The sequence below is a fragment of the Ambystoma mexicanum genome, chromosome 7p (genome assembly GCF_040938575.1).
Source record: "Ambystoma mexicanum isolate Mex_15411 chromosome 7p, UKY_AmexF1_1, whole genome shotgun sequence".
Classification (NCBI taxonomy): Eukaryota; Metazoa; Chordata; class Amphibia; order Caudata; family Ambystomatidae; genus Ambystoma; species Ambystoma mexicanum.
The window spans coordinates 876,893,792-876,965,880 of NC_090939.1; the positions used below are offsets into that span (position 1 = coordinate 876,893,792).

The 72,089-nt window shown below is 43.4% G+C and overlaps 1 protein-coding gene across 2 annotated transcripts; it reads right to left on the reverse strand.

Annotated features, from left to right (window-relative positions):
- Positions 1 to 1,390: 1,390 nt before the first annotated feature.
- Positions 1,391 to 35,575, reverse strand: LOC138526398 (uncharacterized). Of its 2 annotated transcripts, none has more exons than XM_069637107.1 (4): positions 35,517 to 35,575; positions 34,637 to 34,757; positions 13,314 to 13,436; positions 1,391 to 13,102 (listed from the first exon to the last, which is right to left on the reverse strand). In XM_069637107.1, the coding sequence occupies exon 4, from the start codon at positions 8,433 to 8,435 to the stop codon at positions 5,547 to 5,549; it is 2,889 nt and encodes a 962-aa protein (XP_069493208.1). In that variant the 5' UTR covers positions 8,436 to 13,102; positions 13,314 to 13,436; positions 34,637 to 34,757; positions 35,517 to 35,575; the 3' UTR covers positions 1,391 to 5,546. The 2 variants fall into 2 exon arrangements, with proteins under 2 accessions (XP_069493208.1, XP_069493209.1); XM_069637108.1 differs by lacking the exon at positions 35,517 to 35,575 and adding an exon at positions 35,134 to 35,297.
- Positions 35,576 to 72,089: the final 36,514 nt, after the last annotated feature.

Sequence of the window (72,089 nt, forward strand, 5' to 3'; positions counted from 1 at the left end):
TGCAGTTTGTGGACTTGCTTGATCGATGTCATTTCCATATTGTCCAAATCATCGATTAGATATAGTCTGAAGGGCTGTCTGAGAGAATAACTTTTCTCACACCTATGATACATTGAAGATCGCAGTGATGGGCCTAAGAGTGAGAGTCATCTGTTGTTTCTCTGCCTTCATGTTGAGAGTCATTTGGGGGGCATGAGGGTCAGATTTGGTCCCCTGTTTACAATCCCCCCTCTGGTCGACCTGTTGACCACACTATCTAGATGACTCTCTTGGTTTGTCTGCAATTTTGGGAGTCAACTCTTTGTTATCCCTCCAAGATGTCCACAGTATTTTGTATGATCATCCAGTCTCCATGTCACGTAACTGCAGTCCTCATCAGGGTTGCACCAAACCAATTTTCCCCAATAGTCACAGGTGTTGTATGGGTACTTGAATACTGTTCCTGTTGGGAACAGAGGACACTGTGTCAGTTGTGATTTCAGTGAATTCTGTGTCTTTGTTTCTTCATCTTCTTAGGTCTCTACGCCGATCAGTACTTTCATCCCTAAAGTCTTTTTAGTTGTAATTCTACACTTCATGATGATTATCCTGATGACACAAAATGTCAGCAACACTAATATCAAAGCTGATGCCAGTACTTTCAGTTTGTTGGCCATCCATGTTGCTATCCATCAGAGTATATAAGACAGCCAATATTCGTCCTTTCCTAAATGTTTCCTTTCTGCCTCCATCTTCATGTGCAGTTCAGAGTGCCGGGTGAGGTCCTCTGTCAGAATCCCATTGCCTTTGTCATTGGCAGGAATTAATGTATAGCAAGAAGATCCAATATTGGCTCAAACACCTCCTTCCAGGGCTGTGAGGAGATCTAGAACATATCTATTCTGCAGGGCCTCTAGCCTAACTGTTCTCAGCTCTTCCTTGATGGCTTTGAAACCCTTGACGGTCAAGTTTATTGTCTGCACCAGCTCCCAACGCATATTTCGGATCCATTTGGCATTTGTGCTTGCTTGAACTGCTGGAACGATAGACGCAAAGAACATCTCAGTGCTGCTGAACAGCCTGTGCTCTGGTGGTATCACATCCGATGCATTCTCCATTTCGATGAGGCATAGCTCTCCCTTTTCACTCTGGTCAACCCTACAGATCTCTTCTTTCTTTTGCTCATATCCATTTTAGGGAACCTTTCTTTTTGTATGTCTTTCCAAGGCACTATAATAACATAGAACAAAGAATTGATTACCCCTCTCTACAGAGGCTCCTGAAAGTACAAGATTGGTGCAGTTGTACACAATATTTAGTACACCAATAGACACACGTAGTCCCTAATGATCACTCAATAGACACATTAGCCTCCAGGAACTAGAGGAAGCAATAATATATTTTTTTAAAAGTACATTTATTCATGTATATTAAACAAAATATTTAAAAAACAGTATTAAAAAACTAAACAAGTAAGTGCAAAACAGTCACAGTTAATACCAACCTAGAAGACATAAAATTTAAAGGGGTGTGAGTCACTAAATAAACATAATTCAATCAAGTTGATACAAAAGGCTGCTAGCATTAGTAGTCTTTTTTTGAGATAGTGGACATGTTTCAGCCATGAATTAAATCAGACACATATCCCTAGTGTATTTTCAAAAATAGATGTCTAGGCCTTCTTCAGGACAAAAGATTTCTTCCACTTTTTCTTCACATTAATGAATTACCCCATTGTGTGATGCATATATGGTATCGCTGATCTATAAGACATAAAACCTTAATTATCATCATGAATTGATCAATAATATGTTTAACATTTCAATCAGTACATTAAATGCCTGTCTAGTGAACTATAGAAGGTGTCAGGTTTCATAAACAGAATTTTCTGTATTTAAAATCATGCATTTCAAGTTGGACTGAATTAATAAATGAACAAAACATCACATAACTACACCAATCTTTTTTACTTACATCTCAGGCAGAGTGAGAAAAAATTGATATCAATTGTGCCAATCAATTTTATTTCTTTAAGTGGGACGAGACGTGCACAAGTAAAGTTTCATCATTGTGGCATGAGGAGATGCTTGTCTTGACCTACAATATAAATGTCATTGCTAGCGAGTTGCGAATAGGAGGGGTGTAAACAGACAAACACACGGGAATTTACTGATTCCAGCTCTTAATGACTTATAACGCGTCAAGGTTAGGAAGAATTGAATCCATAAAATTAATGGTGGCACAGGTTAGTTGGGTGTTTGTCCCTGAAATTAAGTAACGCCACCAATCCTGCATATTTCCGTTTTTGGGTGCAAAAAGTTCCAAATGCAAGGAGCGTTGAGCAGCGATTGCTGGGCACCCCATTATCAAATGTTTGCTCGTTTCCACATCTTTCATACAGAACCGGCAGATATTACTCGGTGTAGACAGATATTTCCTTTGCATCAGCACCTCACGAGTTTTATAGAGATTTAGACGTAATCTTAGAAATTGATTGCTATGGTGTCTAGAGGGAAATGTCTCAAGGTATCTTGGCAGATCTCCGAGCCTCTTTGATGAGACTCCCAGATCTAGTGATGAAGTAAGAGCATTTCGTTTATTCATGTTTGTTATCCAATTCCATTGATGACATTTTTTTTTCGCTATCTGCGGAGTCGACAACAACAATTCTATGTTGATGTTAGCGTTGAGTAGGATTGACTTCAATTTTGCTTCCCATTTGTTTAGTAGGCCTGCTGATGGATCATTTGACTGTTCAGATAGGTTCTCATATGCTTTTTCTGGTGCTGATAGACACATTTTTCGAAGTGCTGAGTGCGACTTCCAAACCACTAGATTATATAGCGACTCAAGGCCCAGTTCATATCTAATAGCAACCATTGAGAGACATCGGGGTAATTTCAAAACCTTTCGCCAAAAGAACCCCTCGATTTGAGTCCAAAATTCCGCTTTTATGTTCCATCCTGCCTCGCTTCCAAATGTTACTGCTGGAGATACCTTTGCATGTAAAAGATTATTAATGGATGCAGAGTAAATTTTCCATACTTAGCATGCAGTTTTGATCCTTGTTGAGCGAGAATCTTCATTCGGGATAGAACATCAAGAGTCCAACTCTGTTCTCTGATAGAGGTGTTGAACAGCACTCCAAGGTAATTTTTGATTTCATAGCATTTATTGCCAGATGATTTTGATTTACGTAAACTTGTAAGGATGTCAGAAGTCTTTGTAGGCCAATTTCAGTGGAATCAAGTAAGACTATGTCGTCGGCATAGAATAACCAGCTGAGCTGTTTGCCATTCGCCTTCGGTGGAAACGACCTTGTTTCAGACAAAGCTGCTGGAAGATCTGAGATGAACAATTTGAATAATAATGCGGCTAACGGGCAGCCCTGTTTCACACCTTTTGTTGTTACAATTTCGTCCGTTAAGTCTCCCTCTGCATTCGTGTGAACACGGATGGTAGTGTTCGAATGAAGTGCCAATAAGGGCGACAGTAGTTGTGGTGGGCAGCCCCAGGCCTTGAGTTTTGACCATAACAGTTGTCGGTTAATGGTGTTGAAGGCCTGTTTGAGGTCAACAAATGCAAGAAACAACCTTTTCTTGCGGTTCAGGGCGTCCAGCTTTACCAGATTGAGAAGCAGTAGGTTTAATTCCACTCCCACTCCTTTTGTGAAGCCAGTTTGCCTTTCATCGATCAGATTTGCTTCGTCAGCCCATCTAGCAAGTTTTTTTGTAAAAATGTGGCAAATATTTTGCCCATAGTATCAAGCAACGCGAAAGGGCGGTAGTTTGCTGGATCTTCGCGGTTGCCTTTTTTGAACACTGGGACAATTACTGCTGAGGTCCATGAGGACGGAAGAGTTTGTGTTGCTGCTATTCGATCGAATAGTGCTTTGATGAAAGTTGCCCATTGTTTGCTATTAGCATTAGGTTTGATATGCCGTCCGGGCCCGCCGCCCTTGAATTCTTGAGCTTTCTAATAGCGATTTCGATATCTTCTACAGATTCAGTTGTATGCCAATTACGGCTTTCCGACAGCGTTGGACCAATTTCCACAGCGTCCAAAGATGTAAATACAGACGTGTAGTGTTTTACCCAACAGGATGCAGACACACCATTGGATAATGCAAACGTCTGTTTTAAATGGCCGTTGTTAATTAGTTCCCATATGTTTTTGTTATCTTTTTGTGTTATTACACGCAGCATTTGTTCTGCTTGATCTTGGTCACGAATGCAGTTAAATGATTTTAGCCAGTTTCGATAACGTGATCGTCTCTTCGCAATTTGTTCATGTGCATTTCCATCTGCTAGTTTCTTCAACCGCCGAATGTCCTTTTTTAGCGACTTCTTGGCTTCAGATAGTTCTTCACTGAAAGAATGTTTATTTTTTGTCACTTTGATGTTATGCCTATTTGAACATGAAGAAAATTGCAACAACAACGGCACGTAGTTATTCGCGTTGCCCAGCTTATTATCGTGACAAAAATCAGCGGTCAGGGTGTCAATCTGACGGCTGTTTATCTTTAGTCGGTTTTGCGCAGTGTTTGTAATTAGGGATGTTTTGTATCTTGGCTGGGTAGTTTTGTTTTTCAGCTCCCAAAATACCCTCAAGACATCATGATCGCTCTTGTCCGATTTTATTATGGCCAGCATGGAAATATGTCGGTGTAGACTATCAGACACCCAGATATAGTCTAGGGTTTTTCTTAGTTGACCTCTATGCCAGGTGTCGGCTGCTGGAATGTCGCCTGTGGTACAGCCGTTCAGCATTGTGCAATGTTGCAAACTTAATTCATATTCCCATTTGTGACCGCGATCGGCAGGGTCAGAAAGATTTTTAAACTGATTCCGAGAGATGTGTGTTTTGTCTTGGTTGAACCAAGAATAGTTTAGGTCTCCGCAGGTCAGGACGAAAAGGGTCGTCGAACTGCACAAAACTGGCATCAATTTCCGCCATGATTGATGATAAGTACTCAAGTTCTGAAATCATTGCGGGGTTCCAGTAAGTGTTTATTATCAGAAGATGTTTTTTCTTTTTAAAGTGGGGTTCACATCTTGATTCTAGGGTTATGGCTTGCACGAACAAGTTTGGGTTTGAACTGTCGATCACAGCCCACTGGAATGAGATTTTGAATAGCGTGAGTAGCCGTGAAAATGGTCTGCCAAATTGATTTTTCCCTGCAGCATTTAGGGCCACGGAATATCCATCACAGACAGGTGAATCACAGAGCCAAGTTTCTTGCAGGCAAATTATTGGGCTTCTTAGATCTGCCACTGATCCGGGTTGAAACAAATGTGTGAATCCTCTTGTATTCCATGAGGTTAACAATGGGGTCATACAATTTGACCCGACGTTATCCTAATCGCGCTTGTTCCGGTTGTGTATGTTGGATGAGAGCGAAGGTTGCACTCTGAGCTGTTTCCACAGATCGTCTCTTTTTGACATATTGCGGCCGGTGGTTTTGGAAGAATTTGAGTTGACAGTATTGGATGAAGACTGCTCGTCACATATCGTTAGATCGAATCCATAAAATAGTAGGTCATCTTTGGCATCGAGCAGTGGTTTAGCTACGTGTCTAGATTCATGTGAAGAATGACCCAATCAGTTCTACGTTCTGATTTGTATTCTACGATCGCTATGTCGTCAGATGATATGTTACGTAGAGCTGGGATATAGTGCAGCAGCTTCATTATATTGGCACGATTCAGATTTACATCGTTTTTTTCTTCAAGGATGTTTTCTAGTTCCAATTTCCACCATCGTGAATTAGATTGTCCAGGTACTCGATTATTTGAGTTGGTCTCGGGTTGACCGTTTTTCATCGAGTGAGCTGCAGTTTTCTTTGGTTTAAGCTTTGAAGCAGGAGACTCAACTGCTTTTGATGTTGACTTTATTGAAGATTTCGGGTGCTGGGCCATATTGGACGATGACGACGGTCTTTCTTTTTGTTTATCCTTAGGATTTGTGGATTCCTGAGGTTTGAACGAATGTTTAGATGGATTCCGCGCCGCTTGGTCGCCATGAGGATTGCACCGTGGCCGCGGACATTCGTCAGCCAAACTGAGGACAGTTGCTAAACAATCTTTGTCGTCAATTGAATAAGTAGAGAGGTCGCATAGGTCGATTGAAGTGTTTGAGGACAATTCCTCTGAGAGGATAGACTCTTCACGTCTACGCTTAACAGATGGAATTGGTAAGCGATCTGAATCATTGGTGGAGATACACTTATCTTGCGGTTTTTCCAATCTGGATTTCAGGGCACTTGATTTGGTAGCAACAGGACGTGGACGGGTTGTCAGATTTCTTATAAATTTCTTTGCGCTGTTAGAACGTAACCTTTTCAAGAGAGGTTTGTTTGTGCTAATATTCGTCTTTTTGCTAACATTTTGTGTTCCTTTTTGAGATGAATTCTTTGCTTCCTTGGGTTGTATTGATTTGGCAGGACCAGAAAAGATTCCAAACGTGACATTTTGAATTGCAACTACTCCTTTTGCAGTTTGAGGTCTTAGAGGTGTTGGTTCATCCGCCTGATCGGCAACTGGTTTTTGAAGGTTGTGTGTGATCCTTCCGTTCGAGGGTGATGGTTCTACAACTCCTTTTGTGGATTGAGATGACACCACTACTGATATGTCGGCCACTGCTGGAAGCTTGATTGTCGAGTGCGATTTTTTGTCCCTTATGTTATTCAGTTCCATGAGGTGCAATGGCGAATCCTTGTTCAAGGTGGCGACCTCTGGTGACACGCTAGTAGTTGTCAAGTGAGGCCCAGGACAGCACCATGGGGCACCAAAGTTTGAAACTTTACCATTGTCTGTTGTGTGCCTCATCCATTTTACTGCGTCCAGTAGCCCATCCATTAAAGAGTCATTTTGACAATGGTGACGTGCGGCGAGATCACTCAGCCGCTCTTGCCTTCTTAATGTTTGTTCGGCCTCGTGAGTCAGTTGCGTCTGTAGGGCCTCGTTGACTGCTTCAAATTTTTCCATCTTGGTTTTTATATTTATAATGAGCGCAGACTGATCTTTAAAGGACTCTTGAAGGGATTCGTACATTTTTAAAAAGGGAAGAAGGGCTGTTGAGGAAGCTGCTAAAACATTGTTGTAGATCTGCATGGCAGTGGCAGAGGAGAGACTAGGTTTAGATTTGACTCTTGAATTTTCTTCGATAGAAGAGCGTGTGTTATTTAATGTCTCTGACTGCAGGTCGCTACATGAAGAAGAGTTTTCTGGTGCAGCACAGATGTTCTCGTTTGATAAAGGTACTGGGTTTGTGCGAGCAGATGGAACTATTGGTGTGCTGGCTTGTTTCTTTCCGGTTTGAGATTCGTATGGCTTCAAAGTCGGTGTTTGCAGGGTTGATACTGTAAGGTTGCACCCAGCTCTTTCAACGTAGAGCGTTGAGTGCGAGTTTGGTCTGTTTTTTGACAAAATGGAGAGGGTGTCATCTAGTCGCATCATGTTTCGTTGCATGTCATTTTTATTTATAATAATTTGCTGTTTTTTAGGTGTTTGCAACGAGGCTGATGGCTCTAGGTGACAGGTTGATATGCTCTGTGGCCGGTGAACATTTGCAATTGGATGGTGCAAAGTGCTCCTTTTCTCGTGATTTATTTGAGGCTGGGTAGCGTCTGGGTCTGTATACGTCCGAGTAGGAGTGGGTTCAGCTAGTATGGTCACCTGCCGCTTATCAACAACAGCATCCAATTCTTTTTCAATTTCAACTCCGGTAATCGAGAAATTGTTTTTTGGCTCTGTGACCTCGTCACATTGAGAAGCTTCCATTAATTCGGCATCAGTGAAGTCAAATGGTGAGAAAAATTCGTCAACAGTCTCGGCGGTTAGTAACGACTGCTCTGTAAGTGTTTTTGTCAGAGGAGGAGATACAGTCGATGGTAAGCGGGAAATCAAGGGTAAGTCTTTTAAGGAAAGTAGACACATTTGCGGTTGGAATTTTGTACTCTGAGTGACTTTTAAGTGGACTGAAAGTTTAGAGACTTCCGCTGGCTCTTCTTGATGGCCAACCAGGCCGTTATCTATTGTAGTTGTCGCAACAGTGTCTAGTATTTCTCCTGATTTTACAGGAAACTCAGCAGAAATGTCAGATGGAATAACCTGTGTGCAAGGCAGCGAGCAATTCGTATCCGCCAATCCGGACGTGGCCGTCGTCACGGCTATTTGCTCTCGTACAGCTGGGGATGGTGGGATTAACTCGGTGCCAGAGATTGTAACTTCAGAAGTGTGGAGCGGTGCAAGATTGTTCATAGCAGCTAGTGGGGGTACTTGCGGATCATTAAAGGCAGTAGACAAAAGCAAGCAACTTGGTTCGCTTACCTTTGGTTTCTTGAGTGTAGAGGGCGAGCCGTCAGGCTTGAGGGCAGTCCAAGGATTTTGCATCCGGCGCTGCTGGATGGTCTTACACCTTAAGACGGGTCCACCATGAATTGATTGAGCTGTCATTTTCTGATCGGTGTCAAGCAAGCTAGCAGTGTTTCTTCAGGCCTCACTGCGCCAAACAGCCGCACAACAGCCAGCGCCCTTTACCCCGTCGGAAGGGTGGTTGGGCCGGGAGTTTATGCTCCCCGGTGGTCACGTGATCAGTCACGTGTGGCCCGCTGCGTCCGCCTCCTCCAGGAAGCAAGAGCTCAGAATTGCTCGCAATGCTGTAATGGAAGTGATTGCCGCTACTCGTGTTTCCAAAACAAACGTTCCTCCAACACAAATGAATCAGATCTATAATGTTTAATTAGAACACTGGAATATTGTCAGTTCAGTTGCTGACAATGTAGTGGCGGAGGGCAATAACCGCTGGTATAAGTTTTTAAGTCTTGTATCTGGCCTATATGATTTGTGGAAAAGGGCTGCAATGGTCAGTATTGCCTTTGGTTGTGGGCTAAAACTTAAAAAACTATTCTGGTGGCCCATTCTGTGGGAGAGGAATTCCTATGGAATTATTTTCCTAGCACAGTAATTCTGATGTGCTTATTCTCTAGACGGTGAGGGAATTGCCAGACACTGACGGAAGTCTTAGTACAGGTATGCCACTTGTCTGATCGGCATCATTTCTACCCTGCTACAATAAGGAAAATGGCCTATTATACTGAGCACAGTCTTTTTAATTTGGTGAGATTTGGGGTTAGTTCATGAACTCCTGTTAGGTAGGATTTTGATAAATGTGAAGAATCTTCCTAACCTATGTAAACCCCAGAACGTTTTGCCTGGACTTGATAATTATTTTACCGTGTCTCTAGGCAATTTTCTTCTAGTCTTTATATGGGTGATCTTTTTATGTATTTCCATAGTGAGTGAACAGAGTTATAGTTTCATATAACTTCGGACTGACTGTTATGTACTATGGCAGCACACAGCGTTTCAAATGCAGTGGCTTCCTTTTAATTTTATTATTTCCTGGGTGAACTCCTGTTCCAAAGAGGTAAAGTGCGATTCATATCTCATTTACATTGATTTTAGTGAGCCAGTACACACCACCTTATGTGGAATGCTGGGGTGACATAATGTATCCCCTTTCTGACTTACCTTGTAACATTTATGTTACAATTACAAGTTAACTTGAATGGCAGGTAGTAGTGTAACTACTTTTATGACTTATAATCATTATTACTGGCAGGCTGTTAAATCAGCCACAATAATGCACACGAGGGCCACCATTCTGCTTGAAGAGTGGGTTTCTTCTTTTTTTCGCCATTTCTCATTTGCTTGTTGTTTCTTAGGTCTTCTTCTGCTATTCTAGGTGGGAAAACCCTTGGTTGAAGTTTTGTCTATGGCGGGAATCCTTTGTATTCTGTGCCGAGGCTCCAGAGTGTCTGAGAAGGCAGGAAGTGATTGAGGAGTCCAAAACTCTGCAACCCTTTGACTTTCACCTTGCATGAAAGGAACCAAGTCCCAATAGGGGCTGGCTGTCCTGATTGGACAGCCAGAATGCCCCTTTATGTAAACTGCAGGGAGGGTTTGCAGAAGTTGTACTGTAGTTCCTGACAAATATCTCAATCCTGGAAGCTGCTGACAAGTCAACCACTGGAGCTGAATCCAAAGAGGAAGATGAAGAGAAGTCAAATGTAGTGATTTGCAGCGACCAGAGAGCCTGCTGTGTAACCAGACCCTGATGCAACCCTTCCCTCCAATTGACCTGGGGGGTCCCGAATGCAGTGACTCCTACCCAGAGTTGATGATATCCACTAGTCTCAAGAAGACTTGCATTTTGTGCTGTGACCTTGATGAGCTGCAAACTGCCAATACCCTAGGACTTCAAGAGTGAGTGCAGTGCATGGCCTTCTGAGCTCTGAATTTTGCTGAAATTTTGGTGGACTCTTGCTGGATCTCCAGAGACATGATTCGAATCCCTGAAGGTCCCTCACCAGACAGCTGTACAGAGAGTGAAGAGAATCTGACCAGCGATATTCATTCTTCCTCTGGCTCCTGTAAAAAGACACCCAACCCACAGAGCCCAGAAAAAGCATAAAGAGTCTTTTTCTGGAAGTCTCCTCTGGTGATTGCTGCTGCAAGTTCCCATCCAGTTGTAGAGATGTGGCCGCGCGCTCTAGCAGTCACCTCAATTATCAGCAGAGAATCCTTGGGCCCATCAAAGACTCCCCACCAAAAGAACGGAAGACTCAGACATGGGGCAAAGTTACTGTCTTTTATTAGCAAACAAAATGACAGGGAGCACACCATAAAAACAAGTATCCTCTGAGCTCTCGTCTTCTAAGCATGTGTCACCAGTTTTATCCCGGTATGAAGTCACACATCCAGGCTCCATCCCAGAAACCGATCAGAAATTCACATTGGTCCTCTGGTTCGATGGGAACAGTCCTCTTCATCTACCTTGGTTAAATGGCATTGTCCTGTTGGCTGGGTCACACATGTTTTGAGACCACAACATTAAGCTGTCCTGCTTGTAATTATGAGGAATTTAGCCTGATTTTCTGCAGGTGGCTCATTGTCTTGCTAACTGGAACTTTCTCGTCTCCACTTGTCCTTGGCTGGGTGCCTTGTTTCTGCTCGCCTCTGGCTGTGGCGATAATGTCAGCCTTTCCCTGTACTTGAAGCCTGTCTCTCCTTTGTCATCCATTTCAGAGATATCATATCATTCCTTATGGCTTCTCTATGTTAGTAGAAGTCAAGCATGTGCAAGCTAAATATATGAACTCTTTGCATCTTGTGGTTTCAGCTTTGGCAAAAGACATGAACATATAGATATGTATGTGTGTCCGTCCTCTACCTACGTGGGTCATAAGCATGTGCTTTGTGCCTATATGCAATAAAGTAGTGGATGTTTGTGTCACTTCATGAATGGATGAATATTTACTTCATGTATAAGTGCAGCTACCTTATGTTGTCAGTGATTATGTCATTAGCCTCTGGTTTTGCAGTTTGTGGACTTGCTTGATCGATGTCATTTCCATATTGTCCAAATCATCGATTAGATATGGTCTGAAGGGCTGTCTGAGAGAATAACTTTTCTCACACCTATGATACATTGAAGATCGCAGTGATGGGCCTAAGAGTGAGAGTCATCTGTTGTTTCTCTGCCTTCATGTTGAGAGTCATTTGGGGGGCATGAGGGTCAGATTTGGTCCCCTGTTTACAATCCCCCCTCTGGTCGACCTGTTGACCACACTATTTAGATGACTCTCTTGGTTTGTCTGCAATTTCGTGAGTCAACTCTTTGTTATCCCTCCAAGATGTCCACAGTATTTTGTATGATCATCCAGTCTCCATGTCACGTAACTGCAGTCCTCATCAGGGTTGCACCAAACCAATTTTCCCCAATAGTCACAGGTGTTGTATGGGTACTTGAATACTCGTACTGTTGGGAATAGAGGACACTGTGTCAGTTGTGATTTCAGTGAATTCTGTGTCTTTGTTTCTTCATCTTCTTAGGTCTCTACGCCGATCAGTACTTTCATCCCTAAAGTCTTTTTAGTTGTCTTTCTACACTTCATGATGATTATCCTGATGACACAAAATGTCAGCAACACTAATATCAAAGCTGATGCCAGTACTTTCAGTTTGTTGGCCATCCATGTTGCTATCCATCAGAGTATATAAAACAGCCAATATTCGTCCTTTCCTAAATGTTTCCTTTCTGCCTCCATCTTCATGTGCAGTTCAGAGTGCCGGGTGAGGTCCTCTGTCAGAATCCCATTGCCTTTGTCATTGGCAGGAATGAATGTATAGCAAGAAGATCCAATATTGGCTCAAACACCTCCTTCCATGGCTGTGAGGAGATCTAGAACATATCTATTCTGCAAGGCCTCTAGCCTAACTGTTCTCAGCTCTTCCTTGATGGCTTTGAAACCCTTGACGGTCAAGTTTATTGTCTGCACCAGCTCCCAATGCATATTTCGGATCCATTTGGCATTTGTGCTTGCTTGAACTGCTGGAACGATAGACGCAAAGAACATCTCAGTGCTGCTGAACAGCCTGTGCTCTGGTGGTATCACATCCGATGCATTCTCCATTTCGATGAGGCATAGCTCTCCCTTTTCACTCTGGTCAACCCTACAGATCTCTTCTTTCTTTTGCTCATATCCATTTTAGGGAACCTTTCTTTTTGTATGTCTTTCCTAGGCACTATAATAACATAGAACAAAGAATTGATTACCCCTCTCTAGAGAGGCTCCTGAAAGTACAAGATTGGTGCAGTTGTACACAATATTTAGTACACAAATAGACACACGTAGTCCCTAATGATCACTCAATAGACACATTAGCCTCCAGGAACTAGAGGAAGCAATAATATATATTTTTAAAAGTACATTTATTCATGTATATTAAACAAAATATTTAAAAAACAGTATTAAAAAACTAAACAAGTAAGTGCAAAACAGTCACAGTTAATACCAACCTAGAAGACATAAAATTTAAAGGGGTGTGAGTCACTAAATAAACATAATTCAATCAAGTTGATACAAAAGGCTGCTAGCATTAGTAGTCTTTTTTCGAGATAGTGGACATGTTCCAGCCATGAATTAAATCAGACACGTATCCCTAGTGTCTTTTCAAAAATAGATGTCTAGGCCTTCTTCAGGACAAAAGATTTCTTCCACTTTTTCTTCACATTAATGAATTACCCCATTGTGTGATGCATATATGGCATCGCTGATCTATAAGACATAAAACCTTAATTATCATCATGAATTGATCAATAATATGTTTAACATTTCAATCAGTACATTAAATGCCTGTCTAGTGAACTATAGAAGGTGTCAGGTTTCATAAACAGAATTTGCTGTATTTAAAATCATGCATTTCAAGTTGGACTGAATTAATAAATGAACAAAACACCACATAACTACACCAATCTTTTTTACTTACATCTCAGGCAGAGTGAGAAAAAATTGATATCAATTGTGCCAATCAATTTTATTTCTTTAAGTGGGACGAGACGTGCACAAGTAAAGTTTCATCATTGTGGCATGAGGAGATGCTTGTCTTGACCTACAATATAAATGTCATTGTTAGCGAGTTGCGAATACTTCACTCACAAAATTATTTTGCTGCTTATAGACTGTAGCGCGATCTACTATCATTCCTAAAGAGGAGCTATCGGTATAGGCACAAAGTTAGAACATTGTTTCCCTCGATTCGGATTTCAAGAACATGTTTGAGTGACAGGGGGGGTTAATTACCTTGGGTTATGCCTTCGTATAAATGCGGAGGGCATAGGAGATAATTTGGACTGACGCAAGGAAAAGTTCTGCAAAATGTGGTTTCCGTATGCTGTGAACCAAATGCAAAAAACTAGGTGTAAGTCCTAAAAGCTGTCAATGCCCAAAGGGTATTGTAAGGAGCAGAGAAAACCTGGGTAACTTACTATGCCGTGAAGTGGCTTTCTTGTTTCTTTAGGATGGCAGCTGCAGAGTTAATTACAAAAAAAGCCGCCGTATGGGAAACAGCACGTCAAAGTGATTCCGGAAATGCTGAGAGTCATTTAAAATGACAAAAGGAGCCTCATGTACATTGTGCAACATATTATGTCAGCGAAACTGTGAAATGAATACACACATACATGATTAGGAAACTAATTGCTGTCCAAGGAACAGCAGCTGTGATATTAGAGAAAACGAGCTGACTTACTGGCGTAGAGCAAACTCAATTGTTAAGTGTAGTTGCTAGGAGACCACAGAGCAGCCAGTGATTCGGTCACGGGTGTTGCCGTGTCTGAGAACCTGCATGTTATAAGGCCCAGTAGAGAAGAAAAAGGCACCAAGATCTTAATTGGGGCAGATAGGGACTGTGCTGCGTTTATGCCAGCAGAACGTGCCAAATGGCAAGAATTATCAGTGTGTAATGCACAGAGTCAAAATAAAAATAAACTTACTTTCAATAGACGGTCAGCGTGACGGCCTGCAGAGCTCTTGCCTGGGAATGTCACATCTATCAAAATAGACGAGCTATTTATAGGGGTCTGCAAAGTACAATTACGTGCTGGCTGCGGTCACATGACTGTTGAAGCGAGTGAGTGGATTTAAAGATATACATACAACGCAAAGCTACGTCGCCATAGAGAATGCAAGATAGGTTAATGTAAAAAATGACTGGGAAATGTCTTACCAGGATGATTAGCCTGCAGGATCAAAAAAGAACCGCAATGGATGTGGAAGGGGCATATAGAAGGGGCTCAAATAAGATAATATGATATGATAGGTTTTTTATAACGCGCTTAATACCCAGAGGTTTCTAAGCACGGACCCAGGGATCAAACCTGTGCTGCTCCGTGTCATCTTGTTTCCAAGTCGAGCACGCTGCCGCTGAGCTATCCTCCTGGGAATATAGCTGGTTCTACAAGGTCAAGAAAACCATTTGGAGTAATACCAAATCCACATCAAGCAAAATAATTTTGCTGCTATGTGTACAAATATGTACATGTGTATGAGGAAGGTGTGTCATACCAAGAGGCTATTCCATTCAATAGAAGAATTTAACCCTTGGTTAACAGTATTAAGGGTGTAGATCCAGCGTTGTTGGCAATGACTGAGTACTAGTTCCCTATTGCTTCCTCTTTCTGTTGGGGGAATTCTTTGAATCACAAACCAAAGAAGATCTGTGTATTTGTGTTTCTTCGCTTCATAGTGTGCGACTAAAGGTTTTTTGTCGATTTTATTCTTAAGACAGCACCTATGTTCGCATATCCGTTGTTTTACAGGTCTACTAGTTTTTCCTATGTACAATAAGTTGCATGGGCATTTAATGCTGTATAGCAGTCAATCTGTGGAACAGTTCAAGAAATGACACAGTTCCCACGTTTTCTTGTTTAGTTCGATGGATTTAAAGTTGTTGGTCAGGGAACAGACTGAACATGGGCTGCACTTAAAATGTCCAATAACAGGTGGTAGATGCCAAAGTGTTGTTTGTTTTTGGGGCTCCTGTTTTTTAGGGTAAGAATATACCAGCATATCTCTGTAGTTTTTTTGTCTTTTGAAAGCAAATTGGGGTGTTGCGGGACTGAAGTCTGAGGTAGACAGAATATGCCAATGTTTTTTTTATTATTCTGTGTAGTCCGTTGCTGATGGGGCTAAAGGTGCTGACGCATGTTATTCTCTCCTCTGGGGTTTTTCTTTCTGGATTTAGACACCTGTCTCTATTGGCATGCTGGGCACGTTTATATGCCAAGTGGATCAATTCTTTCGGGTAACCCCATGTGTTTAGGTGTTGTGTCAAGTCTTTTTCTTCTGTAATGAAGTCGCTCATATTTGAACAGTTTCTTCTTATCCTAAGGAACTGACCTATGGGTAATTTTTCTCATTTACCCAGTAGATGAAAGCTGTTGTATTTGAGTAAAGTGTTCTCATCTGTGGGTTTGCGGTATAGGTTAGTTGCCAACAGACCGGTTTCAGTTTTATAGATAAGAAGATCCAGGAACGGGATCAGTTGTAAGTCCCCTGTCATAGTAAGTGCAATATACTGGTTGTGGTTGTTAAGCCAGATCAAAAAGTTGTTGAGGGAAGGCAAGTCGCCCTTCCACGCCATAAACATGTCATCTATGTAACAGAACCATTTCATGATATTGGTTTTGAAAGGGTTCTCCTGGTGGTATATAGAGGAGGATTCAAGGTAGTCCATAAAAAGATTTGCTAAATCGAGGGCAAATGTGGCCCCCATGCTAGTTCCGTGTGTTTGCCTATAAAAAGTTCCTTCATATAGGAAAAAAAATCAGTCAGAGCAATACAAATACATTCCAAAATAAATGCTGTCGGAACTTTGGTTAAAGTATCCGTACGTTTGTTCAGGTATATTTTCATGATTTTTAAACATTGAACTTGGGGGATACTGGTGTAGAGAGCTTTGACTTGAAGAGTCACTAAAATGTCTTGTTGATCTACAAGTAAACCCTGAAGTAAGTTGACCATACTGGTGGTATCCTTAACAAAGGATTTTATGGATCTTACAAAAGGTCTTAAGAACCAGTCTGCATACATGGATAAAGATTCTAGGATGGAGTTAATAGCAGAAACGATGGGTCTGCCAGGTGGAATCTGAGGATTGTTATGTACCTTCGGAAGGAGGTAGAATACAGGAATTGTGGGGGAGGTTTTGATCAAGAAACAGTGTTCATCTTGGTCAATCCAACCTTCCCTGAGGTCGTGGTCCATGAAACTTTCTATTTCTTCTCTAAGACGGTCAGAAGGATCTCTGTCTAGTTTGTGATAGAAAGGTGGTTGTGTAATTGAGCTGCCACTTCGGTCTTATATAGGTTTGTGTCCCATAGGACAATGCCACTGCCTTTGTCTGCTGGCTTGATGAGGAACAGAGGGTTAGTTTGTAGGGATGTGAGAGCAGTTCTCTCTTCCCTGGTCATGTTGTCTTTGTGATGATTTTTGACTTAGGGAAGATTTTTCGTTTTTTAAAACCAGATATTGTATGGAGAAGCCTGTTTGTTATCATTAGAGAATCATTACCCATTTAGGGATTAGTTATCCATCATTCTGATTAGTGTGATATTAGGTATCCACATTATCCACATATTATGTAGCCATTTGCATTTGCTATAGAAAAAGGCCTGTTATATTTGTAGAGACATGTAGACACATGTAGAGATAGACTGACTGTTATGTATTATGTATGCATTTAGAGACATGCATGAGTGTGCCCTTAGAGTATGCATTGAGCTTTGAGTATAGCGCTTGGGACGAGTGAATGCGGTAGGCACTACATTCGAGAATAGAATGCATGAGGCCTCTTGTTTTGAAGCCATCCTGAATGAGACAGAACAGAAGTGCCACTTGATTCTGCGGAAGAATGTTTTGAGTTATTAGGCCTCATTCCGAGGCTGGCGCCAAGGGATTACCGGCACCGGTAAGGACACTGATGCCGGTAATCCCTTTGCGCCCTATTCCGTTGTCCCTTTGCGGGTCCCGCTATGGCCACCTGGTTTAACCAGGCGGCCTTAGCGGGACCCGCAAAGGGTCCAGGGAGCAAATGACGGTACCGCAAATTGCGGTACCGTTATTTGCACAGTCCCCATTCCCATTGAGCCCTATAAGGGCTCAAATGGGAATGGGGAATGATATTTTCAATGGGGACTTACCGGTCCCGCAAATGTCCGACTAGACCGGTAAGTTCCCATTGAATGAGGGCGGACTTGGTACCATTATTGGAAGCAGCCATGGTGCTATTAGCACCATGGCTGACTCCAATCTCGGAATGAGGCCCATTGTGTACGAGGAATGCGTAAACAGTTTGGTTGTTCAGATAAGATAAGAGGTCGACTCTTGCCTTAGTAGAAACGGTGAAGGGCTGACTTATCAGGCCCTGGTTGTGTTCGCCAACAGAGAAGGTGGGGGCCATGCAGGGAGTGAGTTGCCTCAGAGAGAGACAGAAGAAAGGGATTTCAATGGAGTGAATAGAGGAATATGGAGGGAGATAGGATGGTATGGTAACACGTAACACAGATAGCATGTACAAGATAGGCTGAAATGTCACGATGACAGAACATGCAGTAACTGAACAAGAACACACAGCACAAGACATGCATCACAGACTTTCAGGCACTGCTCGGATTTGGAAATGCTACCAGAGATAGCATAAGTGAATGCTTAATGTAACCATAGAGATGTATGTACATCATTTGACACTATCACTTAGCAGTAGGAGTTTATGCTGCTCTCTGACTCTGAGATTGAAGGGAGGTGTTTAGTGTGGCATTGATGGAGGCTTTGTGCAGTGTTTTGGGGGCAGCAGAATCAGAAGGCTTCGGGAGTTCGGAAGCTTGGGGAAGCATTCTGATGAGAGCTGATGAGATCGATCTGGCAGAGAGTTGGCAGGAAGACCAGACCACTGATAGGCCAAGGAGAGGCCCCCACTGACTGGCTGGTTGTAGAGTTAGCTGGAGAGGAGAGAGATGAGATTGGGAAGCTTGCACATGGCAAGAGGGGTGTATTGCTGATATGAGGCCTAATTGATCTGAATAAGACATGTGACAATGGGGAATTAGGATGTCAGGATTCGTAGGGAACTGAGACATTTCCGGTAAACATGCTACACAAACACCTACTTCTATTCCTCTGTCTTCCCAGTGCTATCTATCTCCTGACATTTTGGGAAAGCGAATGCCGAGTGCATGTACGTTCAGTCTTTTAGAACGTTGCTGCTCTTTTAGGAAGCGCTGGGGATTACCTTGGAAACGCAGACACCCTGTGTTTCTGGGGTCACGTGTTTTTGCACGGTGATCACTGTTACGGTCACGTGACAGTCATACGCGTATTTAGGCCCCGCCTTTCAGCTTCACTTTGCTTCTGAATTTGTTTCTTTGGCTATGTATTTTGTATGACTCTTGGAATTTACGACCCGACTTGTTTTTTTGGATTTCCCGCTTCTGGTTCCCCTGTCTGCCTTGGTTGCTGGTTTTGCTATGACTCTTGGAACGTTTTACGGACTGTTTTTCGGATCATGGCTTCCTCTGTTTGGTTCTCGACCGCATTGTTAAAGACCCACGGAACTGTTTAAAGGACCTGCTTGCATTTCGTTTCTACTGCTACATTGCCCTATGGATTTTTCACCTGGAATTCTTCACGGTGTGTGTTTTGGACTTGAAATTCCTCAGTTGTTTTTCTTTCTGAACTAGAGACACTCAGTGTTCTAGGCATCCGCGTGCCGTCGGTGTAGGTGGACCCAAACTTCCTTGTTGGATTGTTGCTTTAGGCGTCCTCGTGCCGGCGGTGGGTAGGTGGATCATTGCTTCAAGTTCCCACTTCGTTTTTTCATGGACAGCATTGCTTCAAGCTCCCACATCATTTCTTCCTGGATAATCATTCATTCATGAAATCTACAACAATGTGGTAAAACCGTTCTGTTATTTACATTCCAGTAGTATTCTTTTTCCTTGCTCTGGTCATTTACTCAGTTCATTTTTGTTGGAATTTAGACACCATTTATCCATCCATTGGAATAGCCACATTTCAGCAGTTCAAGTTTTCATTCACGTACTATATTCTTAAGTATCAGATATTTGCTGACTCTCTGTCTCCTGCTGTTGCTAATTTGTTTTTCCTTTGCAGGCTGGCTGGTTCCGGTGGCGTCCACTCATCTTTTGGTCAATTGACCTTTCAGGGAGTTCATTTGATTGCTCTGATAGGTACATTGACAAAAAGAACTCGTCATCTACACGACGAGTTCAAATCTCAAGCCAGAGCTCTTCCAGTTGGTCAAGAATGGGCTTTGTTGTCACATATTCAGAAGCCTTATTAATGTACGCCTCCGAGGATCTGCTAGCCACTCTGGCTCAACTAGTGGCAGATTTGAGGGCTAATATGACAGCAGCCCATGAGGACACTCAACGCAACATACATGAGTTACGTCTTGGCATACAGTCTGCTGGGGCAGACACCTCTGGTCTTGCTTCCGGTTCAGGTGCCAATACGGGGGCTGCTCCCACTAGACAAGAGAGTACTCCAATGGTTCTTGCTGCACAATTTCCTCTGGCACCACCAGAACGGTTTCATGGTGATCCGAAAAATTATCGGACTTTCATCAATCAATGCCACCTACATTTTTTGTGCCGCCCTTCTTCTTTCCCTGACTCAACAACAAAGGCAGCTTTCATACTGTCATATTTAGGTGGTGCAGCAGCTGTATGGGCTAACCCCTTATTGGAGCAGGGAAGCCATCTTCTCTATGATTGTGACGCCTTGATTGAAGCCATGTCCCGGGTTTTGATACTAGGTACAAGACTCAGGCCACCGATTTGAAACTCTTGTCATTACGACAGGAAGATACTACCCTGTTGGCTTATGTTGCCAAATTTAACTAGCTGGTGGCTGAGGCTGGTTGGACTGATGAGAAAAAAGCTGCTCTGTTTTACAAAGGGCTGTCTGATACCCTTAAGGATGTACTGGCTACTGTACTAGTGGTACCCTCTACATTTCCAGAATTATTGGATCTGATCCTTCAGAAGCGAGGCCCTATACCTGCTGCAATTGCAACAGGCGCTCCTGTGAACAGCAGTGAGGAAACTATGCAGATAGGAGCAGTACGGGGTCCCTTGTCCACTGAGGAAAGTGAACACTGCAAGAAGAGTAACTTGTGCTTTTATTGCGGGTCGGATGAACATTTCTTGAGACAATGGGCCTCATTACGACCCAGGCGGTAAGTTACCGCCTGGGTCGTACCTTTACCACCATGGCGTAAACTACGTTTACGCCATGGTGGTTGGCGGACTTACCCCCCCATTCCGAGATGAGTGGGGCGGTAAATCCCCATTAACCCATTTACCCTTCCCCATTCCCATTTTTGCCCCATAGGGCATAATGGGAGTGGGGAAGGCGTTAATTACGCCACCGTAAATTACGGTGGCGTAATTAACAACAAGGTCCCTTAGCGCCAGGGATTTTAACACCTGCTAAAAGCAGGTGTTAAAACCTCCATGGCGCTAAGGGACCTCGGAATCAGGCGGTAAGGGTCGGCGCTGTTTACGCCGCCGTAAACCCCTTACCGCCTGGGTCCTAATGAGGCCCAATGTCCTAAGAAACCCAAAAAACAGGGAAACACCAGGGCCCGGCAATAGACGGAGTCCCGTTGCCGAGCAATTTAAGTCAGGGCTCCAATTATTCTGTTCCTTTTGTGGTTCAAGCACGTTTGGCTTTTCCCTCTGTTGAACATTGGTCTGTTCATGCAGTGTTGGATTTAGGAGCAATGGGTAATTATATTGACATTCAGTATCTGCATCAATGGAAAATCCCGGTTGAACCTAAGGAATACCCGGAGGTGGTCAATGCTGTTGACGGTACCTCCCTGTTGCCAGGTCTGGTCACTGAGAGAACTATTGAACTTACATTGACATTGGATTCAGGACATACAGAATTAATCAGTTTCGATGTCATCACTGCACCACAATTTAAGGTCATCTTGGGGTTACCATGGTTGGTGCATCACAACCCACTAGTGGATTGGCAATCTGGTGGTATCACGTTTTCTTCAGATTACTGTAAAGACCATTGTTTATCTATCCCTTCAAGTCCTGTTGGTCAATGTCTTCCTTTGCTGGATACAGATGCTGTTGTTGGGGGCGTTTCTTCATTCCTACCCAAAGTTTAGGAAGAATTCAGGGATGTTTTTGACAAAGAGGGGGCTGAAACCCTCCCGCCTCATCGCCCGTATGACTGCCCCATAGATTTAGTGGAGGGTGCAAGAATACCTTCAGGACGCATTTATTCCCTTACCCAGCAGGAAAACTTTGTTCTGAAAGATTATTTGGACAAAGCCCTAGAGAACTGCTTCATTCGTCCTTCGCAGTCTCCAGCCACTTCCCCGCTGTTTTTTGTGACCAAAAAAGAGGAAGAATTGCGGGCTTGCATTGATTATCGTGAATTGAATGCCATCACTATACGTAACCAGTACCCCATTCCCCTTATCTCTGTCCTCCTGGACCAGCTGGGTTCTTCCGAGTTGTTCACTAAACTTGATTTGCACTGAGCCTACAATCAGGTTCGCATGAGAAAAGGGGAAGAGTGGAAGACGGCGTTCAAAACCAAATACGGACTATTCGAATATCTTGTTATGCCGTTTGGCCTTTGTAAAGCGCCTGCCACTAATGTACTCAGTGACATGTTGGACCGTTTTGTCGTTGTCTATTTAGATGACATTCTGGTATATTCCTCATCCTATGAATAACACGTCACCCATGTATCTGCGGTTCTGCAACGTTTGAGAGACAACCGTGTATATGCTAAACTGGAAAAATGTTTGTTTCACAACACTGTAGTAGAGTATCTGGGTTATGACATTACCAATGCTGGTATAAAGATGAGCAATGCCAAAGTACAAGCAGTATTGGACTGGCCAACTCCAACTACTGTTAAAGCATTGCATTCTTTTCTCAGCATTGCCAATTTTTAACTGTGTTTCCTCCGCTCTTTTTCTTAAACCGTCGCCCCACTAACCGCTTTAACCAGCAATAAGCGTTCTTATGTTTGGAATAAGGAGGCTCAACTGGCATTTGATACCTTGAAACTAGCCTTTACTATGGCACCAGTGGTTCAGCATCCGGATCCTAGTCATCCTTTCTATGTGGAAGCTGACGCATCTGAAGTAGCGGTTGGGGCAGTACTGTGACAGTTGTGCAAAGACACTGGTATGCTGCATCCGGTGTCCTATCATTCGCGCAAGCTTACCCCTTATGAGCAAAATTACAGTCTCAGAACTGGAACTCCTGGCTGTTAGAGATGCCTTTATTGTTTGGAGACACCATTTACTTGGTGCTGTTTTGCCCGTACAAGTGTACACTGATCATAGAAATCTATTAGCCTTACAGTCATTACAATGTACTACGGCTCGTCATACTAGATGGCATGAATTCTTTTCTATGTATAACTTTACACTTACTTATCATCCTGGCCCATTGAATTCCAAGGCGGATGCCTTTATCGAGATTGCACAGAAACGCATCTCGTTCTTGGGGTGGTACGGTCCTTCAAGGCCATCAAGTAGTTTGTGCTTGCACTTTACAACCCTCATTGGTCTCATCCATCCGGGAGTGGGTAGCCTCAAACCCGAATGAAATTCAGGAATACAACATGGACATCGTCAACTCTTTGCCATATGTTCAAGGCAGAGTATACCTGCCGGATTTGGCCACTCGCCTCACTGCTCTGCAATGGTGTCATGATTCTATGTTGGCCGCTCATCCAGGCAGATGTAAGACCCAGGAATTGTTACGCGGCTGGTGCTGGTGGCCATCTTTGCATAAAGATGTGTCTACTTATGTATCCTCTTGTCCAGTTTGTGCCCAATGTAAGGGTTCTACGACTAAACCGATGGGGCTTTTGCAACCATTGCCCATCCGCGTTTGCCCCTGGTCAATGATATCCATGGATTTTATTGTAGAACTACCCCCGGTACAGGGCTTTGATACTGTTTGGGTAATTGTGGATTATTTCACCAAACTGGCCCATTTTTGTCCCCTGTAAGGGGTTACCTACTGCTCTGGCTCTTGCGGACCTGTTTTTGCATCAGGTTTTCCGTTTCTTTGGTCTTCCGGATATCATTGTGTCTGACTGGGGTGCACAATTCACCTCTAGATTTTGGAGACATCTTACTAATTCTATGGGCATCGATGACCGCTTTTCTAGCGCTTACCATCCGCAGACCGACGGTCAGACTTAGAGGCTCAATTCCACTTTAGAGCAATATTTGCGCTTACGATGCAATATCAAGAATCATTGTTTTCGGTTCTTGTCCATGCTGAGTTTGCATATAACAACTTGATCTATATATCCACTGGTACTACTCCTTTCTGTGCATTGTATGGTCAACACTCCCGATCACTTCCGTTGAATATTGTCATGGACACAGCCAGTCCGGCAGTACAAGGTTGTTTACGGGATATCACAACCATACATAGGGCGGTACTCCTCCAGTTCAACGCGGCTAAAGACCACTCTAAGCAATATGCTGACCGTCACCGGTGCGCAACCCCTCAATATGTGCCCATTAACAGTGTCTGGTTATCCACAAAAAATCTTCGTATTCCTGGTCGCAAGTGTCTCCTGCCTCGTTTTGTGGGTCCATTCGCTGTTCGATCGTTGGTTAATCTGGTGGATGTAAAATTGGAGCTCCCTTCATCCTGGAAGGTGCATCCAGTTTTTCACATTTCCCTTCTTAAGACTTGCCGGCAGAAACCACATTTACTTCCTCACCCCCCACCACTTCTGGCCCAGGGTACTGAGGAATACGAGGTGAAGGCTATTCTGGATGTGCAAACAGTCAGGGGTCAACAGTTGTTTTTGGTCGATTGGAAGGGGTATGTTCCAGAAGATCGGACCTGGGAAGCCACTTTGAATATTCATGCTCCTGATCTCATGGCACACTTTTTGGCCTCCCGTGAAGGGAGTGTCTCATTGGGGAGGAATCTGTCAGGAATCGTAGGGAACAGAGAAATTCCAGTAAACATGCTACGCAAACACCTACCTCTATCTTCCCCGAGCTATCTATCTCCTGACTTTTTGGGAAAGCAAAGGCTGAGTACACGTACGTTCAGTCATTTAGAACGTTGCTGCTCTTTTAGGAAGCGCTGGGGATTACCTTGGAAACGCGGACGCTCCGTGTTTCTGGAGTCACGTGTTTTTGCACTGTGATCACTGTTGCGGTCACATGACGTGCATACGTGTATTTAGGCCCCACCTTTGAGCTTCACTTTGCTTCTGAATTTGTTTCTTTGGCTACGGATTTTGTATGACTCTTGGAATTTAAGACCCGGCTTGTTTTTTTGGATTTCCCACTTCTGGTTCCCCTGTCTGCCTTGGTTGCTGGTTTTGCTACGACTCTTGGAATGTTTTACGGACTGTTTTTTGGATCATAGCTTCCTCCGTTTGGTTCCCGAATGCATCGTTAAAGACCCACGGAACTGTTTAAAGGACCTGCTTGCATTTCGTTTCTACAGCTACATTGACCTACCTATTTTTCACCTGAAATTCTTCACGGTTTGTTTTGGACTTGAAATCCCTCAGTTGTTTTTCTTTCTGAACTAGAGACACTCAGTGTTCTAGGCATCCGTGTGCCGTCGGTTTAGGTGGACCCGAACTTCCTTGTTGGATTGTTGCTTTAGGCGTCCTTGTGCCAGCTGTGGGTAGGTGGATCATTGCTTCAAGTTCCCACTTCATTTTTTCATGAACATCATTGCTTCAAGCTCCCACATAATTTCTTCCTGGATAATCATTCATTCATGTAATCTATAACAACTCACATGTGGTAAGACCGTTCTGTTATTTACATTCCAGTAGTATTCTGTTTCCTTGCTCTGGTCATTTATTCAATTACTTTTTGTTGGAATTTAAACACCATTTATCTATCCATTGGAATAGCCACATTTCTGCAGTCAAGTTTTCATTCAGGTACTATATTCTTAAGTATCAGATGTTTGCTGACTCTCTGTCTCCTACTGTTGCTAATTTGTTGTTCTTTTGCAGGCTGGCTGGTTCCGGTGGCGTCCACTCATCTTTTGGTCAATTGACCTTTCAGGGAGTTCATTTGATTCCTCTGATAGGTACATTAACAAAAATAACTTGTCATCTACACAACGAGTTCAAATCTCAAGCCAGAGCTCTTCCAGTTGGTCAAGAAAGGGCTTTGTTGTTATATAGGACAGACACTCACACAGAGCTTTGGCTGACATGATAGATGGGGAAATCAGTCAGGGATTATCTTAGAGAGAGAGCGTGAAGTGTGGTATGGATTGGAGAGGAATGGTGTGGATTGGAGAGGAATGCTGAATGCTGACGCTTGCATTAGGCTGCATTAGACATGATAGATCCAGCAGGACTGGATAAATTGCAATTAGATTGCTTGCATTAGAAGCTTGTAAGGCTTACAGTTATTGCATTGCATTGTAGATTTGCACCCAGAGCATAAAAGGTGCAAATTTGAGATTTGCATTATAGTAGTGTTTGCATCATGCATTGCTGTGTATGAATAAAAGTGTTTTTATTGTTGAATTGATTCATGTGTTTTCTTTGTGTCTTATGTTTGTGTGTCCATAGCATAGTAACTTGGGAGTAACACAGTGCACAATCGCCCTGAGATATAAGAGCAGGGGGGGGGGAATAGTGATCCACACCCCCTGAGGTAGAATTGGAGACTAGCAAGTGGTCGTCCATAAGGGGCTCGGCCAAAGAGAACTTTGATTTAGAACTAACAGTTTCCTCAATGATTTTGTTCTCAAAAGCCAGAATGGCTGGGCTGACCATCGAATTGAGCAGAACGAAGGTGGAGGGAGGTTTCAAAACTGTAGTGCTGGGTAACAAAACTGAGTCCGTAATTCAAAACATTGGTTTCTGACTCAGTGAGAATGTGTGATGACAGATTGAAAATGGGAATCACCAATTCTGAGGGGGGGCCCTCTAGTTGCGGGTCTGCATTCTCAGAGGCCCTTGTTGCCAGTTGCGTGTTTTCTCACCTCGCCCCCGAAAAAACTGGGGTTGGTTGTTGGGGTTAGTGCTATTGGAGGCTCCAGCATTGTCAGAGTCACTACTTGTGGTAGTATTAGAGGTGTTAGAAAAATGAACATATTTGTTCCTCATACGACTGTTGTTCCTATTTCAGTTTTGAGACAATTTATTTTGATCGTCATAAAAAGATGCCGCCAAGTATGGATATGTAACGGTTTCTTTATAGTTCTCTGCATCTTTTTTATATTTCCATATTTTCTTGTCTAGGGTAAATTTTTTGCATTTTGCATTTTTGTATTTCCTGTTCAATTTTTGTGAGTTTGTCTTAATGTATTTTATCAAGGAATCCCCTTGCATTTTGTTTTTTAGGGCCTCAATTTCTTCTTTTTGTTTTGCTTCTACAGAGGTATCAATGATTAATTTGAGGTAGTCCCTCGAACATTTGTTGCCCACTGCACTGAATTGGCCTTTAAACTTCAGGTTATCAATGAAAACACGGGGTAGATTTTTTACCTGACGGCCTTCCGGAATGATTCCTGCTTTAAGATAGGCCAGCATCATTTGACCGTGTGACTTGGTACGTATACAATTGATGGCAATCCCATTAGTCTCTGGTAGTATTCATCAGAGAATGTTAATATATTAACATTGTCCATTTTAACCTAATGTTAGGTATCTCTTGCCACAAGGATGTGTGCACTATTGTTACCTACCAACTAAAGGGCTGTCCTGAAAGATATCACTATGTGAAAGGTAGACTCCCTATTTTTAGATGTTGGGGGATCAATTCTGAAATGGGAGTATAGAAACTATAAGAACATAGAACAGAGAATTGATTACCCCTCTCTACAGAGGCGCCTGAAAGTACAAGATTGGTGCAGTTGTACACAATATTTAGTAGACAAATAGACACATGTAGTCCCTAATGATCACTCAATAGACACATTATCCTCCAGGAAATAGAGGAAGCAATAATATTCCAAAAAAGTAAATTTATTCATGTATATTAAACAAAATATTTAAAAAACAGTATTACAAAACTAAACAAGTAAGTGCAAAACACTCACAGTTAATACGCACCTACAAGACATAAAATTTAAAAGGGATGTGAGTCACTAAATAAACATAATTCAATCAAGTTCATACAAAAGGCTGCTTGCATTAGCAGTCTTTTTTTGAGCTATTCGACATGTTTCGGCCCTGAATTAAATTAGACACTTATCCCTAGTGTCTTTTCAAAAATAGATGTCTAGGTAGGCCTTTGTCAGGCATGGGAACTTGCGTACGGGTTTTTGTGCGCCTTCAGCAGCAGGACAAAGTAAACAAAGGAAAGCGCTGGGACAAAGGCATTTGGTTGCCAGAAACGCGATCCGTGGCGGAGTCTGGAGGTTGCCATTGAAGCTTAGTGACGCGTTGCTAAGGAGGGGTAACGTTCGTGCACGATCACGACGTTGATCAGGTGACCTTGGGTATTTAGTCCCTCCTCCTTAGTTGCTCAGCGCTTCTGATTGAGCATTTTGGCGTTCTGTTTCTTGTCTCGTAATTCTACGATCTTTCCTCGTGTTTTGACCCGGATTTGTTCTTCTTTTGGCTCTGGATTACCCTCCTGTTTTGGCGACTTCTCCTCATAGCTTTTCATGGTTTCTGGATCTCTGGCTTCTGTGACCTGGATTTCGTTTTTGCTATCTCCTTGACTGTTGTTTGGTGCCCGCTAGCTATATTTGGACTTGGACCGCTTATGGATTACTCTTTTTGGATTCTGAATTTATGTCTCGTGTGCTCTGGTATCTGGGACAGCTACTGCTGCTCCATGGGACAGCCTCGGCTGCTCCGTGGGACAGCCACCGCTGCTCCGTGGGACAGCCACCGCTGCTCCGTGGGACAGCCTCCGCTGCACCGTGGGACAGCCTCTACTGCAACGCGGGAATCCCCGCACCGTGAGATCCGCTGCTCCGTGGGACAGCCTCCGCTGCACCGTGGGACAGCCTCTACTGCAACGTGTGAATTCGAACTCTTGGAAGAACTGTTCCCCGCACCGTGAGATTATCGTTTGTGATCACGGATTGCTGAAGGTGGCTCATGTCATCCATTCATTCTACGGATTCCCTCATGGATATTCCCTGGTAAGGAATTCTTGTGGTAAAGTTCACTTACCTCAGTATCTTTATTCTCTCAGGCACATAGTGTTACTCATAGTGAATATTGTTTTTTGCAGAACTTTTCTGCGTCTTTTTTCTTAAGCTGACCGTGGTAGTACTTTCCTACTATTCAGTTCACTCAGGTGAGTGTTATTGGGTTTTAGATTAGAATTGTGATTTTTAATCATCAGTCTTTTGGTACTTAGTGTTATATTTCCTCCTACAGCCACGTGGTCTCGGTGGGATATCCATTCTTTCAACTAATTGATTCCTTTGCGCTGTGTATTTCTTACATACAAAGGGGTACATTGGTGGGAAGAATTCTTCTTCTACACCACGGGTTCAAAATTGTGAAGAGGAATTCTGACAGAATCAGAAGTCTTCTTTAACATGGACCCCAACGAGAACCTGGCTACTTTGCTTCAGTTAGTGGCTGATTTAAGATCTGATATGGCCCATGCTCACGCTACTACACAACAACAAATCCTCGAATTACAAACCGCCATTCAGCCATTACCACCAGTGGCTCCGGCGATGCCCAATGTGCCTGTTGTTGAACCTGCACAGGCAGAAGGTGTCCCGGTATACATTACCCCACAGTTCCCGTTGGCTCCCACAGAAAGGTTCCATGGGGACCCCAAGCAGTACAGGACATTTTTGAATCAATGTCATTTACATTTTCTATGCCGACCAGGTTCTTTTCCTGATTCCGCTACCAAAGCGGCTTTTTTACTGTTGCATCTTGGAGGTACTGCTGCAGCGTGGGCTAATCCTCTTTTGGAAGAGGGTAGCCCATTATTGTTTGATTGTGATGCATTAATTGAAGCAATGGGTAAAGTGTTTGATACCCGATACAAGTCTCAAGTTATGGAACTGGAATTATTAAATCTACAGCAAGGGGATTTGACTCTTCTGGCATATCTAGCCAAATTGTATCAATTGGCTGTAGAAACTGGATGGCCCGACGATAAAAAGGCGTCATTATTCTATAAAGGATTAACAGACTCGCTGAAGGATACTCTTGCTTTAGTACCAGTAGTTCCGGTTACTTTTCCAGAGTTATTGGAATTAGTTCTTCAGATCGATGCCCGTAAGGCTGCCAGGAAAGGGGAAAAACGTGGTACTCCACCTGTAATCCAGGTAAATCCCACACCCGTTGCAGGTACCCCTGAACCCATGCACATCGGAGCCGCTACACGGGGTCCTCTTTCTCAAGAGGAGAGAGATCATCGTAAGAAGAACAATTTGTGTTTCTATTGTGGTTCTTCTGAACATCTGTTAAAAGAATGTACCAAGAAACCCAATAAGAAACAGGGAAACTTGAAAGCTCGGCAATAAGAGGAGTCCGATTGTCGAGTACCAATGTTTCTGCGGACTCCGATCTCAACCGACCTATTTCCTTACAGGTGAGATTTAGGTTGTCTCAAGACCAGGTCATCCAGGCCAGTGCTATTCTGAATTCCGGTGCTACCGGAAATTACATCGATACTCAATATGCTAAGACATTAGGTGTATCAACTATTGAAAAGGAAAACCCTGTTGTAGTTAATGCTGTTGATGGTTCCACTTTGATATCTGGTATGGTGGTACGACAGACGGAGGATTTGGTGATGGAAACACTTCAGGGTCATTCAGAGCGCATTTATTTCGATTTGATCTCTGCGCCCCAGTTCAAGCTTATATTAGGTATTCCATGGCTCAAGTTGCACAATCCTTCAATTGACTGGCACACCGGCAGTATTGAATTCTTATCTGAGTTTTGTGAATCCAGGGGTTTGGAGGGGAAGGTTTCAACTTGCAATCCATGTCATCTATTATTGGATACTGCAGTCACGATTGGGGCGGTCATGGCCGTCGAATTACCGATTGAGCATTCCGATTTCAGAGACGTGTTTGATGAAGGTGGGGGTACAGTGTTACCTCCTCACAGACAGTACGACTGTCCCATTGATTTGGTCCCTGGAGCCAAAATTCCTTCAGGAAGAATTTACTCTTTAACCCACAAGGAGGATGTCATTCTGAAGGAATACATTGATCAATCTCTAAAATCAGGTTTCATAGTCCCATCTCGTTCTCCGGCAGCCTCCCCTTTGTTTTTTGTACCCAAGAAAGAAGGGGAGCTCCGTCCATGTATTGATTATCATGCCCTCAATTCCATTACTGTGCGTAATCAGTATCCCATACCACTGATTTCTGTACTCTTGGACCAACTAGGGTCATCCGTAATATTTACCAAGTTGGACCTTCGAGGGGCCTATAATTTGGTAAGGATCCGTAGCGGAGACGAGTGGAAAACGGCTTTTAAGACCAAATATGGATTATTCGAATATAGAGTCATGCCATTTGGACTCTGCAACGCGCCCGCTACTTTCCAGTACTTCGTTAACGATGTTTTACATGATATGATGGACCAGTTTCTTGTGGTGTATTTGAATGACATATTAATATATTTTGCACCTTACGAACTACATGTACAACATGTTACGAGGGTTCTACAGAGGCTTTGTGACAACCACTTATATGCGAAGTTAGAGAAGTGCATTTTTCATGCATCTGAGGTGGAATTTCTGGGTTATGAGATTACTTGTAACGGAGTACAAATGAGTCAGTCTAAGGTTCAGGTAGTTCTGGACTGGCCAATCCCTACCTCCCTGAAAGCTTTACAATCATTTTTGGGGTTCTCTAATTTCTACAGAAGGTTCATTAAATATTTCTCATCTCTGGTCGCTCCATTGACCGCTCTAACAAGCAATAAGACACCTTTTTCTTGTAATGATGACTGTAACAAAGCCTTTCAGCATCTTAAATCCGCTTTCACCAGCGCACCTGTTCTTCAACACCCTAATCCGAAGTTACCGTTTGTGGTAGAGGCGGATGCTTCGGACATAGCCTTGGGGGCGATTTTGTCTCAAGAATGTCCTGAAACTAAGGGGTTACACCCGGTGGCCTTTCACTCTAGAAAACTTACCTCTTACGAAAGGAATTACACTATCACAGAGAGGGAGTTGTTAGCAGTTCGTGATTCGTTCATGGTTTGGTGACACCATTTATTGGGTTCGGTTTTTCCTGTTCAGGTATACACTGATCACAAGAATTTGGCAGCCCTACAGTCTGTTAAGTGTTCCACAGCCCGGCATGCCAGATGGCATGAGTTCTTTTCAATGTTCGATTTCACGATTACTTATGCCCGGGTGCTCTACACACGAAGGCGGATGCTCTTTCACGTATCCATGGAGAATCTCTCCCTCGCAGATCGAAAGGCCCTCTTTTGTTACCACACCAAGTGATTTGTGGTTGTACCATTCAACCCACACTAAGAAGCGATCTACAGGATTGGGTGAGAGAAAATCCTGCCAAACCGGCAAAACTCAATCTTGAAATCATTCGGGGGTTGCCACATTTCAAGGGGTTACTGTTTCTTCCGGATAGTGGTACTCGGAAGAAGGCTATTCAATGGTGCCATGATTCACGTTTAGCAGCACATCGCGGTAGTAGGAAGACTCCTGATCTCTTGCAGCGCTGGTGTTGGTGGCCGTCGATGTCTAAGGACGTTGCTGAATATATTTCCCATTGCTACGTCTGTGCTCAATGTAAAGCTCCTAGTGCTAAACCGGTTGGACTCTTGCAATCCATGCCCGTTCCTGAGTATCCTTGGTATATGATCTCGATGGACTTTGTGGTTGATTTGCCTCCGGTTTCAGGTTTTGACACTGTCTGGGTAATCATTGATTACTTCACCAAACTGGCGTTGTTTGTGCCTTGTCAAGGTCTGCCATCTGCCCCGAGCCTGGCAGATTTGTTTCTGAAGAACGTTTTTCGCCTCTTCGGTCTTCCCTGCATTATCATCTCGGATAGGGGTTCGCAGTTTACTTCTCATTTCTGGAAGTCACTTACGGCCTCTTTTGGAAATGATGAAAGATATTCCAGTTCTTATCATCCCCAAACGGATGGACAAACTGAACGCCTCAATTCCACCATGGAACAATATCTAAGGTGCCTTATTCATCAATATCAGGATTCCTGGCTTTCACTGCTTCCTATGGCCGAATTCGCGTATAACAATTCTTTACATTCTTCTACGCGCTCTTCCCTGTTTTTTGCCATGTTTGGTCGTCATCCTCGGTCTTTGCCTGTTGCCCCTGTTCTGCCCACACGCCAGCTGGCGGCTTCTTCTTGCATCCAGAATCTGTGTACAATCCATGATCAGGTGAAGAAACACCTGAAAACGCCAAGCGCTTTGCTGATGTCCACCGGTCCTCGGCTCCTCAGTATAGTGTGGGAAATAGGGTTTGGCTATCTACAAAAAATCTGCGTATTCCTGGCAGGAGAACTCTTATTCCGCGTTATGTAGGGCCATATGATATCACTGCGGTAATCAACCCCGTAGTCGTTCGGCTGTCTCTTCCAGCCAAGTGGAAGATACATCCCGTTTTTCATGTATCTCTAATCAAACCTTTTCTTCCCGGAACCACTCTCCCTGCATGCTCCAATTCCATCACAGTGCAAGGGGAGGAGGAGTATGAGGTCCATAAAATTCTAGATACCAAGGTTTCCAGAGGTACCAGGATGTATTACGTGGATTGGAAGGGTTATGGACCGGAGGAAAGAACCTGGGAACCAGTACAGCACTTTCATGCTCCTCGCTTGATCTCTGAGTTCTGGGCCTCAAGGAGACGGAGTCTATCTTTAGGGGAGGGTACTGTCAAGCATTGGAACTTGCGTATGGGTTTTCGTGCGCCTTCAGCAGCAGGACAAAGTAAACAAAGGAAAGCGCTGGGACAACGGCATTTGGTTGCCAAAAACGCGATCCGTGGCAGAGTCTGGAGGTTGCCATGGAAGCTTAGTGACGCGTTGCTAAGGAGGGGTAACGTTCGTGCACGATCACGATGTTGATCAGGTGACCTTGGGTATTTAGTCCCTCCTCCTTAGTTTCTCAGCGCTTCTGATTGAGCATTTTGGTGTTCTCTTTCTTGTCTCTTAATTCTACGATCTTCCCTTGTGTTTTGACCCGGATTTTTACTTGTTTTGGCTTTGGATTACCCTCCTGTTTTGGCGACTTCTCCTCATAGCTTTTCATGGTTTCTGGATCTCTGGCTTCTGTGACCTGGATTTCGTTTTTGCTATCTCCTTGACTGTTTGGTGCCCGCTAGGTATATTTGGACTTGGACCGGCTTATGGATTACTCTTTTTGGATTCTGAATTCACGTCTCGTGTGCTCTGGTATCTGGGACAGCCACTGCTGCTCCGTGGGACAGCCTTTGCTGCTCCGTGGGACAGCCACCGCTGCTCCGTGGGACAGCCTCCACTGCACCGTGGGACAGCCTCTACTGCAACGCGGGAATCCCCGCACCGTGAGATTATCATTTGTGATCGTGGATTGCTGAAGGTGGCTCGTGTCATCCATTCATTCTACGGATTCCCTCATGGATATTCTCTGGTAAGGAATTCTTGTGGTAAAGTTCACTTAGCTCAGTATCTTTATTCTCTCAGTCACATAGTGTTACTCATAGTGAATAATTTTTTTTGCAGAACTTTTCTGGGCCTTTTTTCTTAACCGGACCATGGTAGTACTTTCCTACGATTCAGTTCACTCACGTTAGTGTTATTGTGTTTTAGATTAGAATTGTGATTTTCAATCATCAGTCTTTTGGTACTAATTGTGTTATATTTCCTCCTACAGCCACGTGGTCTCGGTGGGATATCCATTCTTTCAACTAATTGATTCCTTTGCACTGTGTATTTCTTACATACAAAGGGGTACATTGGTGGGAAGAATTCTTCTTCTACACTACGGGTTCAAATTTGTGAAGAGGAATTCTGACAGCCTTCTTCAGGACAAAAGATTTCTTCCACTTTTTCCACACAGTAATGAATTACCCCACTGTGTGATGCATGTATGGCATTGCTGATCTATAAGACATAAAACCTTAATTATCATCATAAAGTGATCAATAATACGTTTAACATTTCAATCAGTACATTAAATGCCTGTCTAGCGAACTATAGAAGGTGTCCGGTTTCATAAACAGAATTTGTTGTATTTAAAATAATGCATTTCAAGTTGAACTGAATTAACAAATGAACAAAACATCACATAACTACACCAATCTTTTTTACTTACATCTCAGGCAGAGTGAGAAAAAATTGACAAATTGTGCCAATCAATCTTATTTCTTTAAGTGGGACGAGACGTGCACAAGTAAAGTTTCGTCATTGTGGCAAGAGGAGATGCTTGTCTTGACCTACAATATAAATGTCATTGTTAGCGAGTTGTGAATACCTCACTCACAAAATAATTTTGGCTGCTTATAGACTGTAGTGCGATCTACTATCATTCCTAAAGAGGAGCTATCAGTATATGCACAAAGCTAGAACATTGTTTCCCCCGATTCGGATTTCAAGAACGTGTTAGAAGGCTGGGGGGTTAATTACCTCGGGTTATGCCTTCGTATAAATCCAGAGGGCATAGGAGATCATTTGGACTGACGCCAGGAAAAGACCTGCAAAAGGTGGTTTCTGTATGCTGTGAACCAAAATGCAAAAAACTAGGTGCAAGTCCTAAAAGCTGTCACCGCCCAATGGGTATCGCAAGGAGCAGAGAAAACTTCGGTAACTTACTATGCTGTGAACTGGCTCTCTGGTTTATTTAGGCTGGCAGCTGTGGAGTTAATCACAAAAAGCTGCTGCACGGGAATCAGCACGACGAAGGGATTCCGGAAATGCTCAGAGTCATTTAAAACGACAAAAGGAGCCTCATGCACAGCGTGCAACACATTATGTCAGCGAAACTGTGAAATGAATACACACATACATGATTAGGAAACTAATTGCTGTCCAAGGAACAGCAGCTGTGATATTAAAGAAAACGAGCTGACTTACTGGCGTAGAGCAAACGCAATTGGGGCGGATAGAGACCGCGCTGCGTTTATGACAGCAGAGCGTGCCAAGTGGCAAGAAATTTCAGTGTCCGATGCACAGAGTCAAAATAAAAATAAACTTACTTTCAATAGACGGTCGGCTTGACGGCTTGCAGAGCTCTTGCTTGCAAGTGTCACGTCTATCGGAATGGATGAGCTATTTAAAGGGGCCTGCAGAGTACAATTACGTGCTGGCTGCGGTCACATGACTGTTGAAGCCACTGAGTGGATTTAAAGATATACATACCACGCGAAGCTATGTTGCAAGAGAGAATGCAAGATAGGTTAATGTAAAAAACGACTGGGAAATGTCTTACCAGGAGGATTAGCCTGCAGGATCAAAAAAGAACCGCAATGGATGTGGAACGGGCATATAGAAGGGGCTCAAATAAGATAATATAGATGGTTCTACATAGTCAAGAAAACCGTTTGGAGTAATACCAAAGCCACATCAAGCAAAATAATGTTGCTGCTATGTGTACAAAGATGTACATGTGTACGAGGAAGGAGGAAGGTGTGTCACCTTTCCACTACCAATGCCAGAGTGTTCAGATGTACAAGAACATATTCCTCCCCAGTTGGGTGGCAGCTGCAAGTATGACTTCGACCTGCAGGCCCAATGGTGGTCCATGAGCACTGCTGTTTTCCAGCTTTCTTGCCTGGTATCTATGAAATCTGCTTACGTCCTTCATTTCTCCAACCTCTACTGTACCATTGTTCTGCAAACATAAAGCTGCTCCCTTGAGGGTACTATGGTCATGGGCCCTGCCTCATTTTCCACCCATGTGAGCAGTTTGGAACTTGCTTCCTATTCCATGAGGAACTTGTCATTTTCTTGCTGTACTACTTCCACTGGAACCATTAGGAGAGCATGTGCTTTGCTCCCAACTACTCTGTCTTTCCATCCGTCTTTTGTGTATACCTGTCCGTACACAAGCATCTGAGGTCTTTCCCAGCATCCTGGCATTCCTCCTATTTCTCTGAGTCCTGTCTTGGGACACTGTAACTCCTTTTGTGTCACTGTCTGTACTTCCCCCTTACGCTACCCCTCTGTGATGTACTCTATATTTTTGTCTGTATTCCTGTAATCGTCCAACATTTCCTGAGTCTTTACGTAGTTATCTTCGTACGGGAACACCTTCTTGGACATCCACCTTAGTGTGGCACGCTTTCCTTGAAATTGTCTTGGATGCACTCATGGCATAGTGTATGAGAGAGCAGACATAACAGCTCTCTTTTGTAATTTTTTTCCCCACTTTGGCCATGTGGCTATACCACACGTTGTTTGCTATATAGGCTGAATCAGCTATTTAGGAATTTACCTGGTTGAAATCTACTTCTGAAATGTGTTGTGGGAGGAGCACTAATGAGTATTGTATCACTAATATGTTAGGACTTCCACTGAACTCTTTGACCATTTCTGGTGCACATTGGTATAGTCCCCAGACCCATGGAGACTCAAAACAAGAAGTACGAAAAAAAGCCTGTTGTTGCCAACAGGTATCCCACGTGCACTCTTGACAGACGTTGTCCTTCTAATAACTTCCACAGACTATCTTTCAACAATTTGTACATTCAAAACGCAAAATGTAATAGTAAGTTCATAGAAAGAAGAAATAATAGATACCAACAGTTCCAATTCCTGGGCGTTAAATTGGTTTCAGATACAAAATTAAATAAATATTCTTAGCAAATCCAAAGCAAGCGTCTGGTAAAGTCTCATTAGCAGTTAATGCAGATTAATTTAATACAGTCAACTCAAAAGGTTTTATCTATTAACTGACGTGTTTCAGATATGTCTTTATATCCATCTTCAGGGCTTTGAGCTGTCCTTCACTGTTAAAACATTCACTTGTGTTTTCATCTGTACACCTACAACACGTAATGTATCATAATTAACCTCTATCTTCCTTAGATCTCATTACATTTATAATTCCGGTAATTTGTAGAAAAGAAATCTAACCTCTAGTGATTCACTGCTCGCTTAGATGAAGTCTAACCTGTAAAGAACTAACGACTATTACTATCCAATGTTGTGAAGCTAAATGTGTTGCAAATTAAAACAATGACCCAGCTTCAAACGATGCTGGCTTCTGGTTAATCCTTAGTTCTCAACTGTTCAGCAGAAATGGATTCTACTCCTCTACAACATGTAAAAAAACAAATAATGGGACCTGTTAGCAGAGCCATCAGGCCAGGCCACATTCATACAGCATGTCGAGAAACGAACGTGCTCTTGCTGTTACCATAACGTAAACAAAAATGCTGTCGAAGCAAACTCGCTAACTCCGTCCACATAAAGATAGTGTGGTAGATTTACATATGTAACACGTGGGCTGTGAGGCTGCAAACTGTATCCCGCGGGTTGCCCCACACCCTTGTTAATAGCTTAGGTAGCCATGTCAATGCCTCAGGAACGCTCGCAACCATGCAGCGTCAACCTGGCAGCCATCTTAACATTGATCGAAACCTCCTTTCCTAGATATAGAGGGTATGCCATTGGATGTCGATCACACCTATTCTGCCCCTGCAGTCCGGTACTATTGATTTCAAAAGGCTGTGACGCCACACTTCTAATAAGTCAGATGACTACTTCTGTCTGCGCCTTACTCTCTTTACTTCTTTAGCAGTGCTTATCGCCTTCCTAGACATGGCTTCCGTAGCAGCATGGAACAGGGTTGCGTTAGTTAGTGTCAAAGCTTGTGCTTGGAAAAACAACAATATTTGTAGAACAAGGAGTGTAAAGAGGTAGAGACAGCAGAAGGCATAAAACATCATCACGATATTACAAATCGCATTTCCCATGTTGTTATTCATGAGTGTTTCTTTGTGTTGGTCCAGGGGTTTGTGCAACTCACCTGAAAAGCCTGAAAAATGCATTATTGTCATGTTAGTGTATGTTAGATTAAGCTCTATGCCTATAGTATTGGCTGCAAGAACAATCGCTCCCACACTATACGGATTCTCGGATCACCAAGCAGAGTAATAATAGATGGATTTCCACGGGTCAATTGTGGGTATGTCTGTGCTACGTAAAACATAAAGCCATGAAAACACAGTCACTTGTTCAGTTTCTGTCCGTATCACCAAGCAGATGAAATATTCCTGTAATGAGTTACATCTATTGAAAACCCTTTGGTGGACAGTCTTTACTTTCGCACTGAATACCTATTGTAAGGAAAAGATTGTGTGCCTAACCTATGTGTGCGTATTGTCCTCCCCTAACTCTCTTGCTCTGGACCGTGTTATCTGCGGTTGTTGTTCTTCTTCTTTGTCTTCTTCTTGCATCAAATCATCTTCCTTTAGACGGGAAGAGGTCTCACCTTGGCAGGGCTTAACGTCTCCAATGCAATTGCACACTTTCTTCCCATTTAATACATTTCATTTCCAAGAATATATATCAGAGGTTGCATTTGCATCTGTCAATGCCCTAGTGGGAGGAGCCAGGGAGAGTTGCATGCGCCTTCCTGTCAACACCTCATGGGGCGATAAGTGGTGGTCTGATCCGGGATGATTGCGCAATGCAAACAGCGCTAAGGGCAAACAGTGAAACCATCCCTTTTTTAAAGTGGCTTTTATCTTTGCAATCTTTTCTTTGAGTAGGTCATTGAGGCTCTCACACATCCCATTTGCTTACGAGTGATAGACACAGGAGAATTTGTGCTGTATCTCCAGTAGGGTTATGATGTGCTCAAACGTATCATTCACAAAATGAGGGCCATTGTCTGACTGCAGGACCTCACACACCCCCACATTGTGGGAATACCTCTCTAATGAGGAATTCTGCTGCCCTTAGGGCATCACAGTGTGAACATGGACCAGCTTCGATCCATCGGGAGAACGGGCATACAACCACTATCATGTAGCGGTAGTCCTGGCACATCTGTATCATATCGAAATAGTCGATGTGGAGATGTTGAAAAGGCCTAATTGGGCAGGGTATAGCTTCTGTCACTACACGTAAAGTATGTCCTACAGTGAACTTTTTACAGGTGACATAATTTTCTATAAACGCGGCTATACACTCCGCCATATTCAGACAAAACCAATCTTCCCCAATGTGAGCAGCAAGTACCTCTTTACCCATATAAGTAGGATAATGCAGTTGCATAAGTGCAATCTGCTACTAGCTTGCCTGTGCTTTCCTGTTGCCACAAAGCATCCGTAGGGGATATTGAACATCCCCTTCTCCCCCATAAGTCCTTCTTCTCTGTCGGAGCCCTTCCCTGAAACTCCATTATCTGTGTGGCTGGTAACATATTATAGCCTTCTATTAGAATCATATTGCGCATACGGATACGTGTGTATGATGGGGTATCAAAGTCTCTTATTTCTGAAAAACATGCTGCACGCTTTGGTTCCCCATCTGCTGCTTCATTGCCCCCAGCCTGGCACTTTACGACCTCTGTGGCTGCTGGGAGTTGAAGCGCATCTATGAGCCTACCCAATAGGGGTGCGTGCTGCACCGGTGTGACGTCAGCACGTCCGTAGCGCCTCCTCTGCCAGAGTGTACTGTAAACGTTGCATAGGACAAAAATGGATACACTGTGATTTCCTGGTCCCGATGCCCTTCTAATGCCATTATGAGAGCCACTAATTCTGCTGCTTGTGTCGAAATATGTGAAGGCAATCTCGCGCTTACTATTACTTCTGCTGTACCGTCTGCTTTTAGTCTCACCACTCCCGTCCCCGTATTTCTTTCCCCCATTTGTCTGGTATATTGTCGATGACCCATCAATTTAGAGCACTTCTCCCCCTCAAGTGGCTTTCCCCCACCTTGGGAAAGTCGTCAAACTTTTCCATGCATGTAGTAAAGGCATGTACACAGTCTCCCTCCTCTACTAGTTCAGCTAAAAATGTTTCCGGATTGACATTCCTGCACCTCACTACCTTGATTGCTGGATTCTAGATAATTACCTCATATCCAGAAGCTCGCTGTGTGGTCAACGTACTTTTGGGTCTTTCGAGAATTGCAAAGAGGGCGTGCTCCAAGTAAAGTGTGGTGCTACACCCCATAGTGATACTCGCTGACTTCTCTACCGAGAATGCGGCAGCTGTCAGAGCTTGCTCACAAGGGTAATCTCCACTCCTTACTGGGTCTAAACATTCACTACAATAAGCCAATGGCTTGTGACCTAGGGTAGTCTTCTGTGTGAGTACCACAGTCATCACTACTCCATTGGAGTGTGTGAACAAATAAAATGTGTCGTGATTGTCTGGTATCCCTAGTACTGGAGCCGTGCATATTGTTTTCTTCAGTTCCACAAAGACTTTAGTAATTTCATGTATCCATACCAATTTACCATTCCCTCTCTGTGCTTCCCTGAGCCCACTCAACAAGGGTCTTGTATATGTGATCTAGTCAAACACCCATGCTTGGCAATAATTGCAAAGACCCCAAAACTGCTGCATTTCTTTCACTGTCTATGCCATCGATGTTCTACTGTTCGCCTCAGCCCTTTCTGGATTCACTTTTCACCCTTCTTGTGATATCAACTGCCCTATATATAACACTTCCCTTTGGCAACATTGTAGTTTTGCCTTGCCCACCGTGTAACCCTTTTCTGCCAAGACTGTCAGCAAGTATACTGAGTCATTTCAACACTGTTCCTCTGACTTGCTACAAATTAAAATGTCGTCCACGTATTGTATGACTGTGCTCGCTATTTGTATGCTGCCTGAATCCACCTGAAGGACCCTATTGAAGATAGAAGGTGACTCCCTTAGGGAGTATCGTGTATTTCCACCTCCAGTTTCTATATAGAAATGAGGTTAAGTCCTGTGACTCGTCATGAAGTGATATAGAAAAGAAGCCGTTCTTCAAGTCTATTACAATGAAGTGTGTAGATTCCGTTGGGATGCTGCACAGAATTGTCGCTGGATTCTGAACTCAGGAATTCTACTTCAACAATTTGGTCCAAAGGGCGCAAATCCTGGATGAAATGCCATGAGCCCCCTGTCATGGTTTTCACCGGATACACTGCAGTGTTGCACTGCGATTCTGAAGGCAGCAGAATGCCTTGCTTCACCGGTTTCCTCCCGAGTCATTCTCCTTTAGTTCACTTGCATCTCGCTGCGATCCTTACCTTCGCTGTTACTGTCTTGCGTTGCTCTACTCGCTTGCTTTGCGCTATCAGGTGCGCCTTCGCCCCTATACGCTTCAGGTGCGAAACTGAGATTGGTGTATTCCACTGCTGCTTTTAATTCCTTCATAGGGTAAAATCCCTTGCTTTCTGTTGCTCTGTCTATGTCAGATGTTTGAGGAGTACGAGTGGGAGAGGGAGCCGAGGGCTGTTCATCCCCAATGCTCAGCATCCAATGCCACCAAACCTAGTCTCCTTCCTCGTCCTGAAACATTTTCCATAACTCTAATGTGGCCAATCATTTGCTTAGTTTATTCCCTTTATAAGCCGCCTGCAAAGAAGTGGTCATTTGTTGCTCCACACATTTGGAAAAGATTCAATCTTTGGGACATGGCTTTGCCAACTTGCCCTCTGTGTCGCAAGTCCATTTCGAGCTATACTTGGTCTTTTGTCTTGATACCGTGGAGGGACTTGCATAGATGTTGAAGAGGTGTACCCTCTTTTCCCTCACCTTATATAACACTTTATCAATACTTACTTAACCTCAAATCAAGATTTCAATATATCCAATTTGAAACAATACAATATAACAAATCTTTTCTTAGCCTTGCTGGCTTACCATGATAAATCAAGGTGTGCTCCGCGCATCGCCCCTCCGCGACTCTAAGCCCTGAAAACTGAAATCACTATTCCACTTGTGAGCTTCTCAAGCTCCGCCCAAATGGCACAACACTGATTTTCAGTCGCAATCGGCAGACTACCCACTAAGTTCTACCATAGTCTGTAATCTTCAAGTCCTATTAAACAACCTCGCAGGTGACGTCACCAATACTGTAGAGGAGAGCTCTTCGATACTCGATCTTTCAATAGATATGTTCACTTATAAACTTCCCCAAACACAATGACAAACACAACTCAACATAATATATATATGGCTGCCTTCCTGTCTCCTAACAGGGTAATCCAATCACTCTTGTGGTCCCTTTTCTATAGCGTTGCCTTATAGAAAGGCACCTCAGAGAGGTAAATCAGGAAAACGCTTTCTGCGATATAAGGTAGCTTCTTCTGATAATCAATATACCCAGGTAAACCATTAAATATGTGTTCTGTAACATGTAATTTCAAGAATACCTGATGGGCGGCTTTTTGTAACCCTTAAATATGCCTTCTTACGATCCGTTTTAAGAGCCTCAATGCCCTTGGCTGTAGAGTGCTCTACAAATGTAAAAAATAAAATAAAATAAATAATCATCCATGAACCAAGCTAAGTTGCCTAACTCACAGGGAAACCATAATTATCCATGAACAAAGCTGAATTGCCTAACTCACTGGATGTTGATGGCTAACTCACAAGTAAACCGTTATATATAATTTTTTAAAAGTGTTTTCATCCGCAAGCTAAGCTGCCTTTCTAAGCTGACTGCTGTGAGGAACTCATGGTGGCAACAGTGAAGACAGACACAAGTGATCACAGTTCAAGGGTGTTTATTGAACAATGTTTGCAGGGTGGCAAAATGCCTACACTAAAACTAAATCTAAGATGGGAGCAAGCGTCGACCAACAAATGAAAATAAGGCAGTCCTAGTGGCATTATGTCAAAATAAAAAGGCCTATACTAAGAAACCTATTGCCAAACCTTACAACTAATATAAAAAGGGGTGCAGGATAGTGTTCAAGAAAAGAAAGAAGTGTTCTCAAATAATATGCAGGATGCAGCAGCTTGGGTCTCCTTCCCCAAGTTTTGAGCACAAGATAAGCTGGGATCTTGGAGCACAGCACACACTCGAGCTTTCTCAGCATGGGTCAACAGTTCTGTTCCAGCGTATCAGGAGCCTCGATGGCCAAGTCTCGTTTTCCTAGAAAGTCTCTTGCATTCGAGGGCCTGTTGTGTTCAAATGACAAAAAAAAAAGTTTCTTCAATAAAATGAAAGTTTATTTCTTGGTTTCACTTTGGGTGAGGGTTTTTCACCACTGAGTCCCCCTCTTACCGGCACTGACCCATCTTTACTTTCAGTCTCCCTTATCTGGATTCACAACAGCTTTTCCTTTGCTCACAAATCTTAATGTATTTTTAAACAGTTCCAGTGGACATCCCTCAGCCGGGTTCACTCTTGTCAACAAACTATTTCCTGGGACATTAAACTTGCCCCCTTCTCATCAGCATCCCTCGGTGGGGTTCACTCTTGCCAACTTCACATTCACATTAATTTGCGGGATTCCCTTCCCTTGCATTCTCAAGTTCGTAGATCAAAGACCTTTGACTGTACAGGGATTTTGCTTGACCTCAGGTAAAACTATTTTGACCTAACTTGGCAGCTCTCCTACGGCCTTCTGGTTTCTGTAGTTTCATTCACACAGGGATCGACCAGAGTCTCTTGAGTTAGCACCCACATGGTGCCGGTTCCCTCTGCAGCTGGTCTCCCCTCAACACTTTTACAGTTCTTTCATCCACCACACCCCAGCTCTTATTGGCTCTCCCCTCGACTCACTGGCTGTGATGAACCACTTGACTTTCTTTGTAACTGGAGTCAAGGCCGGTACCACGGTAGCAGGAGTTTCCCTCACTCCTGCCATAAGCGTCAACACGTTCCATGTACCGTAGACATCTGTTGCAGCACACTTGGGCTATTGTTCTCTCTCTTACAATTACATCTACAGAGATTTTGCGGGTCTGCATCAGAAAAGGCAAGGTCGTGTCCCTCCTTGTCAGCCTCTCGATATTCACCGCCTTTCTCCTCCTCTTGAACTGCTGAACCTGGATAGCTGTCTTGTTGTGTGGTCTGCCTTGCTCGTACTGTGCTCTCTTGCCCCACCTTTTATCCCTGTGGGGAAGCGAAAGGGCCATCGGGTGTGTCTGATTCTGATCAATTGCCTGACTTTGCCTGACCCTGATATTGGGACATATCAGGTAAATGGCTCTGGTGTTAGTCAGTTCTCTGGTGTGTCGTGCAAAAGTGTTCGTGTCGGAAAAGGGAGGGGGTGGTTTTGAATGTCCTGAATGTCCTGAATGGGGAAAAGGTGTTAAAAGAAGGTTACCACGTCTCACCCATCGATGTCCCACTCCCTGAGGTCTCCCCATCCAGGTGATCCTCCCTCACTGGTCCACCCCAATGAACTAGATCCAATAGCTATGGCCGTGTCCTGACCACCTGCACGGCAGATCCCTGGGGACTAGGTAGTAAGACACCTTCAGGTTTCTCACACTGCCCAAACTGCCCAAACGGACCGCCTAACAAATAGGTGCCCTTACATCAAACAAAAACTTCAACAGGAAATTGCAACCAACCCCCCCCCCCTCATTTGCCCTATAGCTGAGTATATACCTACACTCTGTGATCCGCTGAGGTCTTTCAGGGACAGAATCTCCTACAACCTACCACTCTGCCGTCCGGTCTGATAGGCGTCCCACGTGAAGTGAGCAGGAATTTTCCTACAAAGGCAGCTCCTATCAACCTCTTCTTCATACATGCATGCTTTTAGGTATCGGTTTCTGTGGGTCACCACACAGCCACGCTGGCATGCGGCTGGACTAAATGGTTTCTCGCCGAAAAAAATACTAGCGATCCTCCTCTGCTACCATATAAATGTGGCCGGGGCTCTCTAGCAATCACCTCAATTATCAGCAGAGAACACTTGAGCCCATGAAAGACTCTCCGCCACAAAAACGGAAGACTCAGCCATTGGGCAAAGTTACTGTCTTTTATTAGCAAACAAAATGACAGGGATCACACCAGAAGAACATGTATCCTCCGGACCTCTCATCTTCTAAGCAAGTGTCACCCGGTTTTATTCCCGGTATGACATCACAAATCCAGGTTTCATCCCAGAAACCGATCAGACACTCACATTGGTCAGTTTGGGTAAGCTACATATGGGAGCTATACGGGTTAGTTCTATTACTGGATAGCCACATCTAGTGGCTCCTCCTAGGACGCCCTCTACTAGTAGTATCAATCTACAGTGGTCAGGCCTAATTCTGGAACGTATTTAGGGAGTATTTTGTGAAGTCCCTGAACTCTTCTAACTAACTCTGGAGCTAACACTTACTTGTTGAAGAAGATATCCTCTGGAACTCTGACTTTTCTGCATCTGAGCCCTATCTTAACCTGCCCACAGCTGGCACCTAGACCACTAGGGTCCCTCTTCTGCCTCTGAGATCACTCATGCTTAGAATATGGAAGGACTACAAGAGATAAGACTTCTGTCTTGAAAAGCATAATAAGTGTAAATGTACTTACTTGTAAATTAGTTAGTAAAGTAACTATATCTCTGGAATCTCTGGAAGAGAATACGTTACAAAGTGTTACAAACATTATTACTTACCTGTGAGTTACATTCTGCCCCTCTAAAAAGTACATATGTTATTTCACTTACTTTGAATGGTGTTTCCCCCATTCTGAAAAGTAATAAGTATTGGTACTGTGTTATATTTTGAAATGAATGTGTGTAACAGCTTACCAATAGGGTTTACCTACCTTGAAATACATTGTGTCTTCCTTAAAGTGTACCATTGGGTTTTGCTTTCCCTGATCTGCTTTATACAGATCTAAAACAGTCCAGGAGGTTTATACCTACCTTTAAGTAGCTGGATGCTCCTTTGAAAAGTATAGAAGTCATTTTACTGAAATAAGTGTTGGTGCAAGCTACTACTGATTAACAAGTGGAACTGTCATTACTGTCATTTTACTGTAACAATTGATGGCGCAAGCCACTACTATTTAAGTAGTCACTTGAAAAGTAATAAGTATTGGTACTGTTTTATTATTTTTAACTGAATGAGTGTAAAAGCTTATCAATAGGGTACCTTAACGGATTGTCATTCTTAAAGTGTACCATTGGTTTTGATTTCTCTGATCTGCTTTATACAGATCTAAAACAGCCTTAGAGTTAATACATGTCTTTGAGTTGCTTGTCGCCCCTCTTAAAGGTATGTGGGTATTTACTTAACTTGAACAGCTGCTGCTCTTCTAAACATGTAACATTGGGTTTTGCTTTCCCTGAATTGCTTAGTGCATGCTAAAATGATTATTGAGTGTTCATACTTATCATTGAGTAGATTAAGACCCCTACAGAAAGTATATGCCTTACTTTACAAGCTCTGAACTGTGTTCTATAAAGTAATATCTGTTACAATGTGTTTACTTGTAATTGGGTTGGTTTATTGAGTGATTTCTGTACCTGATTGTCACTGCATGACTGACAGGGTCTACTACCCTTGAATTACCCATGGCAACCACTCCTTTGCCACTGTTTCATTCCTCTCCTCCCTCAAGCACTCCTCTGTGTGCCCCCTCCTTAAGAATCCATCAGCAGACATTACCTGTCCAGCCAACTACCGCCCCATCTCATCACCCCCTTCCTGGGGAAACTGCTGGAGAAGTTGTCCTTGCCCCAACTCAACTCTCACACTGAACTTGTTGATGGTCTCCACGGCCATCAATCTGGATTCCGAGCATCTAGAGGAATGGAAACCGCTCTTCTGAACACCCGTGAAGAACTGCTCACATCCCTGGATTCCAGCTCCCGACGTGTTCTCATCCTTCTTGATCTCTCCTTTGCCTTTGACATGGTCAACCACTCCATCCTCATACAAGGGCTCCACGGCACCCTTGCTATCTTGGAGCGGGTTCTGGACTGGCTGACATCTTTCCAAATCATCCTGGGCACCTTCTCCTCTCCGACTTCCGTCTCTACCTGTGGTTTCCCCCGGGGCTCTATCCTCTTGCCTTGGCTCTTTAACATATACCTCACTCAGCTGGCACTCCTCATCTCCTCCTTCTCCCCCAACTGCCAATGGTACGCAGATGACACACAACTCTTCTTCAAACTTCTTGCTGACCCGCTTGCACCTTCCACCATCCCTGGCTGCCTCTCTGCCATCCAGGACACGTCACAGAGCATGATAGAGTCCTTTTTTTTGGAAAAGGAGGCTTGTTTGGATGAGGACATTTATAACATCGAAAAGAAAAACAAGTCCCAAACAAGATACCCAATTATGTTACACATTTCGTTGGGAATATAATTAAACACAGAAAGTGTAGATCCCATCTTTTTCAACAAAAATAAAAGATGGAGCAGATTAGTCAAACCATATATGATATAATTTATTTAAACAGTAAACAACATAAAAAATGACCACTTGAAATCATCATCTCTAGTTGATTGATCACAGATGGTTGCAAATTGTAATATCAAGGCCAGAAACAGATTCAACTGGTGACACCTTGTATATATGAGGGCTTGTGCTGTATCTATTTGAACTATACAAAGTCACTCATTAGTTTACTAACATCACCTCTTGTCTATACATGAAATCAGTATAGCAGGACAAAATATGTAATAGCTACCGAAGGACTTAGTTTGTGTATTCTTTAAAAAAAGTCTTGTTTTTTTCTACATCTGATCTAGTGATCAGTTTTTTATGTTTGTTATTGTTTAAATAAATCGTATCATATATGGTTTGGCTGATCTGCTCCATCTTTTATATTTGTTGAAAAATATAGTATCTACACTTTCTGTGTTCAATTATATTCCCAACTAAATGTGCAACATAATTGGGTAGCTTGTTTGGGACTTGTTTTTCTTTTCTCTGCCACCCAGGCACTTCCAATGATCTCTGCCTCAATGCCAGCACAATGGAGATACTTCACATTGGGACCCCTGCTCCCGACTTCTTCCCTTCACTCTGGCCTTTCTCCATGGTCTCTCCCCCTGCTCCTTCTTCTGAATCCAGAAACTTTGGAGTCATCTTCGACTCCTCTTTCTCCTTCCTCCCTCACACTCAGGATATTGCCAAGAAGTCCCACTTTCAGCTCTTCCTCCTCAAAGGAATTCTACCTTTTCTCACTTTGCCCAAGAAGCTCAATGTTACCCGAGCCCTGGTTCTCTCTATGCTTGACTATTGCAAAAGCCGCCTCCTGAATCTACCTTCTTCCCCCCTGCAACCATTCCAGCTAATCCAGAATAGGGCAGCAAGACTTATCCTTGGCCTTGAGTCCAGGGACTGCATTTCTCCTGACCTAAAGTCTTCACTGGCTCCCGGTGGCTTAGTGGATTAAATTCAATTCCCTCTGTATCATCCACAAGGCTGTCTGGGGCCGGGAACCACACTATCTGCAACTCTCTTTCACTAAATATTCCCCCTCTAGACCTCTGCGCTCCCCTGGCATGCTAAAAAGAGGGCAGGAGGTTGATCACTTTCCTCAGCTAGCTCCCTTCTTTGGAACGGCCTGCCCCTCCCTCTTGAGCAGGACTTTCTTAAATTCTGGAAGCTCCTCAAGACTTTCCTCTTTACCTACTCCTTTCCCTCTTCTCTCATCTGCTAATCTCACGGTTGCTTGTTCAGTGTCCAGGGCCTTTATGCATCCTTCGGGCCATGACCTCCCACACTGAATCGCCCCCAGCTTCTGTCTATCCTCAGCACTTGCCTCGGCACACCCTCCATCCTGGAGGCTTGCACTTTCCAGACATTGCACTTGACCTATTGCACACCTACGAGCACCCCAGCACCTGCCCCCATTCCGCCTCCCCTCTGCACTGGCACGTTCTGAACACTCACAAGGCATAGTAGGTTTGTCCCCCCCACTGTATTTGATATTGTTTATGCATTTTAATGTTTCTCATCCCCATGTCCCCTCCCTCTTGCCCTGTGGGCACTTTGAAACCGAATGTACCTGCTAACAAGTGAACAATAAATAAATAAATATTCTAAAAGTATATATAACCTGGCTTTACTCCCCAAGAAAAGCTGACTGCCATTCTAAACGTGTTGTAGGTTTACTCACCTTGACTGCTTAGTGTGATCTAAATAAGGTTATTCTTTGGGTTGTAACCCAAAAGTATTGATTTGGTTTTCATAATTGTGTTTATATGCTATGTTATATTATTTTGTTATATATCCTCGTTTCAGTGTTGACATACAATGTACATTCTATAACACTGTTTTTGTTTGTGGATGTGTCAGAGGCGGCCTCACTGGAGTTCTTGAGCATCGGAAGAGATGTGGCTTAACACATTTGGTGTACGTATTTGAAACAGCAAGGCTCATAACAATTTAAAAAAGATCTCCGGAATCGCACACAAGTAATGAACTACTTTCAGTGCTGACGCAAGCAGATCTCTCACTCCTTAACCGAATAGATGATAAATCCCATTGAAATCTTTGTTTGAGTCTCCATAAGGATCCTGCGCTTGATTTAGACCTGGGGCTGACTGACAATGATGAGCCAACAAGAATGGGTCATTTATTCAGACTAGTACCGGACCTGGAACATAATGCCATTGGTGATACAGTGGACACACCTCCTAGGATGGGTAATCTATCGATAACTGCAGATTTAGAAACAATTGCCGAAAATGTTCAGTCCTGCTCTTCTCTTTTTACCTCTACATTTACATCGATTGACACATATGAAAAATCCTCTAATGCTCAGGCAGAAATGTTGGTGATGCTAAAAGCGTTGTTATCGCTCTGTAATTCCTTGCACAAGGAACAGCAGATCCGTAAGTGGGGTCTAACATGTCTTGTTGACACTGTTCTGGAAGCCTCTTACCAGAGGTTTACAACGGACGTAGATGGGCACAAAATAAAACTGACTAGGTTGGAAGGTAAGAAACCGGACCCAGTAATAACTATGGGTATCAATATAATGGCTGTCAGATAGAGGCCAGTGATGTGATGAATAAGAAAATGGTTACCAAAGAACTGAGAAATAACAAGAAGAGTAAAAAATCTCAGGGAAAGAAATGTAAATCGCAGAAAGATACCAGTAACAATGTCCAATATAAAGTGCACATTTTTCCGATTGTTAAGGAAATAAAAAGTATTAAGGTCATGGAACCAGTAGAAATGGTGACGGATATATACTCGGTTTACAGTGTGGGGGAATTATCAGGAATTACTGGGCCATTGTTACTCAGAAATTTCACAATCCTAAGGGTCGACCAATATAAACAACTTATTCAAACCACTGGATACATTGATAAATGGGGTCAGCAAGAAAATTGTTACTTTGGGACAAAAGACTAAAGTAATTGAAAGCACTGAAAGCCAACACCATCTGCAATATAAACCTCTGTTGGAAGAGGCCGTGTCGGAGGAAATCGGTGAACATCCAATGTCGGAGGGACAACACCAAGAAGGCCAAGATGAATAAAATGCACTATACAATGAGGTATTAAGTACTGCACTAAGACAATAAAGATCAGTGAAATCCAAGCGGGATAGATAGCCCCTTTCTTAATAGAAGTAATGTTATATCTCTATTACATAGTTGCATCAATTTACGTCTTGTTACCGCCAAAGACATTGATCAGGTAGAATTGCCTTGGTCTGCGGCAGAAGAAAATTGGGCATTAGTCCACTTAATTTCCCCTATTATAGTAGAATTGATTATTTTGCACAGTTCAGTGCTGGAGGAAATGGGCTTCAGGGTGGAATGAGTGATTAAGGGGGATGAAAGGTCCATACAGCCAGACATGTCTATTGCAAATGTTACCTCGAAATAACAGGACTTACAGATTTTGAATAATATAGGACAAAGTATTCTCACAACGATTAATCAGTATGTGCCAGAGAACAAAGCTAGCCAGAAAATAAATATTTGGACATGATGATATAAGGAAGATGGTCTGAGCCCTATCCAGGTCATGCCACAGAACACAAGAGGTTATAGGTCATTTACCATAAATCATGAGGCGCAGGCTTACATTTTGGCAGCAGATATATTTATTTTGCAGGAGAACTGTATGTTGGGACAATACTTGTTGGATGGGTACCAAATTGAACCAAATCTTGCAATGTGCCCGAACAAGGATCGGCCCTCGGTGGCTTGGTGATAGAGGTTAAAAATGAACTCCAAATGAAAGAAATTGAACTGGTGATTAAGAACTCAAATCTATTGCCAGTTGTGGAGGCTCTCCCCCAGTCGCATGATCAGCCTCATATCCTTTTTGGTAATGTGTACAATCTGCCTTGTCATGCAGATTTGGAAATGACAACAGAAGCATTAGAGGCTCCTATGGCAGAGCGATATTTGCAATGTCCAAACGGTCATTGCATTATTGCTGGGGACATTCATGTCCAACTGTTATATGGTCGAAATAAGAATATGCCCCCTTGCTACTCCCCCTTAATAAATGAGTATAAGGTAAATGGCTTTGAACAAGTATTAGAAACATCAGGCTGTGGGGAGGGTCTATGGCATGAGTTTTTTGCGATACAAGATTTGATTTTTTTTTGGTGCAGTCTGCTAAAAGTGCAAGTAAATGTTCTTTCATTTGGACTAATGGATCTAGCCACGCACTCATAGATTATATCTTGTTAAAGAAAAATCTGTTTGAAAAGGTCATGAGGTTTCAACTGATTGATACAGAGTTAAGTGACCATAAGATTTTATGGTTTGCCTTGGATCTTGTGGGGTAAAAAGACAGCCTCAGAGTGACAGAGATGGAGAGATCATGCTAGCCCCCATTGTGAGAGTGAAGCTGGCAAAGTGGAGTTCCATTGAAATATAAAAGCCAGTAAAAAACAGTGATTTCAACATGAGGCCTAGTAAATGAGCGAGAATGGGCCTCCCTCCATTTTGTTAGAATGTACAGGCATTCAGCCAAAGAAAGGTGAGACTTAGAATTGCAATATTGTTAACTCCGTCCAATGGATTCCAAAAGACATGTGGCACTGCAGATGCTGATTTCATGTAAAGGCACATGTGACATATTTAAGGTTGCAGAAGTGCATATGGAAGGAAATAAATACATTTGAAAAACTGCGCATTTGGAAGCTAAAAAGGAGAAATTATGCCTTATATTTGAAAAACAAAGTTGAATGACAAATTGCCTTCATGAGGAATAAAGCACATAAAATGACAACATGTATAGGGAAAGGCCTGTTTCATTTTTGTAGCGATGAACACTGGTTCTTATGTAACTATGGCCTATAAGTGTGCACTAGATTACTAGTGAATCTACCTCTATTCTAATATAGTATAAAAGAAATATTTTATTTATGAACAGCAGGCCTAGATACAATGCTAAAATGTTGCGTGTAAACACATCTTGTCAATTTAAAGCTGCAATTTCTGAAGGATGGGTGCAGCTGGTGTTTTTCCCACTAAACCGAAAGGTCTGTGCCTTTTAAAATTTGAACTCAAGACCTTTGGCTGAGGATCCCTATGAGAAGAAGATCTGGTTGTCAATTTAAAGTAGAAGTAGATTGAAATTATGGGATTAACAGATAACACAACCAACAGGAATGACCTTTAAGGTCAGGTTCCCCATAAAGTGTGCATTAGCTCTGAACAAGGACCCTTTGAAGCTCAGGAGAAGAAGGTAGAATAAACATTGGCCAGCCAAATGTCCGGATCTGGTCAAAGAAGAGAAATGAAACTGCTTGGGGTGTTTACAAACGAAACCACATATCATATAATGCATTGCCATATGTTTAACATTGAACACATTTTCCTAAATAAAAAGACCATTGTGTGTCCCAGTGGGCTCATCCCAGATTTATTTTAAAGGGGATAAACAGCCAGTTCGGACCATGTAAAAATGACATTTTTGTGATGTACATAACTACGGTTATGATCAAAATGATGATACTGGCATTTTCATAAATCTGAGGAATTGGAAAGATTGATAGAGTGATAGACAGTGAAATTAATGTTGGAAGTATGTAGTGTAAGAGGTGTAACTATTTCGGCATACCAGCAAACTGCAAAAAAATGTGGCTGCGCCCAGAAAGGGCATGCCGAAATAAAATTAGTATTTTCCGACTCGCCATAAAATGTAGAATCCAAAAATATATAGGTTTATGTAGTTATCTGAAAAATGAGCATAGCTGTCATGTGACATTTTCAGAATCCAAAAAGGTTAAACCCACTTGTCATTTTGGGATGACAAATTGTTCTCCTCCCTCAGCCTACATCATACATATCTCCCAACTTCTGGTCCTATCAGCAGCCAGTGGGCGTTTTAGTGGGTGGTAAAGGGAGAGTGCTAGCCAATCCTTATTGTGGGAATTATGATAATGTAGGAGTGTCATCAGCCCTATAAGTGGTCAATTTTGCATCAGAACAGTGTTTTTCCACTTGATTCTGAGAGGTAGCATTCTGCCAAATTCTTGGGAGGAACAACTAGCAGAGAGGCCTCAATACTTGCATTGGCGACAGTGACAGGGAAATATAGAAGCTAGTTAGGACCCCAATCAGAAGTGCCAGAAGGAGTCTGGGTGCAGGAGAAAATCCTTGACTGAAGCCCTTGACCGGGTCTGTTCTGTCCTCAGAGGTGCTCCGTTGTTTTCCCCTGACTAAAGCCTCCCATGTAAGTAGAGATATCCTAAATGTCATCAAAAGTGTGATGGGGGAAACTGCCAGTGGTACATTGTATTAAATCCAATTCAAATGAATTCCTCTATAGAAAATCAGCCTATCTATTTAAATTGAAATGTGTTGGGAAGAACCTGCCTTAATCCTATCCATTAAATTGTGGGCAGGTGGGACGCTGTGTGGATCCTTGTCACATTGAATTGAAGTTAAATCAATTAATTCCCACATAGAAAATCACAGGATGAGTTTTGTTAGAATTTGAAACTAACAAAATTCATGCCCAGTATGTTAGATTCGGTATAGACAATTAAGACTTGGGTGACTGTCCTTCTGAAACCCCTGTCTCCTGTCCCTAAGGGGGGGTGTCCATAATCCCAAAATAAGTAACCCTAAAATGCTGCTATTCAACTGAATGTAGAGGGTGCAAAACTACATTTCCCATTGATTTCTTTACCTCCCAAACCAGAATCCCAAAGTGCTGCCTGTCCTTTGAATTCGTGTTGCAAAACGATTTTTCCATTGCATTGCGAATATTTTCTATTGGTTATTTTGCAATGAAATCTGATGTAAATTGTGACTGCATATTTCAAAATGTTACCTGTGTCATATCAAAACTGTAAGTCCTTTAGACCTGTGTTAGTCAATTTGTGCAAGAAATTTGAATTTGTGATATTGTATTGTGCCACAGTATTGATGGTTGAGGTTTTTGGTTGATTATCCATTTTGTCAAACCTTTAAATAAATAAATAAATATTCTTACTATACACCGGCCTGGTTCCTAGTCCATTGGTGACATAGGGTATTTGTTGGGGTGAGTGCGTGATGGGTTGGAAGCCTCACTAAAGTAGAATCTGTAGAAGCGCATTCGGTGCACGCCACCTTGCTTGGGGGGGAACTCCCTGATGAGTGTGACCACCTAATATACTGCGAGAAAGCTGGGGGCTTGTGGCCGGGTTTTGTCTGAGAGTCTTTACTTGTGACTGTGCAGTAGCAGCAGACTATTGATTTGGGTGTAATTGCGTTGCAGTGATTGGAAAGTTGTGTTGCATTGTGAAGGTGCCATTCAGACGTGTACCCTGGGTTCCAGGGCCGTGTACAGATAAAACAGTGTTGATTCTGAGTTGCCATTGTCTGTGGAAACTAAGCAGGAACAGGATTGAAATTTTTGCCCTTGCATAGAGGATATATCAGGTGCAGAACACATTTCAGAATGAGTACCCTAGAAATCAATATGACCAGGAAGCACCTCCTATCCAAATTGTTTATTAAAGATGACTGGGTAAAACGAGAACATGAAATGTGGATGGCTAGAATAATGCAGGAGGTTACCTCTGCAAATGTTGATAGGTGGCAGGACAATGGTGTGTTACATCAGGCCCTGACAAACTTTTACACGACAGAGACCAGAAAAGATGAGCACATTAAAATGGTTCAGCTCACAGCATACATGTACTTCCATATGCTGATCATGGAAGAAAGACACCAGGATAGTGTGGCCTCTGTGCAAAACCAGGCTGAGCTTTTGAATCAAGCCCAGTAAGAGTTGAAACAATTAGAAGCAAAAGCGCAACACAGCCAAAATGCAGAGTCACAATTTGAAAATATTGTTCAACAGCTAAAAGATGATTTAGCGACAAACAGCAATTCCCTGCACTGCAAGGGTAGTATAAAGAATGTGTTGAAAGTCTGACCGCAAATCAACACAAATTAAAAGAGCAGGTTGTTCACAACAGAGCCTGCTTGGAGGACATTTTCACATTACAAGCATAACTGAAAGCTCAAAACAGCCAGCTAATCTTAAAGAGATTAATTCTCAGGGTTAATTCGATCAGATGCACCGTGATCTGAACACCTTGAAACAGCAGATAGACCAGTTAAGGGAAGAAAATGACAAATTAAGCCAAGAGAATAGTGCCCTGTTTCAGGAAGTGCATCAATTAAGGACAGACATGGAGGAAAGTGAGTTATGTTCTCAGGAACTGACTGATATGAGGCTAGAAAATGCTAAATTAATGGAACATGTGAGGCAAGCAGAGGTTGACATAGAGCAGGCAACACAGGCCAAAATTGCACAAGGGGAGGAGGTTAGTCTCCTGAAAGAGAAACAATCTGAATATGCGCAGATGATACAAGCCTCATAGAGGGAAAATTAGTCCCATTGTGAAGAGAACAAGGGTATAAGAGACCAATTAATGGCACAAAGTAAAGTGCTGGACGCCACTCAAGCACTGGTGTCAGAATTGAAAGCTCAGGCCTCTGCATATCAAAAAACAAATGTGAGAGGTTGGAAAGTGAAATTGCTAAATACAAACAGGCTTTGAGGAACCCAGAACAGACAGCGTATGGAAAAGCACCTCTTAATTACAGAGTAATGGCCTCCTTACCAAGCACCTCAAATCAACTCACCACCTCGTATGTACGGGGTGCAGCTGACTTCATACCTGTCCGTTTTCAAGAGCAGGAAACATGAGGCAGCTGGACTCAACTAGGCCTAGTCCAACTGAGCCAGAAGGCCAGTACTTATCAGATATTGAGGAATATTCATCTCTACCTAGTAGAAGGGAAGGTGGCCCAAGCCCAAGGTCTTTCCAGGCTTTAAGCAGATGGTCAAAGAACCAATCAATCTAGCTGATGCCTGTGAGACCGAGCAGCAAAAACAGAAGCTGAAACAGGTGTTTCTGGATTTTTCAGATATCTTTGCAGTGGATTCATATGATTGTGGATGCACAGAGATACATTCAACCACCATAGCTACGGACCCCGTGATGGCTCCAGTATTTGTGAAGCAATACCAGTTGCCTCTCGCGTCTATGGGTCATTCACAGAGACTATTATAAATGTACACTCCTGTGGGATAATTCGTCCAATCCACAGTACCTTTAACAACCCGGTACTGGGGATACTCAAATCCAATGGCCAATGGAGACTGCGCAGACCTAAGGGAGTTAAATAAATGGGTCCACATGTCAAGATGGCCCCTTCTCTACATCGATCAGGGACTGACCCAGATCCAAGGGTCAAAGGTGTATATTGCCAATTACCTAACCAACAGTTAATGGACAGGGAAGACCGGTACAAGCTTGCCTTTAACTTCGGGGGGCAACAATACACATGGACCTGAACCCCCTTTGGATATATAAACTCTGGCAATTAATTTAATATCTTCCTACATAAGGCTATGGCCGATTTGGGCAAAAGGGGAAACCTGGCCTATGTAGATGATGCCTTAATCAAGAGATCAACTGTGAGGAGTACATAGCTGAAAAATGCTATGTTCTGACCCAGTTGCAGAAAGCTGGATCAAAACTGTCCTTTGAGAAGGCACAGTGGTGTAAGACCCGCGTGAACTTCTTAGTGCTCAAAATCACACCTGAGGGTCTCAGTCCATAGGAGAAAGGGGTGAAAGCATTATTGGAATTGAAAGACCCTAATACTCTGTGAGAACTAAGAAGCCTTCTTGGACTCGCTAATTAAAGTAGAAAGTTCATTGAAGACTACGCAGAGGTCACACAACCCATGGGGCCTCATTCCGAGTACGGCGCTAACCAATGGCGCTATTAACGCCTTGGTTGACGCCGTACCCGGACCGGCAGCCCCTTGGTGGATGGCGGAATCACCGCCCCATTCCAAGGTTGGCGGGGCGGTAATTCCCCATTCACCAAGGCTCTTCCCCATTCCCAAATGAGCCGCCATAGGGCTCAATGGGAATGGGGAAGATGCAAATAACGGTGACCGTTCATTACGGTCGCTGTTATTGGCTTGGAGGCCCCTTTGCGCCCTCGACTTTAACACCTGCTCAAAGCAGGCGTTAAGGGCGAGGGCGCAGAGGGAACTCGGAGTATGGCGGTAAGGGATTACCGCCACCGGTCTCGTTACCGGTGGCCGCTATCCCTTACCGCCATACTCGGAATGAGGCCCATGGTCTATTTATTAAAGGCCGGGGTCAAGTAGGATTGGGGTCCAGAACAATCTGAGGCAGTAAAACAAATAAAGAAAGCCTTTGCCAAGCCCCTTGTTTGGCTTACCCCATAAAGAACAAGGAGTTCTTCTTGGAGACGGGGTTCTCAGATACTTGCTTAACAGCAGTATTATACCAAAAGCACAACAAGATCAACAAAGTCATCTTGTATGCAAGCAAGACTTTGTACTCTGGAGGAGAAATTCAACAATTGTGAAAAGGCACTCCTGGCAACTGTGTAGACATTGAAGAATTACCGCCCATTCATCCAAGGGGAGCACATCATCGTGGAGACTCCTCACCAACCATTGCAATACTTACAAAGTAATTGAATCTGAACATCTGAAGACATAACGTGAGTAATTCCAGATTACTTCCTGGATTCTGTCTACAAAAGGGTTTCCTGTGAAGGTCAGATATGGCCAAACCAATAAGTGTCCTCTAGGACAAGAATTGGCTGACTTGCATGACTGTGCTCAAGAAAACCTGAGGACAAAAGTCTAAGGAGCAACGGCAATATGGAGGCGTACCTTACTTCCCCGCACAAAGTCTATGAGTAAGACACGTGTCAGTGGATACTCACAGTTTATGTGGATGGGTGCTCCTACCATGTTGACAATCACAGGGAAAAAGAAATGGCGGCTAGCATTGGGAATGGATGGGTGAATGATGCCCTAGAACCTTCTGCTGGGTACAGTACATCAAGCCATCCTCACTGCCGTGCAACACCAACTCAAAGAACTGGTCATAATCACTGATTCAGATTATGGGCCTCATTACGAGACCGGCGGTAACCCTGCCGGAGCTACCAGCGGGTTGCCGACAGACTCATAGTATTTTACCGGTGCCTGATTCCCAGTGCCACCGTGAGATTTGAGGTCTGGTGGGCCGGGAAGTCAGGTGCCGTTAAAATGCAAGTCCCCATTCCCTTTGAGTCCCATAGGACTCTATGGGAGTGGGGACAGAAGCATCAGCATCGTTGCTAACGTTGCCAGCGCATCCGTGAAGTGTTTCCCTACCGTGGCCACTGCGCCCGGCAGGGTCAGACCTGTCAGGCACAATGGCCATGGCAGGCAAACATGTAGTTTACCGGCACACTTGTTTCCGGACCAGCAAACTTATAATGAAGCCCTATGTCAGGAGTGGGTTCGTGGAACACCTGATTAATTGGAAAAATCGAGGCATCCTGTGTGCAAATAACAGCCCGCTCAAGCACGGGAAATTAATCCAATCAATTGATGATCTGGTAACCTCTAATGAGATGACCATCTATTGAAAAAAGATCGGAGGTCCCTCCAAAATAGGGGGTCCCAACCCGACAAAACTGGAAATTACTCGGCTGACCAGTTGGCCAAAACAGGAGCCATTCATGGGGATCTCATTGAAACCAAATCCCTGTTCGGGGAAATCCAGGTCGCAAACCCATGCCAATAATGAACTCTCAACTGCCCAGTGGAGTAAAGAAACCCCACATGCAGATTTGATTACTGCACAAAAAAAGGACCCAATTATTGGGAAATGTTATAAACATATTGAAGACCTTGTGACTTTTCCTCTGACAGAATCCAATCATATCGGGAAGGAAAATCCCCAGGTGTTGATGAAGTTTTCCAAAATGTTCTGAATCCAAGATGGTTTGTTGGTATGGAGATCTATATCTCGATGTGACCAATGGGTGGTACCTCCCATGACGTGGCACAGTCGGTCATAGGGGGTTTCATACAAGCTTAGAGATCTTGCGTGAGGTTGCATATTGGTCACACATGGCCCAGGACGTTGACATCTGCTTAAAGGGGTGTCTAGTGTGTGCTGAGTTTCAGCCTAGTTCTATTACACACAGAGCTCCCCTACACAAAAGGGGAATGACACTGCTTTGGTTGGATTTGCAAGTCAATTTCATCGGGCCAGTGAGTCACTCCTCTAGAGGAAACAAGTACATGTTGACCGTAAAATGCTTATTTACCAAGTGGGTAGAATGTCTTCCGGACCCGAATTGTAAGGCAGAGACAGCTCCACACTAATGATCAATTACATCTTCTCAAGTTTCAGCCTGCCCCAAAAGATTGAGTCAGACCGAAGAAGTCATTTTACCAGAGAGGTGATGACCAAGATGTTGGAGATACTAGGGGTCAAGAAAAAACTCCACATTGGCTACTGCCTAGCCTCCAGCGGGGATGTTGAGAGGTACAATAAAACAATTGTGGGAATCTTGAAGAAGTTTGTGGCGGACTCTGGAGCTAGGTGGGGCATCTGATTGCCGCTTGTCCTAATGGCCATCAGGTCCATGCCGTCTTCTGCAACCAAAATTTCTGTATTTGCGCTTATGACTGAATGGAAAATGGTGCTACCTGTCATGACCCGGCGAAATTGCCCCTTCTGGACCTCATGGTCATTGTCACGAAGGGCTTGTACTCCTTGTTCCTCCCAACATGGCCATACCAAGCTCCGTGCTACGCACTAGCTTTCATGTCGTAGCACATACTATAAATTGGTCACGCCCCTGCGGGTCCACGCGTCCCAACGCTATCTTTGATAGTGACCCGATGTGTGTTTGCTCTCTACATTTGCTTCCTTGATCCTCATACTTCCTTCCTTGCCTTTTTTCCTGTTCCTGGACTTCCCCCCTACATTGCTCGTTATCGCTAATCCTGGACACCCTGGAACCACGAACTTCCTGGAACTCTGAACACGCTCTGCAACCTGACGAGGCTCGGGGCGAGCCTATTCAAGACCCGAACCACCCACAGGAAGAGTCCTGAGACCGAACAAGGGAGATCCCGATCACAGGTGAGACGGGGGGAGATTTATGACAGTTTGAGACGCCGGACGATCAATACGGATTCTACCATGGAGAATGCTATTCAAGACCTGATTCACGGAATGCAAGAACTTTCCACAGAGATGCAGAATATAAAAGCCGAGAATGCGGCGCTAAAACAGCTCGTCTTGTCATGCGACTCTGCAAACAAGGACAGCGTATTATTGGGAGGAGTGGTTGATAAATACGACGGTTAAACAAAGACCTTACATGGATTCCTGGATTCTTGTTTGGTACATTTTACCTTTAAGCCCTACTATTTCACAACTCCTAGGGCCAAGGTGGGCTTCATAATATCGCATCTTTCCGGTAATGGCCTTACATGGGCCACTCCATTACTCAATTCAGGTCATGCTCTCCTGGATGATTATGAAGGGTTCATCGCGGAACTCAAGACCATGTTCGAACGACTAGAGCTGGTTCACAGTGCTCAAGAAAAGTTACTTGACTTCCAACAAGGATCCCAAGACATGTTGACCTATGTTACCAGATTCAAACAGCTAGCCAAAGAGGCGGACTGGCCCCTGGAAGTCAGTTTTACTTTGTTTCGCAGAGGTCTAAATGAAGAGATTAAGGACGAGCTAGCCAGGGTGGCACGTCCTAGTTCATTCCAGGCCCTCCTGGACTTGTCTATGCAAATAGACTTTAGAATCCAAGAAAGAAAGGCCGAAAAGAAAAAGAATAAAGTATCAATTCAAAGATACTCCCTAGAGAATACTACAAGGACAGAATCTGCAAAGAGTCCGAGCACTGATTCTGAACCCATGCAACTTGGAGCCTTTCGTGGACCAATTTCCCCGCAGGAAAGGTTAAGAAGAATGCACACAGGCTTATGCATGTATTGTGCCTCGGATAAACATCTAGTTAAAGAATGTCCTCTGGCTCCTCCCCGACGCTCGGGAAACGCCAGCTCCCGATCCTAAATGGAGCAAGGTTTTGGGAGAGCGATGTTTGCTAAATAATCAATTCCATCCTTGAACTCTCCTGGACAAAACAAATTGGTGATATTACAGGCCTTTTTATCGCCATCCAAGGACAATATCTACCCCATACTGGCCTTGGTGGATTGCGGAGCAATGGGAGTCTTCATTGATCAAGATTGGGTCAGAAGTCATAACATTCCGTATGAAGCAAGATGTTTTTCACAGCCAGTGGAAGCGATTGACGGAAGACCTCTTTCCTCATGACCCATAAGTCTGCAAACAAGGGAGATCCATCTTTCCATAAATCATCATCAAGAAAGAATTGTGTTTGACATTATAAAATCAGCCCATTACCCCTTGGTTTTGGGCATGCCCTGGTTACAAAGGCACAATCCATAATCAACTGGACAGCCGGATCCTTATTCCTGGGCTTGGAGTTCTGTATGAACCATTGTTTAAACCTGGATATCTCAGTCACAGCCCCTAAAGGTCCACCAAGGTGTCCGGAGACACCACTCATGGTTTCCAATATTGTACAAGTTCCAGAGATCTATCAAGGGTATGCTGATGTATTCTCTACTGCCATCGTTCAAGCCTTACCTCCACATAGACCCGAAGACTGTGCCATAGATACTGAACCCTCAGCAGTGATTCCCTTTGGCAGGATGTTTATCCTTTCAGAACCTGAAAAGAGAGCCCTCCTGGAATACCTAGAGACTCATCTTGAGAATGGCACCATAAGACCTTCAAAATCACCAGCTGGTGCTTCATTGTTCTTCGTTCCTAAAAAGGATACCAAAGAGCTCAGACTTTGCCTGGACTATCGGGGCCTAAATCAACACACCCTGAAAGACAGATACCCACTACCCCTGATCTCGGATATCCTTGAAGCTGTGAGAAGTGCAGTGATATTCACGAAACTGGATCTCCGAGGTGCTTACCATTTGATCCATATCCGGGAAGGAGACGAATGGAAAACAGCCTTTAGAACACCCTTTGGCCACTTTGAATACCTAGTCATGCCCTTTGGTCTGACTAATGCTCCCGCAGTCTTCCAGCATTTTATGGATAGGGTGTTCTCTGACATGTTATTTCTCAATGTTATCGTCTACCTGGATGACATATTGATCTTCTCAAAGGATTCCTTGAAACATGAAGAACATGTAAAGGCAGTACCTCAACGTCTCCGTGAAAATCGACTCTTAGCCAAACCAGAAAAATGTTTGTTTCATGCTACATCAGTTCACTATCTGGGGTTTGTCCTTAGTTCAGAAGGAATTAGTATGGATCATTCAAAGGTGAAGGCCATACTGGCTTGGCCCGCCCCAACATCTGTAAAGCAAATACAGTCCTTCCTGGGGCTTGCCAACTTCTACCGGAAATTCATTCCCACCTTTTCCGAGATTGTTCAACCCATTGTTAATCTCCTGAAGAAAGACGTTCCATTCAACTGGTCTATACCACAAAACAAGGCATTCCAACGCTTGAAAAAAGAATTCACTCAGGCCCCCATCCTGGCCCAACCTGACATAAATCGTCCTTTTCTAGTGGAAACAGATGTCTCGAATTACGCCATAGGAGCAGTTTTAAAACAAGAATCCGATGATAAGTTGGAACATCCCATTGCTTACCTTTCACGGACCCTGACTACCAGTGAGACTCACTACTCAGTTCTGGAGAAGGAGTTATTGGCCATTCGCCATGCCTTCACTGAATGGAGACATCTACTCCTGGGTGCTAAATATCCAGTTCAAGTCCGTACTGATCATCGAAATCTTCAGGTCCTACAATCCATGGAGTGCAGGAACAGTAGACAAGCTCTACTGTTCTAAGCTCGATGGGCCTACTTCTTTGCTCAATATCAATTTCAAATCTCACATGTTCCTGGACCGCAAAACATGATTTTCCGATGCCCTTTCTCTGCGTCCCGACTATGTTCCCTCGGAGGATAAGATCTATCCTAAAATGTTTCCACCTACAATCTTTGTAGCTCAAGCGATCAATCTCCTGGAAGAAATCAGAGTTCAGTCTCAATCATCTGAACTCTGGAAGGACATATCCGAGAAAAATCACTGGCGTTTGACAATCAAGGAAGGATATTTATTCAAGAACAATTCAGTGGTCATTCCGACAAAAGAACTTCAACAGAAGGTAATGAATCTAAGCCATGATACTCTTCACTCCGGCCATCGAGGGGTAACCAACACCTTCCGTCTTATACAAAGACAGTTCTGGTGGCCCGGGATGAGGTCCAGTGTAGTTCAATACATCAAGATCTGTGCAATTTGTAGTCAGAACAAATACGATAATCAGAGGCCGGCCGATCTGCTTCTACAACCTACGTTGCCAACCAGACCCTGGGAAGTTGTTGCCACTGACTTCATTGTTGAATTACCACCTTCCCTAGGATATACAACCATCATGGTAACTATTGACTTGTTCACTCATCTAGCTCATTTTACAACATTGTATAAACTACCATCTTCCTCAGAACTTGCTGGAATTTTCCTGGAACATATTTTTCGTCTTCATGGCCTCCCTTCCAAGATTATTTCGGATCGGGGACCTCAATATATTTCACAATTCTGGAAACATCTTTGTCGTGTTCTAGGAATCCAACGTGCCCTTTCTTCAGACTATCATCCACAAACCAATGGGGCAACGGAACGAGTAAATCAAACCCTGGAACAATATCTTTGTTGTTTTGCCACCAAGGTTCAAGACGGTTGGTCTCTCCTTATACCTTTAGCCGAATTCTCCTACAATAACTCAGATCATTCAGCTCTCAAGATCAGCCCTTTCTATTGCAGTCAAGGTTATCATCCGTCTGTTTTACCATCAGTTCTTCCAGAATCTACTCCGGTACCTACCCTGATCGACTTACAAAGAGAGGCCAAGGATCAGTTAGAACAGTCCCAGACTCGAACCAAAAGATATGCAGACTCTAAGAGAAGACCATCACCTTCCTATTCAATTGGCGATCAAGTCTGGCTAGCATCGAAACTGTTACCTCGACATCTACGGCCAAACAAATTGGCTCCTCGCTATTATGGTCCATTTTCTATAAAGGAGATCATTAATCCTGTCTCCTTCCGACTTAAGCTCCCGGATTCCTGGAAGAAGATACATCCAGTCTTCCATACTTCCCTGTTGAAACCCTACGTTAGTTCTACTCGAAAACCCTTCAAACCCACACCTGTTGTTGTGGATGACCAGTTGGAATATGAGGTGTCCAGGATATGTGATTCCAGGTATAGAAGGGGTCGATTACAATATCTGGTCGAGTGGAAAGGCTACCCCCCTAGCGAGAGAACATGGGAACCAGTTTCTAATTTAAAGACCCCTCGTTTGCTTAGAAGATTCCATCTTATTCACCCAGGCAAGCCTGGAGGAACCAGTCTTCGGAGGGGGCATGCTGTCATAACCCGGCGAAATTGCCCCTTCTGGACCTCATGGTCATTGTCACGAAGGGCTTGTACTCCTTGTTCCTCCCAACATGGCCGTACCAAGCTCCGTGCTACGCACTAGCTTTCACGCTGTAGCACGTACTATAAATAGGTCACGCCCCTGCGGGTCCGCGCGTCTCAACGCTATCTTCGATAGTGACCCGACGTATGTTTGCTCTCTACATTTGCTTCCTTGATCCTCATACTTCCTTCCTTGCCTTTTTTCCTGTTCCTGGACTTCCCCCCCTACATTGCTTGTTATCGCTAATCCTGGACACCCTGGAACCACGAACTTCCCGGAACTCTGAACGTGCTCTGCAACCTGACGAGGCTCGGGCGAGCCTATTCAAGACCCGCACCACCCACAGGAAGAGTCCTGCGGCCGAACAAGGGAGATCCCGATCACAAGTGAGACGGGGAGATTTATGACACTACCTCAGCATCTGCTCTACAGAACTCAAGAGCAGACCCTGATCAATGTGTACACTACCCATGTGTACATTGAGAATTTACAGAAACACCTTCATCACGCTTTTGCTTATGCTCAGTGCAATTTAGATAGGTCGGCAAAGGAAATGAAAGCGTACTATGACTAAAAAACCACCAAGAAGGAGTACAAAGTCAGAGACAGGACCTATCTATATAATTTCTCAAGGAACCAGACCAAGGAGTGGAAGTTTCAAAAAATAGTTTCATTTTATCAATAATTTCAAAGTCACCGCCTTGGCGCAGTGACTTTGGAATTATTGATAAAATGCCACCTGTCACTTATAAGATCTGCATCCCTAAAGGAGAACATACGTAAGAGAAATGGGTCCATATCAATCAGTTGAAGAGCTGTCACCCCAGACAGACTTTATGACTGATTGAAGAACCCAGTGAGGGTACAGCCCAGGAACAATCTGAAGAATTAAAGGAAAGGATGCAAACCTGGATGGAGAGTATCGCACATTAACAGGGTGCAACACAATTCATACTTATAAGGAATGTACTAAAATTAGAGAGAAATTAAATGTTGTCAAATTGTGTATGTCAAGTGAAATCAATCTTAACATTTGGTTGCAATGTATAAACTGTCATTTTTTGTCAATTTGTATACCTATTTACCGGGGAAAGAAATACTGATTAAAATACTTAACCTCTCTTTTACTCTCGGCAGATTCAATAACTCCTTACCATCACAGCTGGGGAGATTGGTGTTTCCAGAAAGGGAGTGGTCTAGAATCAAAACCCCAAAAATCGGAAAAGAGTGGAGTGCAGACCACAGTACCACTGCCTCACGACAGGAAAAGAGTGGACGTGCTCCAACTAGGAGATTCATGGAATGGGCCAAAAAAGATAAAACAAAAACCCCACTCTCCCCTTGCTCTTTTCTCTGAGTCACCTGAATCTAAGAGCCTGTGGGGGGAACTTCTGGGGTATAAAAACAGCCCCACAGCGACAGAGAAAGAGAGGTCATGCTAGGCCCCATTGTGAGAGTGAAGCAGGCCAAGTGTGAAGTTCCATTGAAATATAAAAGCCAGTACAAAACAGTGATTTCATGATGAGGCCTAGTGCATGAGTGAGAATGGGCCTCCCTCCATTTTGTTAGAAAGGACAGGCAGTCAGCCAAAGAAAAGTGAGACTTAGAACTGGAATATTGTTAACTGCATCCAATGGATTCCAAAAGACATGTGGCATTGCAGATGCTGATTTTTTGTAAAGGCACATGTGACAGATTTAAGGCTGCAGAAGTGAACATGGAAGGAAATAAATACATTTGAAATACTGTGCATTTGGAAGCTAAAAAAGGAATGATGCCTTACATTTGAAAAATAAAGTCGAATGACAAATTGCCATCATGAGGAAAAAAGAGACTTGATTTCAGCACATACAATGACATTTATAGGGAAAGGCCTATTTCCTTTTTGTAGCGATGAACACTGGTTCTTATGTAACTGTAGCCTATCTGTGTGCACTATATCTGAAGTGAATCTACTTCTATTCTAATGTAGTAGAAAAGAAAGATTGTATTTATGAACAGCAGGACTAGATATAATGCAAATATGTTACATGTAAGCACATCTTGTCGATTTAAAGCTGTATTTTCTGAAGGATGGGTGCAGCTGGTGTTTTTCCCACTAAACTGAAAGATCTGTGCCTTTGAAAATTTGAATTCAAGACTTTTTGCTGAGGGCCCCTAGGAGAAGAAGGTCTGGTTGTCAATTTAAATGCTAAAATATACAAAGAAGTAGAATTGAAATTATGGGATTTACAGATAACACAACCAACAGAAATGACCTTTAAGGTCAGGTTGCCCATAAAGTGTGCATTAGCTCTGAACAAAGACTCTTTGAAGCTCAGGAGAAGAGGGTAGAGATGTCCGGATCTGGTCATAGAAGAGAAATGAAACCGCTTAGGGTGATCAGAAATGAAACCACCTCTCATATAATGCATTGCCACATGTTTAACATTAAACACATTTTGCTAAATAAAAGACACATTGTGTGTCCCAGTGGGCTCACCCAGGGGTTCATTTTAAAGGTGATAAAAAAGCTGGTTGGGCCCATGTGATGTTGATGTATGTGATGTACATAACTTAGGTTATGATAAAAATTATGATTCTGGCATTTTTATAAATCTGAGGAATTGGAAATATTGATAGAGTGATAGACAGTGAAATTAATGTTGGAAGTATCTAATGTCAGAGTTGTAACTATTTTGGCGCAGCAGCAAACCTCAAAAATGGTGGCTCCAACCAAGAAGGGCGTGCTGAAATAAAATGTGTATTTTCCGATTTGCCATAAAATGTAGAATCCAAGAATATATAGATTTATGTAGTTATCTGAAAAATGTGCATAGCTGCCATGTTGTGAGATTTTCAGAACCCAAAAAGGTTAAACCCACTTGTCATTTTGGGATGACAAATCTTTCTCCTCCCTCAGCCTGCATCATACATATCTCCCAACTTCTGGTCCGATCAGCAGCAAGTGGGCGCCTTGGTGGGAGGTGAAGGGAGAGTGCTAGCCAATCCTAACCGTGGGAATTATGATAATGTAGAAGTGTTATCAGCCCTATAAGTGGTCAATTCTGCACCGCACCAGGGTTTTTCCACTTGATTCTGAGAGGTAGCCTGCTGCCGGACTCTTTTGAGTAACAACTAGCAGAGTGGCTTCAATCCTTGCATTGGAGACAGTGACAGGGATATCTAGAAGCTAGCTGGGACTCCAATCGGAGTGTTACGCTCACCTGGTCTCTGCAGAGGCGTTGGGGCATGGTCGCAGCCCTCCCAGGGATGAAGCTCCTCTTGTCTGTTACTTCCTCTGTGTCTGTGTGGGGAACTGCGGTGATGAGCAGTGCAGTGCCTGCATGAATATAAGGGGGGTTGTTTGAGTATGCAGCCTGTGGTCCCTGGCCCCTTCTCCAGACCTCTTCTCCCTGGATGTGGCTTCCCTGGGGTTGCACTACTCTTGAGGCTCACCTGCTGAATGACGATGATGAGCTCTCCGTCCTGCTGCTTCTGGCAGGGGCGCTTGTTGAAGGGAACTGAGTTCCTTCACTGGTCCCTTGTTGTGGAAGTCCAGGCCAGATGCGACTAGTCCACTTCTCTTGTGGGTAAGTGTTTCCCTTGTTTCCACTTGCCCGCTTGTCTACCGACTGTTGTAATTGTATTTGTAAAGTTTGTTCTCTGTCCTTTGTATTTAATGTCTCTTTTCTCTGCTCTCTCCCCTTGCATGTGGTGTAGCGGAGCCGGCGGTAACTGCGGTAGAAGAAGCAGAGCCGGAGGTACAGAGGAGTGTGGCTGAGATGGTCCAACAGCTGGTAAGTAGGCTTTAATGGTGCCTTAGGGTGCGCGTTGGGTTTTAAATGCGGCGCAACCCTGGGTTGGGTATTTTCGGGAGTTCTAACCTTGTCTTGTCTTCTTTTCTCATTTTAGGACTTCGGCTTCGTGGGACAGAGAGCGCAGGTGCTGCGGTGTCGATTCGGGATCTGCCAAGAAGATGGAGAGTTTTGTGAGATGCGAGCCAGGGTCCTGGTAAGGATGCTGTTGTTGCAGGATCATGAGGTAAGTAGCTGGTCCAGGCGGTGATGAGCGTCACATTGCACGGAGGTGCAAAGTAACGCGAAGTGTTTGATTGAGGGATCAGTGTGTTTATATAGTCTTTTTCCGGCCACGCCCAGTAGCTTTGGCCTGCCTGCTGCCTCGCACTGCCACACCTGATGAGTCAGCACCTGAAGACCAGGCCTAGGGAGCCACGCCCGATGAGTCAGCACATGGGGATGTTCTCTGGAATAAAGGCTTCCAGCACCTGGAATGTTCTTGTAAAATAAAAGCACTCCAGGACTGAAGTAAAATAAAATCACTCCTGCACTGAAATAAAGTGTTCCTGCTCACATTTCTATATGAGCCTGGCGCCAAATGCGCCAGGACTGAGTCCAGCCAGGGCACCCGTGTTTATGAGTCCCAAAGAGACATAAGTGTGTCAAGTGACCCATTGCCCCTGTCACTAAATGGTGTGGTTTTTGTGTTCTGGGACCCGTGGCCATGACACAGAGGAGCCAGAAGGAGTCTGGGTGCAGGAGAAAATCCTTGACTGAAACCCTTCACCAGATATGTGCTGTCCTCAGACGAGCCCTGCTGTTTTTCCCTGATTAAAGGGTCCCATGTAAGTAGAGATCTCCTAAATGCCATTAAAGGTATGAGGGGGAAACTGCCAGCCTTAATCTCCAACTCGCATAGTGGGTAAGGGGGTGGTACTGGGAAGACCCTCAGCACATTGTACTAAATCCAATTCAAATTAATTCCACTATACAAAATCACCCTATCCATTTAAATTGAATTGTGTTGGGAACAGCCCACATTAATCCTTTCCATTAAATTGTGGGGAGGGGGAAGCTGTGTGGATCCTCATCGCATTGAATTGAAGATAAATCAATTCATTCCCATATAGAAAATCAAAAATAAATATATATTCTTACTATACACCAGCCAGGTTCCTATTCCATTGGTGACATAGGGTTTTTGATTGGGTGGGAGCGAGATGGGTTGGATGCCTCACTAAAGTTGAATCTGTATAAGCACTTTGGGTGGGCCCCACCTTGCTTGGGGTGGAAAGGAACACCCTGAGTTGAGTGTGACTGCCTAATAAACTGCAATAATCTGAAGAAGAATAAAGTGGGTGCAATGTTAAAAGGGGACATCCAATTAACCAATGCTGGTAAAAGGGTGATTTGGACAGAAAAAATGTTTACCACATTTAATGCTTGTTGTTTTGGAACTACCTTGGAAGAGAAGTTGTTAACTATCATTGAGATTCCAGAATATGAATGTGTAATTAATTATTTTATCTGTAACATGGTCTCTGGATTCTGTAAACATCATTATCAAAGTACTTGTGAACAAGGAATTAATGATATGGCATTCACCTATAGGAAAAAGCAATTGAAAAAGTCTTTTTAAGATGCTAGACAGAAATCTATAACCATGCAGGAAGTTCCCATTTGAAGACAGTATATAAGAACTGGATCCGGACCCATAAGTGTTCAAAGTTATTGGCCCGCGGGCAGTTCATGTTTAAGGCACTGAGATGTTCAGACTCCAAGAAATTTTGGGCACTTATCAAACGGTACTCTTCCCCAGCTCTCACTAAAAGAGAAATTAATCCCATGCAGGAATCCGCCTGGGTAAAATACATATGATCCTTGTATTTTAGAGATTCTAAGGAATTGGTGAATCTATCTAGTTATGACCGCCTAGTACGCTAGCACCCCTAGTTAACACCTTAGAGGATTTGGAACTTAAAATAAATAGTCTTAAATCCTCTCGGGCTCCCGGTCCGGACAGCTTAGCAAATGCGGTTATAAAGATCCTCAAAACTGGGCCATTGTTCTTCATAAAATGTTCATCTTGATAACCAACTCAAGAACTATACCCCAGAGTTGGAGGAAGTCGCTATTTATAGTTGTCCATAAGAATGGGCCCAGGAAAATCCTAGACAACATATTGGCCATGGTGGACACAATGGCCAAGATATCCTCCTCCTTCCTGCTTGATTAACTTAAAAGGTGGATTCAAGATTTTAAGATCTTAAGTACCCAGCAGGTGGGTTTTCATAAGGGAGTGGGCACCTTGGCTGGTCTGTGGACATTGATGTACCTGATTTGTTAATCATAAGATAGATCGACATGATTGTACATATGTTTCATAGACTATAGCAAGGGGTTCAACTCAGTTGACCAAAGCATTTTGTGGCAGAAAATGAAGGGTATGGGTCAGATACTGCATTTCATCCAAAGTTTGTACACCAATACGACAGCGCAGGTTAGGCTGAGTCAGTATGGCATTCTTAGCTAAAACATTATTACTAATCATGGTCTTAAGCAGGGGTGCACTTTAACACCCATGCTTTTAATTTGCACATTGTGGACTTCGATAGTGCATTGGCTGAATGTTGGAATTTCCCTCCACGTATTAATACCAAAGCCATTGCATAGTTAGCCTACGCGAATGACTTGGTTATACTTGACATGACTCCTATAGGTCTTGAAAGGGGTATCTCAGCTATAAAAGATCATGCAGTGGCTAATAATCTAGTCATTAATCACAAAAAAGACCATAATTATGGTCATTAATTCAAAAAGATAATAGAGTAGGTTCAGGTTGAAAATCCAAAAACAGAAACTATTGATATAGTTGAGAAATACATGTTATCTGGGTAGTCCCCTATCATATTCGCTCAGTGTCAGGAAATTGGCAGCTGACATTATCTGCAAAATAGTTCCAAAATGCAGTACTATAAGAAGATGTGCTGACCATAGAGGCTACATTTCAATATAAGGTATGTATGCTAGGATTTACAACAGTTGCACCATACCTAGTGCTCTCTATTGGAGGGAGGTTTTTCTGTAATGATGAGGTCAAGTGGCTCACACAATTAGAAAGCCGAATTGGTGAGGTACCTTGGGCGTCTCTATCTAGCCTCCGATCGAAGCAATTGGATATGAGTTAGGTCTTACCTTCTGTGATGATGAAAATGCATTGGAGCTACAGGGACTCCATGTCCTTGTCCTGTACTCCCTTATCATGTGTGTTCTGTGTTGTTTTCTGCACAGGAGTCCATGTGCGA

What these genes read in the sequence shown, in the direction of transcription:
- LOC138526398 (XM_069637107.1), bottom strand. Translation starts at nt 8,435, where the DNA reads ATGACAGCTCAATCAATTCATGGTGGACCCGTCTTAAGGTGTAAGACC.